At 34.3% G+C, this 72,089-nt stretch overlaps 4 protein-coding genes and 1 long non-coding RNA gene across 6 annotated transcripts in view; 2 read left to right on the top strand and 3 right to left on the bottom strand.

The window, feature by feature from the left end:
* The first annotated feature begins 16,052 nt into the window (after window positions 1-16,052).
* Window positions 16,053-17,699, top strand: LOC140037032 (F-box/LRR-repeat protein 12-like). Its single transcript, XM_072080657.1, has 2 exons — window positions 16,053-16,144; window positions 16,277-17,699. The coding sequence occupies exon 2, from the start codon at window positions 16,402-16,404 to the stop codon at window positions 17,581-17,583; it is 1,182 nt and encodes a 393-aa protein (XP_071936758.1). The 5' UTR covers window positions 16,053-16,144; window positions 16,277-16,401; the 3' UTR covers window positions 17,584-17,699.
* A 3,008-nt stretch (window positions 17,700-20,707) lies between these two features.
* Window positions 20,708-23,655, bottom strand: LOC113727423 (peroxisomal membrane protein 13). Of its 2 annotated transcripts, none has more exons than XM_027251579.2 (5): window positions 23,484-23,655; window positions 23,039-23,272; window positions 22,075-22,382; window positions 21,372-21,464; window positions 20,708-21,254 (listed from the first exon to the last, which is right to left on the bottom strand). In XM_027251579.2, the coding sequence occupies exons 1-5, from the start codon at window positions 23,506-23,508 to the stop codon at window positions 21,039-21,041; spliced, it is 876 nt and encodes a 291-aa protein (XP_027107380.2). In that variant the 5' UTR covers window positions 23,509-23,655; the 3' UTR covers window positions 20,708-21,038. The 2 variants fall into 2 exon arrangements, with proteins under 2 accessions (XP_027107380.2, XP_027107381.2); XM_027251580.2 differs by having other exon boundaries at window positions 23,039-23,269.
* A 13,269-nt stretch (window positions 23,656-36,924) lies between these two features.
* On the bottom strand, window positions 36,925-38,984 carry LOC140037328 (uncharacterized). Its single transcript, XR_011841252.1, has 2 exons — window positions 38,648-38,984; window positions 36,925-38,172 (listed from the first exon to the last, which is right to left on the bottom strand). It is a non-coding gene; the product is annotated as an uncharacterized lncRNA (long non-coding RNA).
* A 6,203-nt stretch (window positions 38,985-45,187) lies between these two features.
* Window positions 45,188-61,575, top strand: LOC113732635 (mediator of RNA polymerase II transcription subunit 14-like). Its single transcript, XM_027258551.2, has 8 exons — window positions 45,188-45,807; window positions 47,879-48,958; window positions 53,338-53,435; window positions 54,081-54,255; window positions 54,961-55,942; window positions 56,084-57,099; window positions 57,407-58,503; window positions 60,400-61,575. The coding sequence occupies exons 1-8, from the start codon at window positions 45,598-45,600 to the stop codon at window positions 61,196-61,198; spliced, it is 5,457 nt and encodes a 1,818-aa protein (XP_027114352.2). The 5' UTR covers window positions 45,188-45,597; the 3' UTR covers window positions 61,199-61,575.
* An 8,159-nt stretch (window positions 61,576-69,734) lies between these two features.
* LOC113732636 (prefoldin subunit 4) overlaps window positions 69,735-72,089 on the bottom strand; it is a 3,553-nt gene continuing 1,198 nt past the window's right edge. Inside the window, exon 3 of the mRNA XM_027258552.2 lies at window positions 69,735-70,126. Coding sequence (XP_027114353.1) covers window positions 69,866-70,126 — 261 coding nt within the window. The 3' untranslated portion in view covers window positions 69,735-69,865. The remainder of the gene's footprint in view (window positions 70,127-72,089) is intronic.

The following is a 72,089-nucleotide window of genomic DNA, read 5'->3' as shown; positions in this document are numbered from 1 at the left end:
ATTTCTAACGCAACCAACGGTGCACGATTCTGACTTTTTTACAGTGAGATATGGTCATTTTCCCGAGACTGCACGTGCACGACTATTATACCCGAGAAAACCCTTTTAAACTTGAATGAGATTTTTTCTTTTGTTCAACTTTCTTGCACTTGTCAAACTCATTTTCTTATGACCTTTTCCTACATTTTTTGTCTAACTTGCATGGTAAATTGAGTTGATTAACGACCCATTTGGTCACCTAATGAACTTGCATTTGGATTGGAAAATGAATCTAGGATATTAACGACTTTTATTCGTCTTAGGACTGGGAAACGAAGATGAGGATAACCACAGGACTTGACGGACAAACTCTGCATTTCTTTACAGGTGAGTGTTCCATTGTCTATTACCTGTCTATGTGAGATATCTGAATATTTGGTCTATGATTGTTTGATCTAAACATTTGATTTGATAGACTTGAGGTGAGCGTGTACTTTATCACACTTGACCTCCTTCGATTCTACTGAGACTCTGCATACTGATAATTTAAGATGTGATTTTCTCTATATTTGATTATACGTCGTTTGGGTGATATCCCATCTACTATTGTGGCTGTTTGGGTACCCAACCTCGTAGGTGAGTCGGTTATATCGAGCCAACAAAGGTTTGGTCGAGAAGGCTGATGAACCCTGGGGACTATTTACTGAAATTTGAAAACTGGTATATTCGAGTATTACCTAATTATACTATTTGAGATGTTCGGGCCCGGTAAGGGGGTGACTGGTGGATAGGGTTGTCAACGGGTCGGGTCCGGGCCGAAATGCATATATCCGGACCCGGACCCGTTATACTAGATTAGTTCCGGATTCGGCCCGAATACCCGACGGGTCTTCTAATCTTTCACCGGACCCGCACCCGACGGGTCCCGAATCCGGCCCGGGTCTACCCGGCAAAAAGACCCGTTAAAAACCTGTTCAAGTAATACCTAGAAAATGCAGTCTAATTTTTATCACATTCTCCTCTTATATTCAAAAGCATAGCTAACCTCTCTCAGGAGTGACCCCATGAAGCCTTCAAAGACTGGTGTTCGAGATGCAATCCAAAAGGGATCCCAAATATGTTATAGTTCACCAGACTGGTGAACTATAAATGAATTATAACATAACTATAACTATAACATAATGAACTAACACCAGTTTTCGAGAAACATTCATGATGAAGGTTCCAATATGCAATCCAATCAATAGTCTCACCACTATCGAGGGGACTATCAGCTCAAGAAAGGACTAGAAACAAAAAGGAACAAGGTGATAAATCCTTTTTCCTAACATCACCATAGCTCAAGAGTTAAACACTTAACAGATTTCAGCCAACAAGGACATAAAAGATAATATAAAGTAACATTAACAAGAAGAAAACAGCATGTAGCAAACTATTTCATATAATCTAATCCAATGAACACAAGGATTTAAAAAGTCCAATCAAAGCCAATATGACATCCAACAAATTACAATTTCAACAAAGCCAATATTAGCAACAACGCCAATATGACATCCAACAAATTACAATTTCTAAAAAGTCCAATCAAACATAAATATCAAATACGTCAACCAACTAATGAAGTCCTGTAGATTACAATAGTCTTCATGGCTCTCAAGTTTCACAATTTTCTGTAACAAAAACAAGGATACAATATATTTGTAAACTAATTACTAACTAATACAAAAAAAAATCAGGTAAGAAAGAAATCAAATTGGCCTTACTCAAATACATCACCCTAACTTGAGAACTTTAGAAGAATCACCCAAATCTTCTGCAAATAATTCTAAGAAAACAAAGAGAAAGAAAGTAGATTAGTCTTTCTAGAGTAACAATACCAGTAGCAGTCTTAACTCTATCCATATCAAACCATACCTTAGATGTTAATTTCGTTTCCCTAGGTTTCTTACACGAATCATCTTCCTTCACCTCCTCCTCTTCCGAATCCAAAATGGCAACCTCATTCTCATCAGCTGTGCTACTTGGTCCTGTTGGATTACTCGGCAAAGATGACATCCTGCAATTAGTGAATAACATAATTTATTAGATAAACATGGTACAAGACAAATTCCTTAGAATGTCGCATTCAAAATCCAGTGAATGCAAAAAATCTAAACAGCAGAATGCAAAATTTTTAGCACGAGTATAAGATAGTACTGTCCAGTATACAATACTCCAATAAAGGTTGATGATGAAATGATCCATTAATTCTCCTCCTCTTTTAATGCAGCCACATAGGGGTTGTTAGCTAACCTTCCACCTTAGCCACATTTATTAAAGATCATTAAACTTGTTAGAAACTTGAAGACTTTTCAACTTGTGATTGAACCGGGGGAAAATAAAAAATAATACCACAAAATCTGGTCAGTGTCAGCAGAACTTCCCATCAAGAAAAAGTAATCCTTAGTGCGTTGGCTCGACTAGTAAAAAATAGCACAAAATTATGCTTTCAAATCTCCACTGTTCAGTTTCATCTCAACAAAATTTCTGGACTGGACGATTATTACCCAATCCCCCCAAAAAAATAACTAATTTAATGGCAAATATATCCACAATTTTCCGAATCATCAACCTGGAAATTCCGCATCCACAAATCCTAAGACTTCATCAACTGTTCTCTATCCAAGAAATTTGCAACTGCAGCTACCCATTTTGGACATAAATAAACCCACCCAATCAAAGAGCCCAATTGCCAAATTAATAAGTCTGGAATGACAAAAAAATCATAAACATATGCTGCATGCACGCAAAAGAGATCCAACAATTGGGTGGTGAGGTGAGGTGTGCAGTAAATCTTTGAAGAAGCCAATGAAGTATGAAACCACACTTTACTTTAATTTTAACAGTGTACTAGCTAGTATCATCAACCATTTCTGGTAGGCGCCATTAACGATCAAATCGTTTAAGCACTCTTCCGAAAAGAAAACTCCAAAAACTGATTTATTTACACCCCCCAACCCCATTCACAACCAAATACTTAATTACTACTTTATTAGCACCACTCTTCCACTACCAGAAAATTAGATTTAAGGAAAAATAGAACCGGAGAACGCTCGAACGATTATTACCCAATCCCCCAAAAAAAAACTAATTTAATGGCAAATATATCCACAATTTTCCAAATCATCAACTTGGAAATTCCGCATCCACAAATCCTATGTTTTTTTTTTTGGTTTGGGGAGGTAAGAACTAAGAAGGTTTCGTTCTACAGCATTTCTCATATCTTCTCAATTTTCCCCCACAAAAAATTTAAAAAAAAAGAATACCTGACTGAGAAAGAAAGCTGGGCTGCTACTTGATAGAACTAGAAGCCTGGAAGAGCTGGGCTTGCTGGCTGCTGCAATCGTCAGGCGTCATGGTGGACTGGCGGAGCCGCGGAGGTAGAGCAAAAGAGGAGAAGTCTCACGGAATGACGGAAGAGCTGGGCTTGCTTCTTTGGAGCTGGGGATGAAAAGCAAACTAGAAGCGTCGCCGGTCCAGGTCAGGTGTCTGGTGGTGAGTGGTGACTGGCAGTGGCGGAGGCGCGACTCAGGAGTCGGGAGGCAGTCAAGCAGAGGAGAAAAAGGGTAGCTGGGTAAGGAGCAAAAGAGGAGAGTACGGCGGCGGTGGTATTAGACTATTAGGGTTGAACAAAATTGGGAATGAAAGTAAGTAGTGGTATGAATAATTATAACAGATAGAGATAGGTATATATTTTTTAATTATTAATTAATTAAAAAACGGGTTCGGGTCCTATACGGGTCGGAACGGCATATTCCGTATCCGACCCGTAAATTCATTAGACAAAATGGGTCCGGGTCCGAGTCCGGGTCGCAGAACTATATGCCTACCCGTACCCGGCAAATATTAGCGGGTCCGGGCCGGGTCCGGGTCCAAACCCGAACCGTTGACAGCCCTACTGGTGGACGAAATTTGGAGAAAGTGGTGTTCTACGGATATAAAATTCTTTACATGCAAACGTTGACGGAGAGTGAACGGATTCTCAATACGATCAAGTTTAAGTGGATTTGGCTTTTGAAAGCCACTCGTATCCTTAAATTGAATTGTGATTAAATTGTTCCAGTATTATACTGTGTTTACTTGTTTGTATTACGTTTCTAATTGGCTATGTACCACATGTTTATTTGGAATCTCACTGAGTTTTAACTCATCCCACTCCCTTTTGTTTTCCTTAATAGATCTGTGCTGGAGCTGTTGTCAAGAACCTGTGTAGCCTTAAATCTTATCTTGAACTTGTACTTTGGGTTGTAATCCTTTTGTTTAGAAGACTTTATCTTTGACACTCGTAAGCTTGAATTTGTAAGTTTGGCACTTATTATGTAAATTAAGTTTGGGATTGTAAGTTTGACATTTAGCTCTATATTCTAAGTTTGGGAAGTTGGTGTGACGATTATATTTCCCTTATGGGTTGTAACCTTTACTTCGAAAATATTTCGTTAGTTTTCTTGGGTTGCTGGTTCATTAGTTGACTAAGTCCCGGCGAGAGTTGGACAGGCAGTTCGCTAATCCTTAGGGTTCGCCCTGGGGAGAGGTGGGGCTGTCACACAAAACACCAAACAATGAAGGTAATACTCGAATATACCAAAATAAAATCAGAGGTTAGTGAATCAGTAACAATTTTTTCATGGCCGGTCAATCTACCTCGACCAAGCCCTTGGCGGCTCGAATCGATTAACTAGCAAATGAGGTTTGGGCCCAAGTTCACAGTGTGGTCATTCGATAGTTTGTTCCAAACAACATTCAATTCAAGCACACGTAATAGATTTCAAGTGAACAGTAGAACAATCAACTATCAAGTGGAGTTGAGTGTGATAAAGTACACACTCGTCCAGCCAATAGAAAACCAAATCACAATCAAATAATCATAACTTTTAGTCACATAGTAGTTCACTTAAGCAACAAGTCATGCAGGTGGTACATTCACCAGTTCAAAGTAGAGCAATGTTAAACGTTCGTCTCCGAGTTATACTCGTGTTCAACGACAAACCCTAAGATCAACCAAAATAAAGATATTATAATCCAACAACCATCCAAAGCTTAGGTGAACCAAGGAAAAATCCAAGTACATACTAGGGCAATGATTCAAGTATGATTTTGAAGTGAAAGGAAAGCATTTGGATCCAAGAAACATGAGCAACCAAAGAGTTTAACATTTCATTTCATTGCTAAAAATTTTCAACAGCAAAACAGTGAAGAAACCAATATTGTTCATCTTTTTAAGCTATTAGATTCACTCCAATTCAACGCACCATTGTAGTTCAAGGTTTTAGCAAGTGATATGAACAAGATTTGCCAAAAACTCATCATGAAAAGGTTGAAAAACAAGATGAAATGCATCGCTGTCAATTCGGCCAACAAGCAAAATCGCAGCCAGAAAAATTAGAGAAAACCAACAATGAAAACTCTTCATTTCATCTAAAATTCAACACACAAGTAAAGTTTAAGGGTTTACCAAGTATCTTAGGCAAATTTACCACAAAATCACCCCACAATTAAAGGAAACCAAGCTGATTCCCATTCGGCCAGCATCTCCCCTAATTTTCCTTAAGTTTCTCCTTCAAATTCAAAGCTTAACCTCATGGCACATCAACTTTATCGAGACGACAAGTTATAAGATATAAGGGGTACTTGTTCTAGACCACACAAAGCTAACCAAATTGGACATATACCTAGCTCATATACAACCATACCAAAACTAGAAAATTGAACCTTAAGCTGAAATTTACAAACAAAAACTGGAAATTCCTATAGTGAAGCCAAAAGTGCATACAAAAGTTGAAAAATCTTCATGACAAGACTTAAAGGACATAGTAAAGCTAGAATTAGCATTTCAAGGCTGGAATTTCTCAATCAAAGTTGGAAATTTCGAACTACTACACAAAACTAGGAAATTTTCCATGAAACCTACCATAATCAAGTCATAAATCCATTCACGTGCAAGATAAAAGAGAAAAGGTAGTTTCTTGACATAAATACCTTCAAACCCTAAAGAGAAATGTAACCAAAAGTTTTCTTTTCCCAAAATCACTTCACACAAGCTTTCCCTCCTTCCTTGATACAACTTCCTATGGATTGGATTAAGGTTTTAGGATGGATTTATCAAGGAATCAAGCAAGAGATCAAGTTGAAAATTGGAATTTTCTCTCTCTTTTCCTCCCTAAGGTTCGGCCAAGAAGAAGAAGAAATGGATAGATTTTTGTGCAATTTTTTTAAGATAAATACTAAGAATAGTCTTGGACAAAGTCAAGATTCCATGATTTTGTGACAAATGACAATTCAAGAGCTAATCCTTATCTAATTGTCTTCCAAGCACTAAAATATCTAGCCAACCTCTAATTATCTTTTAACACTTTATAAAATAATATCCCTTTTATACCAAACTCCTCCTAATATTCTAAATTTATATCACACACCTCACTAGTAGGTCCCACTTCCATAATGCACTACGAACTTAACATGTACTAACTTATAGAAGAAAAATGATAAAAATCTTGATTCACTTATAAAAGTATCTAAGAAATTAAGGTAAATAAAGTAAAGTAAAGGAAAACATATTCAAAGAAATAAGATAAAATATAAAATAATTTTCGGATCCTCATATTATGTATTCTCAATTTTTTATCAATTAACACATGTAAAAAAACCTAAATCCTAATTATCTTTATAATTAATCATCACAAACTATTAAAATAAAATAAGGTGATACTGAAATGAGACAAAAAAAAAATTGTTGATCTTTTACCAACTAGTCAAATAAATAAATAAGTTTTAAATTTTGAGTTAAAGTCACCTTAAAATTCAAAAATATAATAGTAGTAGTGGTTCTGGTTGGGAATTGAGACTAATTGTATAAACCTTAGAATTAAAAATATATTAGACTAGTTTTGGAATGAACTTAATACTAGTTCAAAGAGTATATATTGTTTATTATATTTTATCGAATTAATCTTATATACACTGATAGTGCATATACTATCATGGTTGAATGAATACCATATATATAAAATTTTGATTTTAAATTCAAATTCAGCAAAAGTGGCATCAATCCAAAAAAAATTGTCGTGTAACTTGTGTGGAAATGGAAAAGATAGAGAAAATGAAATGAAATCATTAAATATGTGTATAATAAGTGAGGTGACAAAACATTAGCCGTTAAGGTAAAAAACTTAGTCTTTCATTTATTAGAAAGTACTTGACCAAATATAAAGCATTTAGTTATATATGCATGTGGTCAATTGAACCAGCAAGTTAATTGCAACCCATTATGATTTAATGGGCTGACATTCGACATGGGCGCAGTTCTTCCAAGTTTGAACATACGAATAGTTTTTCCCTTAAACCCCTGAGCGGAAAGGTCAATAGTTTAAGAGGTCCAACTGTCTAGTCCCATCTCAATTGTAAAAGATTGAAGAGAAGAGCATTAGCATGGCACAACGTCACAGGAAGAGTAAACTTGGTCAGATGTCTGAGTAAAAAGAATGAACATTTGAGTGCTAAAATCAAACAATTAAAAGAGTCAAGGGATTAAGTTTCGAGATTCTGCCTTATGGATGACTAAGCTACTTCGTACAGAAAAATATGCATGTAAGGAGAATGAAAAATTGAAGTAGAAACTTAATGAAAAATTTGGAACGATCAATTTCATTCGAGTAAATTCTCAAATAGTGGTACTTTTCAAGAAGATTTCCCATATAATGAGAGTTATGAAACAATGCATTCATTGAATGCATCTTTTAAACAATGTATTTAGTGAATGCCTTTTTTAAGGTAAAATGCCTAGAAAAAAGACATATTCTGTGAATGGTCTTTTAAGGAAAGAACGCATTTACTAACTGTGTTTTTCATCCTTTGAGAAAAAGTTTAAAAAATACCTTCTTTTATGAAGTGATTTTATAAAATCCCATTTTTGGGAATTTACTCTTGTGATGATTAACAAACAAGTAATGATAATATTGACAATGAAATATCTACAAGCCAGTAAAACATGAATTAGATATCTATTCATGAAAAACAACATCCACAATAATATTCATTATCTTATAGAGAGATCAATTATTTTGTAACTCTTTTGCCCAAAAGTCTTAACTAATAATAAAAAATATATTTTTGGCCCCTTATTATTGAGGTCTTTATCAACGTGATCCCTCATCTATCACCGTCCGCCAATGTAGCCTTTTATTTTTATTTTTTCAAAAAATACAACCATTTGAAGAGTTCTAACGAGAAATTAAAGAAACAAATGACCATTCATGTATATTGCATGTGCACCGTGATGATTAAAGAAGTAGAAAAATTGAAAAGATCAGAAACTACCTAATCCTCTTAATTTCATTTTCTCAATTTTCCCTATGTTGGAAGTATCAATCCTTAAATTCGAATAGCAAATTGAAATGGACTGGTACATTTGTTTGTGTTTTTTCTTTTAATATCATTTTCTTTTGGTCTTAATATTGTACGTAGAATGCCTACAATCAACTCATTCAGGATATCCAATTTTCCATTTCAAATCTTACATTGGTTGCATTTTGCCAAGATAAGAGACTAAATTGATATGCCATGAACTCATGATGATGAAAGACCATATTAGCCATCACCCTAAATGATAATGGACAACAATTGCCCAGCGTGGGCAAATACATAAGAAGTTAGACGGCTGAGAAATAAGAATGAATTTTTTAATTATTGAAGCCAAACAACTTAAGGAGTCGAGGGATTATTTTTAAGGATTAGCTACCTTATGGATGACTAACCTATTACGTATAGAAAAACTTACAAGCAAGGAGAATGAAAGCTTGAAGTGAAAACTTAATGAAAGGACTGATGAATTTATAACTAATAAAATGATGAATGATGTCTTACGTAAGGAGATTGAGAAACTTCAGACTGCCAACATTTGAGATGGATAAAAAAAAATGGCATTTTGAAATATAATGTCAAGAAGTTAACAATTTGACACAACAAAGTTGAGGAATAGGAATGGCAATATGGACTCAAAGGTCCATAACTTGAAACATTATAACATACAACTCTATCGAAAGATTGAGGAATGAAGCTGCCCATTGGAGTGCACTATAGATGAAATGAATTATTATACCTAAGATAACGTATTGTCCATTATAAGAGCTAAGTATGTGCAAAGAAGCAAGAATTTCTGCATTATCATGGCTTTGGTGCAAATTATTTGGCATCATATGGATAATGAGGGAAATGATGAGAATGAAAATATTTTTTAAATGAAGAAGAACATAATAAGGAAGACCACGTAAAAGAACTTCCAATGTAAGAAGAATAGAAAGATGAGGAGCCTATGGAGGTTGAAATAGGCAATGGGATGCTCTTGAGGCTAATCAAGAGAAAACTTTGGAGGTCAAGATATAATGGACCATTAGAGAGTTGATATTACAGTTTTAGAATATGATCATACTTTCTTGAAATAAATTTTCACTGATTATTGAAATAAGTTTGGCATTACTCCCTAATGCTAGACATTATTATTAGTACAATTCGGATTTTATTTTTTTGGATGGAATTTTTGGTTGTTATACTATAACAATTTGCTTGATGATTTGACTATTAATTTTGGCAAGTAGTTGTGCTATTTAATTTTCATATAATTTTTCATAGTGTATGAAAAAAATCTTAAGTTAAAACCTATACTTAAATTTGAATATTTACTCGTTTTAAGATATTTAGTCCTTGATGCAATTTAGTTAAGTTTTAAAAAGGTTGTCTTGGTTCTGGGGAATGGCATGGACCAAGAGCCATGGTTAGGATGGAAGTACTGATGCAAACATCAATGGAAATGACAATGAAACAGTAATCAAAATGTCAATGGCCAGGGTGATAATGCACAGCTAGTGATTGTACCACCCAAATTTCTTTCTGTGATAATCGCTATAGTTCTATCGAAGGACACGGGCAGTTGCAAAACAGTACATGCAAATGCATAGAAATAAAGTGGTACCCATGCGTGCTACAAGACAATGAAAAAAGTGCAAGTCCTTACTTTTGATGGTTTTGTCAATCCTAATAAAGCTGAAATGGATGGATAAGGTGAAAAACAATTTTAACTTACTGCAACTTCTAGAGAAAATGAAACATTAAATAATCAAACCCCTTTTGTTGGAAACAGCGGGGAGCCACATTGCGTTGAGGGTGTGCAATTGCACCCCCTCAACTTAGCAAAATTGAAAGAACAGTCTTGAACTTTTATAAATTTTTATGTTTCTATTATAATTGCATTCGCTCAATTTTAGAAAATACCTTTTTTTCTTTAAATTGTCCCCTTTATATTATGAGAAATTCTCATTCCTTTTACATTAGCCGCTAAACGATCAATTTCTTTCAGATATCTCTTCTATAGTACAAATGTTTTGAAAGTATTAAAACACAAATTTGGTTACTATTTGAATAAAGAATTGCTTTGATACATTCAAAGCACAGAAACTCAATACTAAAAATCTTATTTTTATTTGAAATTTTCTTGCATAATAACAACATTATTTTAGGTGTATAATGTTACCGCCACTGACCATAGGTCTTGGCTCCACCATTGGTTGGAAAGGGTAAAAAAAAAAAATACAGGTCGACCATCGAACCAACCATTGCAGCACTGTTGATGAATTGGAGAAGATTAAAAGAATGAATCTTCAACTACTTTTTTCCACCTGCCATTAACTTGGGAAGCTTTTTCCCTTCAACCATTGCAAATCAAGAGTTAAAAAGACACTGAAATATACTAGGTTACATTAATGTAGGATGTATGCAAGGTTATCAAATGCAATTTTTTCACTTTACAATATAATAGTCAAGTCAAGTGCCATAGATGAGACAGATATTGAAACACTAAAAGCTAAGGAAAGAGGCACGAGGCCTTAAACTTGAAGATAAGAGTGGTGCTCAAGGATGCCCGATGGATTTTTTAGGCTAGTGAAAAGAAAGTTTGGTGCGAGTCAGAGCCGATACCACCATGTATAGAATAAAGGAAAAGCCATTGTTATAAAGGAAATTTGGCATAAGATGCGTTTGGGAGAATGCTGCTTGAAGTCTACTGCCTATTTTTTGGTGTTGCCAAATGGGATCACCACATAAAGTACTACACAAAACTGAGGAATGAGTTTGTCAAGATCGTTGAAAATAAATCCAACTAATGCAAGGAAACATACCATACCATGACTGACTTTAAAATTAAGGGATCTTAAGTACACGTCTAGTAAACTCTACCCCTTCTAATGTGCTCCTTTATTGTGGTGCCCTGTATTCTTTTGTGACTACAAGCTTTGTTAAGACTTCAAATGCATAACCTAAATGACTACATAATCCATGTGTTTGCCCCTAATGGTATCCTTGCGTCCCATTTGAGATGTAATGATTGTTTTAGTTGAACAAAAGAACAATGAAAGTTAACGTGGTTTGCATATGATTGAGTGATCCAGCTGTCATTTTTGGAATGAATTGGTGAGCTTAAAAACATGTATAGCTTGATCATAGAATAAAACCAAAAAAAAAAAAAAGATTCATCAACCCTAATGGGGACGAATTCTCATTCCAGGGAAATCTATCAAGTAAGAATAAAAGGCGTGGACGCTTGGTGATAAGTTCTTCACAAGCTTTAGGGCAATAAGAAAGGATGCAGAATATTACCTAGATCATATGATTTACAAGAAGGAGACCAGTACATAATCGTAGTCAAGGAATTTCCCAATGCTTTTCCTAAAGAATTACTTGGATTGTGCTGTGATTTCTAATGCCAATTTTGTTCCTTCTTCGTGTTTTGGCCGGAATTATATTATTATACCAATTTTTATGCCTTCATAATGAATAACATTAAAAGAGTAGTGATTTCTAACATGATATTGGTGAAACTCAATTGAAAACAAAAGCTTCAAATTGGTTTATCATGAAAACTAAGGACAACATTAGTTAAATCCTTAAAGATTAGGTACCAAATTGATCATAATTTTAACGATAGTGACATGCTGCTCCAAATCCCTTCACTTGTTTTGTCAAAGTTCCTGTGTTGGTAAATATTTATGGAGATAAAGGATCGAATTAGTAGATGGTAATAGGTGAGAAACTAAAACGATAATTTTTCCACCTACATACATAGAACCTATAGAACACAAAATAACCAAGAATTAGAGCGAGACAAACGATAGAAGTCATGTTTGCACGTTAAATTTGCGAATGGAACATGAAAAATTCACGGGTTTGGTCCCTTGTGTTTGGCATTAAACATAGAATGAATGGTCCCTTAATATAATATCAAAAACAATTTAGTTGCCGATTATAGAAGAGTGGATTAATGTAGGAAAAGTAACCTCTTTTGATCAGAAACCAACAAAAATTTTGCTTTTGAATGAATACACTTTTCCCTTACTAATTTGTATTCATGCCTCGATTAGCCGAAAGTAAACATTCATTTTTATTTTTTTTGGAAGACATTTATTTTTAGTGCGGAATTTTAGAAATTTTGTTTTATTTCACGTGATTTGGAAAAAGCCAAATACATATACATGTGAATGAGTAATCTGATAACAACTCTTAATAAAAGAAACAACTAATTGACATAATACATCACTTTGATCATGACTACAAGTACAAATATTGATGTTTTAAAGAAATTAGTCCACTAGCAACTTTCCTTATTTACACATTTTTGTACACTAATGAGTTTTACTTGCTTTACATCCTCTAATTATTTTTTTTAGGTACACGTGTTTGTACATTTTAGTAATACATAAATGATATTATCGATAACTTTTATTTAAAATCCTTAGAGAACTTTTAATTTTTCCTCGATCAAAAATATATCTTAATTCTTGAAAACTTATGCTAACTTACATTTGTCATTTTAGCGTGTACTTCATTAAGTGCAATTATCATCAATTCTATGGGCTAAGACTGTAAAGTCCCTTGACATTTTGGGCCAAGGAGGGAATATGGAAAAAGTAAGGCCCCAAACTGCAGTTCTCTCCTCATCTGTCCCTTTGTCAACAGCTTCACATCAGTTTCCACCCTCCACCGAATCCTTTATCTTAACCGTTACTTGATTTTCTTCTCTTCCCATTCTCCCTGTAGACTTTTTCAGATTCAGTACAGTGCAAAAGCCAAGGACAAAAGATTGGATATTGCTTCATAAATCAATGGAAGCAACTGTCATCCCAGGCACAACCACAATCTGTGATGATCTAAATCAAGAATGTCCCAAGCTGCTGTCTCCTACAGGTTACCATCAATTGTTTCTTTGAGACACTTGTTTAATTTATGATGCATTGCCAATTTTTTTTTATTTTTTAGCCCTGTTTAATATTTTTGTTCAATGGTATCCCTTCTTTTCTGATTTAATTTGTTGGGCTTAAATTGCTTTTGTTGTTATGTTTCTTGGGTATTTCCTGGAGTTGCTTTGTTGAATTTAGTGCTGCTTAGGTGATGGTGAATCTTCGCAAAAATTTCTTTTATATCTGAGTATAGATAGTTGTTTGCGAAGAAGCAATGAATGGCAAACGGGCATATTCTTTGGGATAAAATTAACTAGAAAATCACAAGTAATCAAAAAGAAAAGGAAAAATGGAAAGAAGCCAAATTTTGTTCAAAATAAAGTTTTTGATAGAAGCCTTGAAAATCTGTTACTGGATCTATTCATATACTGTAAGTTTCTAATTTCAAGTATATTTAAGAATTTTACGCTATAAACCTAGAAATAAAGGGTGGAACTGCCTTGTTCCTCGTTAGTCCGCCAGAACCCCACCCCGCCTTGTTGGATGCTTCTACTGAAAGTTTTCTGCAGTTTTCATCCAACCAATTGACGATTGTCATAATCCTTATTGAAGTCAGTTTAGTTTCAAGTTAGTTTTGTTGAGAACATAAGTGACCATATCCTTTTCTTCTGATAACTTTTAGCTTTTTATAGCTAATTGTATTAGTATATTTTACATTCAACTTTTGAAGAAAAACCGTAAGGGATGTAGCTGTCAAAAGGTTGTTTGATTTGTGCTTCTGATGCTTTTTTCAAAACTGATATTTTTGAGCGGTTGACAACTTAAAGCTTCAAATATGCCAGTTTCTCCCTTCATATTGTTTATCAAATTCTGATAAATGTGTTATAGCATTTTTTTCTCCTTTCCTTGATGTTAGTTGGAAGTTCAGTTTTTTCTTGATGTTAGGTTTTTACCTTTGTTTTGTTTTATGTGACAAAAGTAAAGACCTATTACCTCTAGCTTTCTTATTAAGAACAACATAGCCGCGTTATAATAAAGAATAATTAAATTGCATGTGAGAGTCTAATTAATAGGTTGCTTCATACATTTATCCCATCTCAACTCTTGATTATGCTGTGTTATTGTAGCTAGCTTGGCAGTATCAGGATTACATGTGCAGTTGCTCCTCCCTTGAACTCGTAACATTTATTTCCTGCTATTTTCCACTCAACATGCAGCTTTAGCTATATCATTTCATTAGGGCAACCTACGAGAGCTTTCTTTCTAATTAACACCACTGGTACTTCTTGCAATGAGTAAAAGATATAGGAAAATCAAAACTAAGGTTAATGAAAATTATCATTTTAAAAAACTAGCACACTTCTGTATTTGTATTATGCTCCAATTGCTTCAACTTATCCTTAGTCAATGACTTCTTCTGACTCACAAACCCCATTGATGAAGAGCTGAGAAATATTCTGCTTAAACAGAATCAGTTGGCCAAGGTCAACCTTGACATCCCTGACCTCTTATTTTTTCTTTCCACTCTTGAAAAAGGTTTTCCTTAGCAGTAGGAGTCCATTTGGCAACATTGGTGACACAGAGTATAAGATTGGTCTGATTCTGGAATATGATGATACTGAAGTCCCACAATCATCATGACTTCTGCAGGACTTGTCCGAACTTATATTTTCCTTTGTAGATACTAGGACCAGACAATTGAAAGGTGTTTTAAGCATTATGACAATTGTTCTCGCAGTTGTGTATAACAAGTGTTACTTTCTTTTCCAAATTTAATTGCTTGCAGCTGTTTACGAGTAAGTTGTTAGGCAGTTGGACATCTGTGTTGCCCTGTCTGATCTTCTACATAGTTTGACTGCTGATATCCAGCTCTGCACTAGCTTGTTGTCAAGAAACATATGTTTTACTTTGCTAAGGAATTGAGGGTTCTGTATTATATTAATTATTCAATTTTAGGTTGGAGTAAGAATCCTGAGTCAAAATGTGTGGATTATGAAAAGAAGTGGATTTAAAAATCCTTAAATTCTAATTTCCAGTTGTTATATATTTTGCTTGTAGAAATGAGGCAATTTCTAGAAGTGTTTCAATTCTGTTTAAAACAACATTAGTTTTAGATTAAAATTTTGGTGTATCAACCCAAATCCTAGATATGTATAGCAATGTTTGGCATTAATAATCACTTCAAACATGATTCTTTATAAATGATGTGACCTTTCTACATTAAAATTGATATCTTCAATCCAGAAAGTGCCTAACACCAGCAATTTTGGTTCTTTTGGGTAATTTTTCTTCCTATTTTATAGGAACTGAAAGATGATGAAGATATTAATAGTTATTTCCACATTCAGTCAGTTCTTTTTTGATTTTTCTTCTTTTAGGGAATCAAATGTTGTCTAAGATTCAAGTGTTATCCATTACCTAAAGTCACTATCGGTTGATTTCAACTCGACAATTTTCAATTTGCCAGTCAGTTTGCACCTCTATCTGCTGATATGTATTGGCACCTTTAACACTCAGTAGAATTTTTGGTGGCTGCGTGTGTAGTATGTATGCTAGTATCTTGGCACAGTCTGTGTCTTTATTCTGAGATAGAAGTTCTCTTAAATATTTAACAAGTACAAAAGTAGTTATTTGAATTATCTAAAGCCAACTTAAAAAAGCACCTATTTTGTCCTGGTAGTTATAAGTATATATGTTGTATCAAAGGGTATTGGTGGAATATCAAAAGAGACCAGATTTCATTTGTAGTAGGACTAACCTTGCATATGATTCTTGCAGAATAATTTATTTATCTCTTCTTTCAATGCTTTGCAGCTGTGGATCTTGTGGATACCCTCTGAATCTAACATCTTCTACACGTGCAATTTCTGGCATAGGACCCGAATACAAAAAATCCATTGCAAAAGGTTTTATCTCATTCATCTCCATTGACCTCAGTCGATTTACTCGAGTTGATGAAGTAACGTGCCTTCCAATATCTTTGGGCTGTTACCCTTCAAAAACAAAACTTCTTTGTCGTAAATGTGGTGTGCTTATAGGTCACATACAAGGAGATTCTCACACTCCATGCATTTTTGACTCAATGACCTCCTCTAGCTCATGCAAAAACATTATGATAAGGATTCAAGCTTTGCAACCTTCAGAAGAGTGCTAGTGCTTTCAAATGGAGAATTGTTACAAAGATTGTCTGACCTCTATTATGCAACTTCCTGATGATTGCTTGTATTTTATTTTTCACTGGCTTGACTCTGCCTCTGATCGGGAATCTTTTGGATTAACTTGTCATCGATGGCTTCAGATTCAAAACTCAAGTCGTCGAAGATTACAGTTCCAATGCTCATTCACTAAACTGGATATTCCCTCCTTATCTCAAAGTAGCATGAAAATTGATGCCTTTTATCTACATAGGTTGCTTAACCGCTTCCAGAAGCTGCACTATTTGTCTCTATCTGGTTGCATTGAGATGCCTGATTTTGGTTTGAGACAGTTGCTAAATTATGGGTCCCAGCTTCAGACTCTTCATTTACACTGTTGTTTTGGAATAACTGATCATGGAATTTCCTTAGTTGCCTCTGGATGTCCTTCTTTGACAATTATTAGTCTTTATCGCTGCAATGTTACTGATATTGGGTTAAAGACCTTATCTGAATCTTGCTTGGCCTTAAAAGATGTGGATCTGTCATATTGTTCACTTATATCTGACCAGGGTATAAGAGCCCTTGCCAAGAATTGCCGTCACCTTCGTGCTGTCTGTATGACTAACTGTAGAAGTGTCACTGGTGTTGGCTTTATGGGCTGTTCACAGAGTTTGACTTTTCTAGAGGCCAATGGTTGTAAGCTAGAGCCAGGAGGAATCATGGCTATTGTGAGTGGCGGTGGACTTGAATATTTGAATCTTTCATGCCTGTGGTGGTGCATTGGTAGAGATGGTTTGACAGCAATTGGTGCTGGATTTGCAACTAAGCTGAAGGTACTTGATTTTCGATCTTGCAGAACTATTGGCGACAATTCTATCATTGCAATTGCAAAGGGATGCCCTTTGCTCCAAGAATGGAACCTGGCATTATGTCATGAGATCACGAGAGCTGGTTGGGAAGCAATTGGTGTAAATTGTCATCACTTGGAGAAGCTTCATGTCAATCGTTGTCGCAATTTATGTGATGAAGGATTGCAGGCCTTGAGGTATGGCTGCAAAAAACTCTCTGTTCTTTATATGAGTATCAGTAAATCCTGCAATATCAGTTCCACAGCGCTGGAGATTTTCAGATGTTCAAGAGGTGATGTCAAAATCCTAGAAGAAGAAGTAATGTCTATTGCTCCTGACTCTGCCTTCCATGTATATTAAGCGCAGATGAACCCTTTGATTTGGTGAATTCGAAAAGACACATTGTAAAATTGAAGTGTTTAGAAGCACAAGTGTTTTGTAAAATTTATACAAAACTTTTGGTAGCTTGCATGTCATTCTCAGAAGTAACAGCTAATAATGCTTACGAGTCACAACCTAAAACCTTCTTCAAGATGGAGTTACCAGTACAAAAACCAACATATGACAATTTTTGCCTTTATCATATTAACAGGATGAAGGGAAAAGGCTGGTTACTGAATTTAATCTATAAGCGTTAGGCAAAAAGGCGTTAAGCAAATAGACCTATGAGAATATGGCTGACTCGTCCATGCTTATGTTCTCAAGAGTAGGACTGTTCTTGAAAACTGATTTTAACTAAGCCAGAAAAGTCTAATGGCTTTGCTAAGTTGAACGGAAGTTTTACCTACACGATCATTGTTTATACGTGCAAGATTGGCATTGCCGTGTCTACACATTGCGGCCCTAGATTGAGATCCAATAGCTTTCTGCCAATTATACGTAACAATAAGACAATATCGCTACTTTTTTCTCAACTTTCAAAATATCACATATCTCTCCTATCAGTCATTTGAGGCCCATTATTGACATAAATAATGGTGAAATGACTCTTATACCCTGATTTTGATTGATATATATATATATATATATGTGTGTGTGTGTGTGTGTGTGTGTGTGTATTGGATTAATTACAGATTGCACCGATATAATTATGGGGTCAATAGCAATTTTCTCCATGTTTTCACGAAATAAAAAAATTGCCTCGTGATGACTAACACCATTAACTTTCTAATGATTCTCAACTTATTTGTTGAATAAATATGCCCACATTGTTATATGTTTTTCTTTTAAATTTCACTTTGTATGTGTTTTTTCTTGTATGTTTAGTTTTCGTACATTTTTCTTTCTTTCTTTTTCATCCTTTTTCTTCTTCCTTCTTTGACTTTGTCAATGCAATTTATTTTACATTCATATGTATATATTCAAATAAACTCTTCATTTGAATTAGTATTTTCTCTCATTTATAATGCTGTTTATGCCATTTCAACATTTTGTAACAATTAATTTATCATTGTTGTAGTTATTGTTCAAAATAAATCACTAATTTCTAGGTGAATCATTAATTGTTAATAAAATGTAATGTATGCTAATACTTGGGAATCAATAAAAAAATTTAAAAAAATTGGCAAAACATTTATACTAAATGTATATATTTTTAATTTCTTATATGATTTATAATAATTATATATTCGCCTTGAAAAAATAAGATATACATTTAAGCATGAAGAAAAATGTTAATAAGGATGAAAAAGATAAGAGACAATAATAAACAGAATTGAAGGTGCAACATTGTTATCGATCATTTAACTTTTGTTCGTTATTGACATTTACCGTGTAATATGAGGTTGTTAATAAAAAAAAAAAGAATTACACAAGATTTCTAAATACTTTTTTCATTTACAATGTTTCATTACATTGATTAAAATGTTTCATAAGGATTAAAGAAAAAGTATGTATTTCAGCATGAAAGAAATTCTTAATATGGGCATGAAAGCATATTGTATAATTGCTATGGACGTGTAGCTACAAGGCATAATTTGAATTAAAGCGAAAAATTATTTGTAAACAAACTAATGTTAAGGATAGCAAAAGGATATATGGGGATAGATTATCTTATCTCTCGTGAAATTAATTTTTTAATCTCACTTGAGCTAACATGTTACGAAAACATATAAATTAGGAGAGGTATGGGATATTTCTTAAACTTCAAGAAAGGCCAGCGATACTGACAAAAACATTAGTTGAGGTTTCTAAAAGTATCCCTAACAATTATATATACGCTAGGCACCCGTTTCCAACAATTTAATTTCTCAAATTCAGACCCTATCCAGATCTAGACCCTATAAGGGAATTATGGATCTAGGTAAGGTCCACTTTTTTATGATTTATATTTAAATCTAAATCCATATCAAACTCATGTATATATAATTAAATAACATGTATGTGTGTATTAGTAAATTTAGAAAATAATCTAAAGATTTTATGGGCATTGGATTGAATATGGTAAGACTTCATGATTTGTTTTAACTAATCCTTGTTGTCATTCTAATTGGTAGAATATTTTCAGGGAAAGGAGAAAAAATAAAGACAAACAAATAAAAGATTGGATATGAATACAGTTAAATCTTTGAAAAATAAATAGTAGTAGTCGACAATAGTTCTTTTTTTTTTAATTCATAATATTGCATTCAACTTCTTGAATAAAAATTGGATGGCATCTATATTATTTTTTAACACTATATATTTTTAACATATTTTTAGTTTAGTATATTCAAAAAAAAATACAACAAATACCCATTAAATACCCAGACCCATGAGAGTCTGGATCTACATTTGGGTCTAACTATTTATAGATCTAGATTAAAAAGATCCAACCCAAATTCTATCCATTCACATGCCTAACCGTGACAAACTATTAGACATGCAAATGTTAGAGCAATCGTGACCAACTACTCAATTGGTAAAAATACTTCTCTTCCTTGAAAAGCTGTTTTTCTATTACTAATGAACAAAGAAAAAGTTGCAATCGCACAACCACAAGATAGTGCAAAATGGTTAATATGTGAAAACGCAATTACCGAACAGGGATTTCTTGCATTTTTGAAGAATAAAATCAATTTGCTTCGAGAAAAAAAAAATATATGAATGACCTTTTTCAACCATCTGCTTTACTTATGTAACATAAATTGAAAAATGGAACCGGTGCTGTCGAAGGATTTTTTGCAATCATTTTGACTAAACCAGAATAAAGCAAAACAACCAGCTTCAAAGCTTACCTTATTAATAGCAAAGCGACCAGCTTCTGCCAATGCCAATTGAGAATAGTTTTGCTAAATATGATCCAAACAGGTATAGAAGGAAATAAACATCATACAAAAGAATTTGGTACTGTTACTCCATGCAAATGAATTATGTATGATCAATCCAACCTCCAGAGTATGGCATTTAAGTTGATTAACATAATCAATATCTGTAGAGAGCCCTGAGGGATCACAGCCACGGTCTGAAGGTTGAATTAAACCGGAAAAGACACTCACAAACAGTAGGTCTCAAAGAGCTCAAGACAAGCCATATATTACAATTTTCACACTACATTATTGGTTACATTATTTGTTCATCCCCCTGTTCATTTTGGGATTGTTCATCCAGAAACCAGCACAACCAGTATTCATTATGTAGATCTGTTTGTGTGTGCTGCAACAGAGGGAGACAACAGAGAGACAGGTACAGGTAGATCACCGGCAAAAAAATTCTCCACTAAGAGGTTTTGTGCTATCCCGGACACACAATTGCAGCATCACAATATCAATCTTCTGGATTCGTAAACATTTAACAGCCAACTCCCATCGGCACCATTGATTAAGCATTCCATCAAATTAATTGTTTGCGTTATCTCCCCATAGATTATCCCAGCCACCACTTGGAGGAGCCTTGGGTCCCTCGATATAGTTTTGGTTCCCGTGGGGATTATGTGGACCTTGAAGCCCATGAGGACCAGGGGGTTGACCTTTTTTTGGCTTTGTTCGAATTCCCAATATTCTTAGAACAAATCTAGCAAGCTCCCCATATAATAACCCAGAGCGATCAAACAGCTGCAAATAAAAATAACAAGAGTCACTAATTAAGATTGTAACCCCACTTATTCAATCTCCAAAAACAAAACTACCTTTAGTTAGAGACAAAAATGAGATACAAGATCACCAAATTACCTGAAGAAGAGCCGTCACAAACATGTGAAATGCCTGGGTATTTTGGTCAATTAATATCGCAACTCGTCCAAAGAAAGTGACGACGCCTTGCATCTGCAACAGTTGCAAAGAGTTAGTTATAACCTTCTTCCAAAAGTAGCAATTACGTAGTAGTAAAAGGATAACAGAAATTATAACGCTTACTTCAGGACATACACAAATCAAGATGCATTTAAAATGAATGGACAAGCTTAAAATGACAACTGCATAAGGTAAAATCTTAATTCACATATAAAGAGCTTGTTAATCTTTGTTGTTTGTTTTCCAGCACAGTCAAACCTGGGAACTGCATAGTCTTTCAACCAATAATTCGATTCGACATATACCAGTTAGTTAATTAGCAAAATTTTGCCTTGGTATGGTCCGAAACAACGCCCAGTAAGGATGCACGCTTTAGTCCCCTCCCAAAGTGAAATAGCTTAATACTCCATTTCATGCAGCAGGTACTAGATGAAGAAAAACGAATTCATTTGATCCTACATCATTTCTGTAAGCATCTGACAAAGAACCAAAGATCTATTTTGAAAAAGAAAGTCACAAGCTTCCAGGATCTGATGGTTATACTGAAACACAAAAAGGCAGAAAGCCTTGAAAGAACTCAATATCTGGTGCACAATTGTGATCTTCTTTAGCATGAGAGAGAGAGAGAGAGATCTTAGCTTACCACCCTCATTAAGGAAACCCAAAAGCTTGGCGGAGAAGAAGGAGCACCAAAGGGATTGTTAGGGTCCTGGTCACCATATGGAGCACCCATGCCACCCATGCCACCCATGCCATAACCACCACCATACATTCCCCCTCCATACATGCCACCTCCATAAAGTCCACCATACCCTCCTCTATACATGTTGTTTCCATACAAGCCACTGCCATAAGACCCACCTACACCGCCATAAGACCCACCTAAACCGCCATACGAATTGTACATTCCACTCCCGTAACCACTATTGTAATTTAAACTGGAACCATAACCTGGATGAAACAAATCAGGCAAGCAGATTTTGTCAGATACTTAAGGCTCAAATAATTTGCAAGATGACATACATTGCTAATCTGTCATCATAAACTACAGCTTATGGAGCACTAAAAGCAATAACAGTTTCTTAGTGAATCAAAAAGCCACATTTTGACAATATGAACCTTAATCAACAATCCCAACTTTAGTCTTTTATTTAGCTTTTCTTAAAACACAAGTAATTACAAACACTGGAAAGCCCAATTAATATCATTAAGGAGTTTCAGAGCCAATATTTCACCTTTGAAATCTAAGAGAAGTGCTTAGAATGGCATGCTTAGAGCTTCCTAACCCTATATGTTGCCACTAATCAGTCACATAATATTAGTAAATAATCACAAAAAAATCGATCATTAGTGAATTATTTGCCAAAAATTTATTTGCTTGCATCATTAATACATTTTTCAACCAACATTTTATCTCACATGCATCACATCAAAAAAGTACTACAGTATCTTTTTGAAAACATTATCGCAAATAATCTACTATCCAAACATACTCAAAATGACACCAATGACACCAGATAATTAACCACAGCAATAGAGATTTCATAGCCCCATCAAGTAACAATATTAAAATAGAAAAACTAAACAAAAATTCAGTCAAAATCTACCTCCGTAACTTTGCTGCTGCTGCTCCCAAGGCCTAGAGGGCATAGGCCGCCCCACCGCATTTGCATTGACAGTTGAAGCATTCCTATCCGCAGTCGAAACAATCTCACCGGGCCTTCCTGTTCCAGAAGCTTCCACAACATCACTTGTGCTACCCGCTGACGGTGGCTTAAACGGCGCCGGGCCCGATGACGACCCGGCACGTTCCCACGGTTTCGCCGGAGGATTACTACCTGCTACACCAAAATTCAACACAAATTCCCACTCAAGAAGATAAAAAAACAAAAAAAAGGAAAATTATCTAACATTTCAAAATGATAAGCTACAGAAACACGGACAAAAATTAACCCTAATATAAAAAACTGGAAGATAAACCTAATTACAAATAAAAATCACAAATTTAGTACTTATGCAACACGATTGAAATTGGAATTGAACTGTACAGACCTGATGCTGACGAATTGCTAGCCATCGGAGAGAGAAGAGAAAACCGGGGAAGGGGTTGAGAGTTTCAATGAGGCTACGTTTTTGCCTGTTATATGGCTATCTTTTTGTTCCCCCACCTTTCTTTTTTGGAGAATTTCGTTCTATTTTACTATTTGGATTTTTTTATTTTTTATTTTTTGGAAAGGCAGGGGAGGATTCCTAATCGTGTTTTTTTGATATGGATGCTGTGAATATTTTTGGCTGTTAAGGGGTTGAGACTTGAGAGTTTCAATGAGGCTACGTTTTTGCCTGTTATATGGCTATCTTTTTGTCCCCCAACCTTTCCTTTTTGGGGAATTTCGTTCTATTTTACTATTTGGATTTTTTTTATTTTTTGGAAAGGCAGGGGAAGATTCCTAATCGTGTTTTTTTTATATGGATGATGTGAATTTACATTTTTGGGCTTCTGTCTAGTTGTTGCACATGGTAAGTGTGCGTGCGTCCACTTAAAATTGATCGGCCATGGGAGGTGGTCTTGGTCAAGGTCAAATGGCATGAGCTTGCGTTGGACTTGCAAATTGCTGGGCTGGCCCACTTGGTAAGTGGCGGATCAATGCCAACATTGATTCAAGCTTTTTTTTTTTTTTTTTAATTCGTAACACTGCAGTGTTACAAGGATCACCTGAAATGAAATTAATTTTTATGCAAAATTTTTTTTTCTAACAACAAGCAGAGGTGGGATGGGATTTAACGAGCAGGGAAGGAAAAGAGGAAAATTGAGCCAAATATCTAAATTTTGAAATCTCAATCTTAATCATTAAATCAAAACTTTTATACAACTTGTTAAGTTGACTAAATAGTAGTGTTTGTAGTTTACATGATGTTGAAAAGCATTTACGATGCTAAATTCGTAATTTACAGCTTTTGAAAGATTTTGTACTTCTACTATCCATCGTGTAAAATAATTGACACGGACAATTTAATTTATTCCAACTCTGTAAGTTACCACTAATAGACATAGCTTTGTTTCCTTGATTTAGACGGAAGCATTGGTCTGGGTGATGCTATTGTCATGGTTGGGATTCACCTTAAAACTTAAACGAATTTTGATATTTGTATTATAATAGTTGAGTATGTGAGGGATGAAATGGAAAATTAAGATGGGTTGAGTGTGAAATAAAGATGGGACTCTCGACTGGGGAAGGCAATAACTAACAAGTTCATCAAAGGAAAGAATGAGTTTGTTTGGACAAAGATAATTTGGTTTGCAAAATTTGTTTTCACAAATTCCAATCACCTTTTTATCTTCCCAATCACCTTTTTATCTCACATACATCACATCACAAAAAGTGTTACAGTAAATATCTCAAATAAATCATCCAAATAAACTCTTATCCAAACAAACTCAATTGAAGACTAGAGTTTTCTTGTACGTCCAAAAGTTGCATTGGGATTCCTTAGGCTAGGCTGTTTATACTAAGGCATTTGTCCAATTTAATAACTACCTTAGACTACATTTTTATTAACCTTTTACCACTCTAAGGTTTAGTAGTTTAATGTGATATCTATCCTATCTGCCCATTTATGTCTGTCAATTGCTTAGGCAGGTACCTTCTTGATCTTTACATGAATAAGGAAAAATGTTTTTCATCCAGCTTTATATTGACATGTTATATACCCTAGTGTCTTCTTTCTTCAATCTTCACTCATATTACAAGGTATTCATCTATCATATAGATAGACACAAAGTATACTTGGATCCTACTCCAACTCAAGTACAAGATAATGAATCCCACACCTCACTCTAGATCTGACAATACTAAGTTAATCAGTATCCGCCTATTCTGTCCTAGGAATACCCTTTAATAATTACTTAACCATGGTATCATTGCCCAATTTCCGGTTGGCAACTTTCCATTCATAAGTGGTCAATATGCAAACATTTCACGTCTAACCTAGTGGCTTGTGCAACATCATCGAACTATTAATGAAAATTTTCAACATCATCTAGCTTTGAAGGAGAGTGCCAAAGGTCAGGTATATTTGATATTATATTTTCTTTTCTTCAAATACTAGAGTTGAACCTCAGCCTGGATTGTCTATTTCTAATTCCTAAAGACCTCTAAGACAATTGATAGCAAATTTTAAAAACCTATCCTTTTATTACTTACTCTAGTTAGTGATTTTTGACTAGCTGCCTAGTCCAATTTTTGGTTCTTCATCTTCGAAAAACAGCTTTATAGTTGCAATAAGATGGGTTTCTTGCTTAGTGAGAAAATAAATACTAATTGCACTATATGTGACGATCCCACCTCCCCCTAAAGTGTACCCTCAGGGTTTGGCAGACCGTCTGCCCAACTCTCGTCAGACTCACTCGCTCATATTAACTTGAGAGATAATATTACTATTAACTATCAAACTTCACAATATATACATGAACCTCAACTGTCCAATAGCAAGAACAAAACCTCTCCCAAACTTACTTAAATATATACATTGCTTGTCATCAATTGCCCATACAACCCTAGGTATGATCAGGGGTTCAAGCTTACAAAAAAAAATCAAATAATCTTGATATAGAGCCAAGAAATGCTCACTAGAATATTTATCAAAACTTAGACAAAAGCTCTGCCTTCTTCGATTTCCACTCTCAAGTCACAACCCCATGTTAAGGAAAATAGCTAAAGGAATGAGTTAAAAACCCAGTGAACCTCCAAAAAAACATGCAAGCAAACTAGCAGATAGATAACATTCACATTATTTCGGGAAGCAGGTAATAACCAGATAGATCATGCAATAATGTATAGTAAAGAACACATTTACATAAAAGGAGATAGTCTGCTCTCAGGAGCAAGTTTCACAGTAGCTTGTCCGGGATCCGCTGACACTCCGTCAACCATGGAATTATAATGTCCGTAGATCACCACTTGTCTCCAGTCCCGTTCCTCCGATCATCCCCCTGTACCGGTCCCGAACTCCAAAGATAAACAGTATCCATGGTTCGTCAATCTTCTCAACCAAACCCTTGCCAGCTCGATTCGACCAATTAGCCAATGGGATTTGGGATCCCATCTCAGGTACTCAATATTCAAGTTAGTCATGAGTGGAGACATTGGATGTCACCCAATGCTCAAGTATTGCAGGTAAACAGTGTATTTCACTTGTCACTTGTAAACAGTTTTCGCTTGTTCAGGTCACTTGTAAAACAGGTTAGAAATCTTTCCTTTACCCAAGGCTGTCCAGCCTACTCGGATAGGGGTTCCAGCAAAGGGTTTAGTTCAATCGATGCTATAAAGTACACATCAGGCGTATATTCATGCAACGCATGAGCAACTCAAGGTTGTCCAGCCTAGATAGGGGTTCCAACGAAGGGCCCAGTTCAGCCATTGCTAGCCTACATTCATGCATACGCATGATTAATCCAAGGCTATCTAACTTACTCAATGTCTCGGATAAGGGTTCTAACGAAGGGCCTAGTTCAATCGATGCCGTAAAATCTACAGCCGGCCTATATTCATGCACATACACATTTAAGTTCCCATTCAAGATCATGGAATTCAAGTTCACGAAGGTCGAGTGCAATAAAATACACACTCACCTAGCCAAGGTCAAGTCAAGTGAGTTTAGTATTTTAAGTATTTCAAGCGTTTCAAGCAGTGATAGCAGTTGCATTTCAAGTACTCGACAATTTCGTCATGATAACATTTCAAGCAAGCCACAAGTCACATGTATATCAGGTCAGTTATATTACACATGTATATCTGTTCACTTATAAATAAGATATCAAGAGTTCAGTCAAGTTAGATCAAGTGCGATAAAGTACACACTCGCCTATGCAATAGCAATTCAGTGTCCCTAGCAATTTCGAGCAATAAGTCCCATTTTGAGCATCAAGTCACATAAAGCATCAATTAAGTAAAACACATAGTCCTAGCATGTAGTTGGAACACTCACCAATTGATCACAGTGTTTCCACTTCAAACCTTGGTTCTTTCTCTTGATCATTCTCAAGTCCTGTGGTTATATCATACATCAAGAGTCTAGCCACTTCACTTAGCAAACAAAGCAATTTGCAGGTTTAACCCCCATACAACTTTCACAAGTGCACAGTTTTCTGGGTCAAATCCAGGGGAAAACCCATGTGCATGCTAAAACAATACTTCAAGGAGAATATGGAGCACAAGGACATCGATTATACTCAAAAGTTTAAAGAAAATAGGACAAGACTCTCAAGGTGCAAAGCTAGAAATTTCAACTAGAAAACAGTTCAGAGAAAACTCATTTCCTTTCATTTAAACCTCTTGTTTTGGCTCAAAACCAACACACATGCATAGAACAAGATTGTAACAAGTGTCTTGAGAAAGATCATAAGCAAGAGTAAAGCAAAAGTCCCCTAAACTTAAACTCAAGCTCTCTCTCGCTCTATCAGTCAACCAAGCAAACTTAGCAACTCTTAACCTCAATTCCTCCATCTAAACTTTCGAGTTTAACCTTATCTTTTTGGCAAAATACAATAGAGCATGGCTAACATAACATGAGACTTATGGCATATCTTCTTGGCAAGGAAAGCCGTCAAAATCACACATATAGAAAGCTAGACTAAGCTGTGTACTACATGTACCAAAACTAGAACTTTCGCATGATAAAACGGTTTGAAGAGAAAGCATTTCCTTTCTTTTGAACTTCTTTGTTTTAACTGAAATCCAAAGTATATGCAAAGATCATGGTTTAACAAGTGTTTTGGACAAAAGTAACAAGAATATGTGCATGAGCAAGTCAAAATAACTCTCCCTCTCTCAAACGACCAACCAAGCAAAAGTTCAACAACTTGCCCCAAGTTCTTCTAGTTAAACCTCCAATTTTTCACCCTATTTCCATGGCAAAACCACTAGCAATCAAATGAACATATCATGAAGTGTATGGTGCATATGCTAGGTAAGGAAATCCATCAAAATGTTACATAGATAAAGCTTTAAATTCATCTGAAGAGATTATACACCAAAGCTGAAATTTTCACTTATAACTTGAGAATCCTCCATAAAAGGCATTCCTTTGAACTTATAGGATATCATACATCAAGTAGATTCAAAGATAAGAGAAGAAAGATAGGTTTTCTATCAAGTTTACCTCTTTTCCCCAAGACCTAAGATGAAACAAATCAAGAAGTGATTATGGTTTTCTTCCTCCAAGAACTCCTCCAAGAATTCCCTTCCAAGCTTGCTTCAAGGGTCTTCCCTCTTGTTTTCCCACTTGTTTTCTCACTAATTTGGAAAAGAATCAAGACTAGAATTTTTGTGCTTTCTCCCCCAATTTTCTCTCTAAAATTTCGTCCAAACTAAGCAAGAAAGAAGAAAAATGGTGAACAAATGAAAGTTTGGTTGGATAAGAAGAAAGTTTGGTCTTGGTCAAGGGCCTTTGGATGTTTGACAAATAGCAAAGCAAGAACTCATGTCTATCCATTTGTCTCTCATTCACTATAATATCTAACTCTCCTCCAATTAACTCTTAATACCCCTTGTCACATAATTTCTTTTGCACAAAACTCCTCCTAATCCTCCAAATTCATTGCACACACCTCACTAGTTGGTCACACTAGTATAATGCGCTGTGAAACTCGACATGCACCAAGTTAAATAAGGCAAGGGAATAAAAATCATGACTCAACCATTAAATCAACCACAAACTCAAGACAAGTAAGTTAAATGAACAAAAACGTAGAAAACGAAATTTCTGGTCCTCACACTATAAATCTTTGAACTCCTAGCTAACAGATTCTATTACCCTAAGAAGAGTCATTAGAGTAAGACTTTAAATAAGAGTTGAGACGAAACAAAATTTTGGTATTTGCTTAGGATGTTAAAACATTTGTTAGAAGATTTTCTCTTTATCAAGAAGAATAAAAGGATTGGAAAATGTATTGGTACTTTTACAAAGAGACCTTGGAAATGTATTTCTATCAAGCCACTTACATATTTAGTCACTAAACCAATTTTGAAATCTTACAAAGGTCCTCTAAATTTATTAATCCCTAATTCATTCTTAAGTTTAAGAGAAGACATTTATGCAAACTAAAATAATTATTTATGCAAGCATTTATAATTTTCCAGTCAAAAGAGAAAAGAAAAAAATATGAAGTTGTACATGATTAATGAAAATAGAGAAGAGAGTATAGAAATTATTAGAGCAATCCTAAAATTACTTCTCAAGATTGCTTCTCTTTTGAGCAATGAAAATAATTTTAGTCAACAAAATAGTATCCCATACTTATTAGATTCATTTGACTTATAAGAAAAAGAGTAAATCTTATATACACTAACGGTGTACACACTATCACGGTTGGATATATGACACATGTACAAAATTTGAGTTTTAAATTCAAATTCGGCTTATGTGTCAAGTATCTAATGGTGAAAGTATATACACTGTCAACGTATAGAAAATTAATCCTAAAAAAAATATATTTGATAAAGAATTTATTAATGAGATATGTCTCAACCAGTTAAATTGAGTATTAAGAACGAATAAATACAGTTAAATAATATGCAATCAATTTTTTGTTGTTTATTATTTTCTCTGTCATAGTGGCCAAATTCATTTAAAATTCGTTGTTGAGAATATAGATTAAGCATTTTATTATCGTGAATATGCAAATGCATGAAAATGAGTTTTATATTATTTTTATGTTTTCTTTTTGTTGGAAAAGCATACTCTTACTCTTTAGAAGACTATTTTAGTCTAAATAAAAAAAAATTATGTACCAAGAAATTTATAATAAAATTTTAGAAACCTTCATGAGATTTCAAAATAGTTTACAGACTAAAGAGTTTAGAATAAATTTTAAAGGGATCTATGAGATTACAAAATTAATTTTGGCACCAAATATGCAAATTGTTTCATCTCTATTTCTTAAGTCTTTTTTTGTACTTATTATATTCAGATTATGACAACTAATGGATGATGGTATTGATATAGGCTACAACTAGAAGAGGATTATAAATAATGCAACATTCTAGTATATTTTCATATCAAACCTATCATTATCATCATAGTTAAAATGAGATATTGCATATTTTTTGAAAATTTCTTGTGAAGTCAAGAAGATTCTTATAGTCAGCATTAGTGCTGTAAAAAAATAAAATAACATATTATGATTGACTTTAAGTAAAGGAATTGATTATATGATGGGAAGTCAATTTAAAAGTTATTAATTTTAGTGATTTTGTAGTAAAATTTAAGGATCTATGTCTCAAATCCAAATTATGTCAACATCTCTATACAAAATTTTACTTATAATTAAATTGAGATGGTCGTAAGATACTCTATAGGATTCATTTAGTGTATAATTGACAAATCTGATATGTAACATCTTTCTAGTAGTACCAAAGAAAAAGATAGTTTCATAACATTGTTTAATCCACCACATGAAGTTTTGACAGGCAAAAACGATCCAATAGGATAAGAAAAAAAAAAGTAACAGTGGTAGCACCTATAAAAATATTGAACTCTATATCAACATTAAAGTCAAAATCATCACCAAATACTTATAATTTATGATAGTGGTATCTAACCAGTATAACCATTTTCAATGAGCAAAATATATAAAATAAAAATAGCGATGGCTTCAATGTTGATATTAATATTATTACAGTTCTACTCAATTTTATATCTCCAACCAACTAATTACAGTAAGGTATAAGTTGAAGAGAATCACAAATAATGTAATGAGATTTTAGTAGCATGATTGCTATAACTTTGAAAGCAACATATATATATATATATTTATATATATAACTCATTCAATCATTACTTCTATCATTTAAGAATTTAAATACTTGGGAAAGTGTCTTAAAATTATGGGGTGGAAGTACTCAAACTATAGGAACAAAGAGTTGGAATAACGAAAAATTTTTAAAATTAATGGCTAAAAGTAGTATGTAACTTTTAAAGCTACAACATTTGTCACATTTCCATTTTCTTAGTATAATATTTTGGTCTATTTGACTGCTAAACATGTTTTTGCTACAACATTAGAAAGTAAGAATTTTTTCTTTTTGCAAAATTAGGAAGGTCCTTGCAATCAACATTATTGCAATGAAAAAGATTGAAAGAAATGAGTATCATAAGAAGAGATATTTTCTAAAAATCTATGCCTTCACTTTTTTTTAGGGCCCATACCTTCCATCCCTATTTTAAGTGTCAAAGAAGATACCCAAAGAACTAAAGAAGAAAATATGATCCAATTGTTTATATTTAATTAAAAAAATGTCAATCTTGTTTGTGCTTTACAATTACCTTTAAATGTTCCATTTCATTAGTCATATTTATAAATATATCATGATTCTAGATTTTAAATCCATATGGAATGAATTCTCCTTAAAGAAACTATTTCTCATTATTTTCAAAAAAAGCCCGTCTTTAGTATGAAGTTTTAATATATAAAAATATAATTTTTATTACTTGAAGAAAAAGAAATATCTTTTTAAACTATAGTAGTCCCAAAAGTAATCTTTTGTTACTTTATAGATTTCATACCCGAAGAAATATATAATATTATCATGTATGTATTGCCTATTGTGCAGCTAAATATTTTATAGCTGCAAAGTAAAAAAAGTGTTTATATAAAAAAAAAATCTTATAACATAAAGTATTATCTAGGTGTTTATGTTATTTATCCTACAAACTAAAAGAAGGAGTTATGTATATGTATATTGATTTTCTTTTTTCTGTATAATATCTAACTAGGTTGGAACTTATGAAAATTTTGGTTATGAGAAATATGGGTATTGTTTAAGTTTCAACTATGATAGAGATTGGTGTTCACAAATCCATTTGCTTATTTCATCTTTTCTGGCTTGTTCCACCACTTTGCCTTCTCATCAACTAATACTTTCAAAATCTTCTTTTGAATTCCCTACTAGGGCTAATTGCTTCCTTTTTCTCAAGTTTTTTTCTTTTCAAAATTGACATTAAAAGAGATCTCAATTGCATTTTTTTTACCCTCCTACCTCTGCCTATACCCTTTTCACCCCTAACTGTCAAGTACAAGATTCAAACCTTAAATTTGATTGTGGGGAACTCTCTAAGCGTCCTCCCCTAACTACTAAGCATTTTTCTCAAGTTATGATTATTCGTTTTCTTTTTTAGCAAGACATAATCGGATGACGTTCTTTATAACTTTGATTTAGGATTTCATTTCTATTAGTTTGATATCATGATCTTTTTAATTTTTTTGTAGCAGCTTTTTCTCAAGATTGCATGTTGTGTGGTTAGTTAATTGTGTATGCATATGCAATTCTTATGTTGATATCATGTCACTTTTTAGTTTTGGGTATTATTGATTTGGATATAGTGTATTGAAATTGTTTTTTATATGTAAGTTCACTTAAATAATAGCTTGTATGTTTTGTATCTGTGGATCTCCTATTTGATTTTGAGTTTTAATATAGTTTTGAGATATATAACTAACTTTCATTGTTTATTTGATCAAGTTAATTGTTTCATGTTTTACAATCATAGTCCTCTTCTTAGATGTCGAAAATAATTATTTCAAATGAAGTTTTTAGGGTGATCCATATGGCATGTTCATGAAATTCTATTGTTTGATTTTATGTTTATCCTTATCAACCGTTTATTTGTATACGCTTGTCGAAGCATGTGCTTTTATTCTCCTTACCAGCATCCCCCAATTGTAAAAAAATAAAGTAGTCATGAGTATAGTTGAGAACATAGATACTAAAGTAATTTAGGTGTGTATTAAATAACTAAGGTGATCGATGAGTAAAAATTTTTTTGGCAATGTAATATGTAAATATTCAATTTTCTTTCATTACTTCTTATACAATATTGTATCCTAAATATTACATTTTCATTACTTCTCACAAGATGATTTTTGAGCAAATACCAATTTCTGGGTAAATAATATTAAGGAGAAGAACTATGTTGAGATGGAGTCTACTTTGACATTTAAGTGAGAAGGAGAGCCAGCAATTACTATGAGTTGTTTCACTTTGAATTCGTGTTCGAAAGACTTTGAAGTGTTACAACAAATTCACAGTCTATATTTGTTGCTGCCCAAGTATTATTTTATGATTGGAAAAGAACCTCTGCCTTAAATTGAGTTTTGAGTACTAAAATTATTAGTTATTGAATATGATCACATGTATTTGTTGATTATGATCATGTGTATATATTTGTAAAAGATAAGAACATTTAAACTTTTAACTTATCTAATATGAATTTTCTCTTCTTTATACTTGGATTTAGCTATTAACATCTAGAATTTGGACATCGAAGATGTCAAAAACAGCACATATATAATAAATATGGTAACAATTACTATGTTTGACACTTAAAATTAGATTTATTCATACCAATTTCCTTTTATTTGCAACATTAATTAAAGGACCTCCTTCCTTATATGTGAGGTTTACTCTCTTTGTTATTATTATTAATACGGTAAATGTGATAAGAAAGGATTTAAGCATATTGGCATGGGAGGATAATCTTGTCATATCGTAAAAGGATAATAATTACTCTGGTATTAACACTAGTCAATGTATTAAATCTTAAATATGGAGAAACTTCCAGGTGTCATCCTATATATTCTTAGATGAAAATTCTTCATTGGATATGAGAAGAAATTAGTCAAAGTTTGAGACAAAATTGATACAAATTCAAGAAAAGTATGATCATGTTTTGTAGTCATAATATGAACAACTAGTTTTGTATTTTTCTTGTTTTGACTCTGTTAATACCAAAGATTTACTCCTAGGGTTTTGAAGCCAAAATATTTTTCTTAGTTTGTTAACTTCTTTTAGTAAGAGCTAACAATCATCTTTGTATAATATATGATTTCTTATTTTTATTTGTAACAATTGAAATCGACAATATTGAATTGCATATTGAGCTAGTCACCTTGGAGCACTTAGATGTGTGCTAATTTAAATCATTGATAATTACTGGGTTAAAAATAAAAAAGCCCCCTATAGTATACCTAATACACAGAAAAGTCCCCGTGGTTTCAAAACATATAAAACGACACCTCATGTTTTGAACTAAATTGTAAACTAATAGAATTCGTTAAATTTAACGAAAATGACGGTCTCGACCGTTAAACTTATCGGATTCCGTTAAGTTTACCGTTAAACTTATCGGATTCCGTTAAGTTTACCGTTAAACTTATGATTCCGTTAAGTTTACTGTTAAATTTACCGGATTCTGTTAAGTTTTCCGTTAAATTTAGCGGATTCCATTAAGTTTAACGAATTCTGTGAGTTTATAATTTAGTTCAAAACATAAGGTGTCATTTTGTATGTTTTGAAACCACGAAGGGCTTTTCTGTGTATTAGATATACCATAGGGGGCTTTTTTGTTTTTAACCTATAATTACTTTATATATATTTCAAATTTAATGACAAAGTCATTTGATTCAAATATTTTGATAAATAAAAAAGAATTTATTTATCTAAAAAATCATGAGTCGTGGGAAACTCTAACTCAATTTGTTTTATCTAATGTATATTTCTAAGCGCAATCTGTAGATGTATTTAGGGTTCATATTTTGTCTAATTTAGGAAAAATAATATTTCAAAAAAACTTTTTTGGAAATTTAGAGAAAATAAAATAAGAAAAACTATAGCCTTTTTTTTTCTTAAATAGTGTGATAACAAAAATGTAATGTAGGAAATACAAGTTTCTTTCTTTTTGGTTTTTTCCTTTTTAGCATGAAAGGAGTGGAATTTAAGAAAATGAAAGAAAGATTTGAACCAAGAAATCCCAACTCCTAGGGCATAAACAATATAAGTTTCTTCGTTTGTTTGTATGAAAATTATATAAAATGACTTTGAATCATAAAGTTTAGGAACTAAAAACAAAATTTAAATATTTCTTAAAAATAGCATAAAGTTCATTTCTTGTCCCAAAAAAGGGAAAAAAGTTGTAAAGAGTCAATCACATCAAAAGACATCATGAAACTTGCATCTTTTTTTTTTCATTCATAACAAAAAGAAGAGAAAACTGCATTTTATTTTAAATTTTTTTATGTTTATGTTTAATTTACCGTTCCTTTATGATTTTTTGATGACTTAGATTTCTTGTGAAAGTAAAAAAATTGCATTTTATTTTAAAGTTTTTTTAAATGTTTATGTTTAATAACTATTCCTTTTTTTATGATAACTTACCTTTTTTGTTACAGTCAAAATTATGTCATTAGATTGATGGAGATTATTTCTTCTTTTTGTCATGTCATGAATTAAAAAAGAAATTTAATTTTTATACGACAATAAGAAACTCTGGTTGCTAGTGACAACCTAGAGTTTTAGTTTGGGGAGGGGAGGGGAGGCCAAAGTTTGGGAGGGCCAAATCATCAAAGGTATAATAGCGAAAATAAATGTTATATTAAATAAACATGCTAAATGTAAAATAAAAGTTCAATAGACAATTACTAAGAATGAGATATTTTTCATAATAAAGGCAACACATAAAGAAAAATGTAAAAATTAGACTTTATACCATTCTATTTACTATCGATGTGGGCATTCAAAGTTGTGTTCGCTTCTTTAATTTGTATAATAGTTAAATATTCTTTTGTTTGTCTTTGATTTCCTATGTACATAGAGGGGAGGGAGGAAGAGGGAGAGGGGGAAGAGAGAGAAAAAAAACTTACCTCTGTCGGCGCCAGTGCCAGCGCCGGAAGGGATGGCCGGCATTGGAAGAGGTGATCGGAGGTGGTGGTGGGTTGATATGGGGAAGGAAGAAGAAGAAAAGAGGAAGGAAAATTTTTTTTGTGTGTTTTTGATATTTTGAATTATGTAGTTTAAAAATTTTGAAAATTTTTTTGAGATTACTATAATTAAAGTTGTTGAAAAACTGGTAGAAGACAAACTTGGTCAAAAACTTATTTGCCAAACAAACCCTAAAACTCGTGACACAATTTTCTTCTTATAGAGGGGTAGTAGCGGATTAAGGTTAAGAAAGCCATACTCGCCCATTTTCCATATTCGAAAGATGACTATTCTAACCTAGGTAAGCAAATGAACTCACTTACTTTCCTAATTTTCTAAATGAAATGCAAATTTAAATGATACAATTCACGCATATAAGGATAAGGGGATAATATAAGAGAAAATATCACACAAATGAGAAAAATAGCCTAAAATAAAAAAAATGCATGAAAATGTAATAAATGACACAAAGAATGAATCTAACGCATAGATAGAGCCTACAAGTCTAGAACTAGTCCATTTCTATAGATTCTCACTAGCATTGGACTAGTAAGGAAGTAAGAAAAAACCACAACTAGCATTGGACTAACGTGGTGACATCATACACTTATTATTTATAACAATAAAACATAATTAAAACAAATAAATACATATTAGCACATAGCACACATAGCACACATAGCACATAAGTATAATATCAAGATGCCAAATCTTAAGGAAAAGAAGTAAAACACATAAACTACATAAACATACAAAACTTATCTATTACGTCGGAGAACTTAATTACAATCTAAAATAGGGGAGCACAAGAGAAAAAAAACATAACTAACCTATCAATTACAATTAGAGTGACCTAACTACAATATAAAATGGGGAAATATGGAAGATGAACCTATCTAATCTATTTATTATAATTGTCTATCTAATTACAATTTTTTGTGAAAAGGAAAATATAACCTATCTATTACACCTTAGGTATTCGAATACTCTTCAAATAGTTATAAAATATAAATTCAATAAACATAAAAAATGAATAGAAACTTAAAATGAATAAATAAAGAAAAACACATAAATATATAAACACGTAAGAGTACGTAGGAGCATATAAAAGCACATAATCGAAATTTAGAGGGTAATGCATGTACCTCACTTTTGAAGAAGTGGACTATAATGAGAGAAGATTACTCTATTCATGCTCAAAAATCAACTAGAAGATTAATCCAAGATACTTTAAAAGAGAATATAAAAAACGTACTAAATTCTCATTATCATGTCAAACACACAAAGAAACTTAAAAATCCCAAAATTACAAGTTAAATGCACTCAAGAATAACATAATTAGCAATTAAAGAAAAAAATTATTATAATTGAGAAATCAAAAGGCAACTAGGGACTAAATTATAAAATTAGAAAGTTTTGGGGCCAAAAATATAATTTTAGAAAAGATTAAGGATCAAAATTCAATAAAAACAAAGTTTATGGGTCAAAATATAATTAAAATAAGGGCCTAAATGAAATAAATCTAAAGTTTTGGTCTATAATAAATTTACTTAAAAGTTTGGGAGCTAAATTGCAAATTTTGATTTTGATTTGACGAAAATACAATCAAATAATTTTGGGCCATTTTAATATTTAGGTAGAAACAAATGCAAATTATTTTATTAAAAATGAATTGGCCTAATAAAAAGCCCAAGTTTACTAAAAACAATAAACATATGTACTTTGAACACCCCAAATCCTAACTATGAACCCACACCAAAAAGTAAACACAAGCCCACTCCTTTCTTTTTCTCTTCCTTTTTCTTGTCTTTTCCCTTTTTTTTATTTGTCCTCGACTTCCTCACCTTCGGCCACACCTGCAACTTCTTGTTGGCAGCCTTGGCAACGCCGGTGGTGGCGCCGTCACTAGATCACTGCCGGCTACTAGTCGTCAAAATGCACCAAAATACCACTCCGAACTCCGATTTTCGCATAGATCACTCGTCAACCTTAGTTTTTACAAAAAATGATTAAAAAGTGATGAAATTGACAAAAAACAATTCGATTTCGCTCTTCCAAAATCACTAGAATCAAATCCAATAAATTACAAAAAATGCACCAACATGCTCCTTACAATATGGAAAACTCAAAACAACCACTCAATCTACAAGAAACAGCCACAAAATCATAACTTCATATGAAAAAATTAAATTTTTTTTATGAAAACCATTTGTTGTTTCCAAGCTTTGAAACTGAAAATTAAATACTAAGCATCATCATGAAACTCATAAGCAATTTAACTAGCCAAGTATAGTCATTCGCAAACTTCCAGAGCCAAATACAAATTTTGTAGTCAAGTATTCATCATATACTACTTAATCATCCAAAGTAGAAAAGCTTCAAATTTTTACCAAGAAAGAAACAAGAAACATCAATAGACAATTATGCCAAGTGAGAGATGACCTCAATTAGTAACATTCGTACCCAAGTATGGAGAAGTTGATGAAGAGATTTGTGGTTCCACACGACACCTTTGCTCATTTCTCTTGCAATAATGCCCCTTTTTGTCATGTGTATCACTAGAGAAGAGAGACTCAAGAGTTGTGTGTGTGTCTTGGGAGGGTTTGTGTTGATTAGTGTGTGTTTGTGAGATTGAGAGTCGAGAGTTGTGGGGGAATTGAAGAGAATGTGTATGGTGCAATGTTGTGTGTATAGAGTGAATTGAAAGAAAGAGTTCGTATGAGAGAGTGTGTGTGTGTGTTGTTTTTTTTTCTTATTCTTGAGAAAGAGAGAGAGGAAGTCAATGAAGTTGGTATGTGAGATGATGAATTTTGTACAAAAAAAAAGAGGAAGAGGGATGGGATGTGGAGTATAAGGTTAGGTTAATAGTATATTAGTTGAAAAAGAAATGATTAGGATGTGTGAGTTTTGTTAGGATTTTTCCTTTTCATCCCTTTTCTTTCAATAGCAAAACTCACATTAGCATATATGAAATAAATAATCAATAGGCAAATAAATATTTTAGCAAAAAATAAGGAGCACAAATGAAAATTAAAATTTTGGTGTCTACAATGAGTGTTGTGATTTGTTTTCACAAACTTAAGAAAGTTTGTATGTTAATCCTACTTAGGAGTATTTTGAATAACTAAAGCTTTGTACCTTCTAAAATTTGCAACTTATTGAAATTTACAAACTAAAAAACATAGGGATATGTTTATATACATATATATATGTGTGTGTGTGTGTGCGCATGTGCGTGCGCCTCTATGTAATTATGTATGTATATGTGTGTGTGTATGTATGTATCAGAAAAAATTTAATTATGATATGACAATGACAGAGATGAAAAAATGACAAAAAGATAGAGGAGACAAAAGAAACAAGTATATATCTACAAACATGTATGTATGTATGTATGTATATGCATTTATGTATGTACATATATACATGTGTGTATGTATCTGTGTGTGTATATACATAAATACGTATCCTTGAACCAACAAAATGAAACCAGACTCCATTTTTTAGAAAATTCTTCCCAAAAGTGTACAATAAAATCAAACAAGGAACTTGGACATATTGTTTAGTATCCTTGGTTACATCAAATTGTTAGCACCTGAAACTTTAAAATATGAAGTAAACCACCTACATTGCATGGAAAATAAAAATGATTAGTAGTAAGAGTTAATTAAAGGGGAGACTAATACATGCAACTATCAACATAGGATCAGGTTCGAGTTTTAGTCTTTGGAACAAATCTGGTTTGAATTAAACAATTGAAGTAAAACACATAAAGAAATTTCAAACAAGGGAAATTTCCAAGTTAATGGTTCTAGATTATTAAATAATTATTAGATAATGTATTGCATCTATACATCCAGCTAGTTTACCAAAATTAGATGAAATAGTGATAGTAATGAAAGCTGACTAATTTTATGGAAATACAGGACAAGGAATAGCACAATAGAAATGAAAGAAAAAAAATGAATAGCAATAATATTATTAAATAATAGTAAAGCCATGTTGAGTTATGCTGTTAAGGACTAATCCATAAAATGCATTTGAAGGAAAAGTAAAACACTACCGTTGTCGCTTCCAATTTAGAATACAAATAGGCCATGTTGTTTAAAGTATTAAAGCATTCAATAAGTAATTAGGACAAATTGTTGAGCTACAAGTCTATGAACTGGACAGCTGAAAAAAAGAAAGTAGTAGCTAGCACTGCAACTAGAGTCATGCATAAATAGAATTATTATTGTGACACAAGCTAAGATTACTATTGGTCATCTTTATTCTACCACCAAGAGTCATTATACAACAACATAAATAGAAAATAAAGGAAGAAGAGTGATGGGTAACCTCACAACCGCACAACAGCTCTTATTCGCTTTACCTCCACCAATGGAGCTAATGAAATGCCTACCGCAGCTGCTTCTAAAGCTGGCCAACAAATGGGGACTCAGGGAGAAAGGTGGTTTTCAATTGAAAGACGGCAATGGTGGTGGTGGTAACGGCTGACTAGTGGTGACGGTGGTAGTGGCTAGGATTTGCTTTTGATTTGGGAGAATGAGGAATGAGGAACATGGAGAAGAAGAATAGAAGTTACGTTTGCGTCTTGTGTTTCTTGGAAATTTAGAACTTAATATTTAGTTTCTAATTTAGTAATTAGGTATACAATTAGGGGTATTTATGTAATTTTGCATAGCTCGACGAGCTCATAAACCTATATACAAATGACTTGAGTTTGACTTGATTCGTTTGCAACCCGACATCCAACAAACAAACCAATCTCAAGAATCCAGTGCACATTAGAATTACAATATCTAATAGACAACAAGAACTTTCATGAAAATTGTGAATACAACTTAAGTTGAAAACACAAATTAAAGTAGTGAACATCAACTCTAGAGGTTTATGCTTCTACAACACAATTAAAGCTGTTAATCGAGCCGAGTTGAACTCGAGCACACGATAATCGAGCTCGACTCGAACCTCTAATCGAGCTAGCTCGAGTTCGCTTGATTAGTAATTCGAGCGTCACAAGCTATTCGAGATTGACTCGGTGTACTCGATCGAAAGCTCGAGCTCGAGCTCGAACTCAAGTTCAAAATCGAGCCGAGCTTATCGAACTTGAAACTTGAGCTCGAGCTCGTTTGGGAGATGAACATTAGGGCAAGACCGAAAGAGGAAAGAAAAAATTAGGGCTAGAAATAGGAGAATGAATTAGATAAAAGTATCAAATACACAATGAAATGACGCTAATGATCCTACTATTCGAGCCTATCGAGCTTAAACGAGCCTAAAGTTGAACTCGAGCTCGACTCGTTTCTCTCAGTAAACGAGCCAGGTCAAGCCCTTATCGAGCCGGGTCGAGTTCTGCTCGCGAGCTACCCGGTTCGATTAACAACTCTAAACACAATAAACACAAAATTAACAAGAATTCAGCAACTTTCTAAACCTTCAATCTCCAATATTAATAACAGCATGCTCCTCTGTCAAATTTGAAATATCTATAAAAACAAAGGCAGCTAAAAATGAAATTAACACAAGTGAATGAATAAATAAGGCAATTTTCAAAACAAAAAAAAAGAAATGCAAACTTGCTTTCTCAAGCATAGTTATTAAACCTGACCCGCCCTGGCCGTTGAACCAGTCGGCCCGGTGACCCAGCCATCAGACCCGGCTGGGCCTCTAGTTTGACTAGACAAGAAATTGACCAGGTCAAACCCGATTGACCCAGTGGTTCAACTGGGGACTCGCTTCGATTTTTCAATTCATCCAGTTTACCCTTTTTTTTTTAATTGTGGATCTTTGTTTTTTAAACAAAAAATTTATATGCTTTTGATAAGATTTGTACATTGGATTTTCATTTAAATATATATAGACTTTACCACTTACTTAATTTTTATTTGATAACTAAATTTTTTAAAATAAACTTATTTTTTATTATACAATTAATTCTTTTAACTTTTAAACTGACAATGTTTGATTAGTTAGAAAATTACTTTGTTTTTAAATAAACATAAAATAATGAAAAAATAATGCTATATTTTTTAAAACAAGCGATATAAATTTTGTTTTATACTTGATTGTATTATTTATTTGTTTAAAAGTATGATAAAATGAAATTAAATCTTCTATTAATATCTATATATTTATTATATATCTTTCTAAGTATAATAATTAGTATCTAAAAGCACTTTATTATATATTTCATGTATATTAAAATTACTATTTTATACTTATAAATATTAAAATTTATGTATATTAAAATTAGGGATAATTTTAGAAACCTCTCTTGAGGTTTCTGATAATTTCACTAACCTCCTCTAAAGATTGCAAAATTACACAAACCTCTCATGAGGTTAAGGTTTTGATAACAAAATCAGTCCAATTAGAAAAAGTAACATTAAAAAAGCATTTTAAGGAGAGAGATGAAACTTTTATTTCATAAATACCCCTTATTCATTATAAGTTGTATTAGTAAAAGAATAAAAATAATTAAAAGTTGGAAACAATTAATACACACATTTCACCGCTCAACAAGTTCATATTTAATAAATTAGACAATACAAATAAGCAACAAAACTCTACTAATGATCACAAGTTTCAGCAAAATAGACTAGTCATCCCTTTTAACATGATGTTTGCTATGATTCTTGTGATTTTGAGCAAAAAATATTTGAATTTTGCCTTTTTTTCCCTTATTTCTCCCTTCTATAAAATTACTTTACAACTGTTACAACTTTAAGAATTTCAAAAAAAATATTCTCATGAATAATCTTCTTGTGCCCTATATTTTTTCTTCTATCAAAACCCTTCTTCTCATATTGTGTACAACTGATTTTTGGTCATTGTCAAATTCTATTAATCACAAAATAGCGCCATTAGATATATCAATTGATGTTATTTTGTAATTACAAGTCATAATTTATCATTGAAATTTATCAATTGATGTTATTTTGTAATTACAAGTCATCATTTATCATTAAAAAAATTTCAAAAGTTATTTCCATTAATTAGTTACTAATAGTTAATTACTTAATCGTTAGACATTAGTAAAGGAGAAAGAAGGGAAAAGAAAGGCAAAATTTGAAAAAAATTTTCATTCAAAATCACAAGAATCATAGTAAACGTTATGTCAAAAGAGATGACTAGTCTATTTTGTTGAATCGTGTGATCATTAGTGTAGTTTTGTTGCTTATTTATACTGTTTAATTTTATTGAATGTGAATATTTTGAGTGGTGAAATGTGTGTATTAACTGTTCCTAACTTTTAATTATTTTTATTCTTTTACTAATACAACTTATAAACATGCATAAGGGTATTTATGAAATAAAAGTTTCATCTCTCTCTTTAAAGTACCTTTAAAATATTACTTTTTCTAATTAAACTAATTTTGTTATCAAAACCTTAATCTCATGGGAGGTTTGTGTAATTTTACAAACTTTAGGAGAGGCTAGTAAAATTATTAAAAACCTTAGGGGAGGTTTGTGAAATTATCCCTTAAAATTATTTAATATATTCACTGATTGAACCAGTGACCCAGTCCCTCTGCAGGTTCCTTACTGAGTCGGGTTTAATAATTATGTCTTCAAGTACTAGCCTTTAATAAGTCAGAAATGCTTTAAGAGATAAATTTAAGAAACATAATTGCGGTTACCATAAAATAAATCAATTAAATAAATAAATGCAAGAGACAAATTTTTTAATTACTTGGCCAACAAAAAAATTGAAGCTCTAAACACAGATCTTTGCTTGAATTTCTTGTTCTCACTTCTCACACTTTGTCCCAAGTTGGGAATGTTAGAATTGATGGAAAATTTGACAGAAAGAACGATGGAGGTAAAATAAAGATGGAAAAAGATGAAAAATTCTAAGGAACATGTGATGGAGGAAGAACGTCGAAGAAAGAGGAGAAAGAAAGGTATCTCAATCAATAAATTTGACGACTGAGGTTGAATGAAGGGATGCGATTATCTCTTCTTTTGGTTCAAAGTCTTCACACAAAATGAGGAGAATGGCAGAGGCAAATACAGAATTTGAGCCACATAATATTATGAAATTATAAGATGACCCCTATTTTTTAAAATATTTTTATAATATACCTTGCGAGTCGAGTGCCCGTGGATTTTTATTTTTTCGATCCGTATCCATATCCGTATTTTGTGGGTAACCAATCCTCATCTACCCCTTTAAGAGAAACCAGATTGGATATCCTATTTTTCGGAGTTGAGCAGGTCGAGTACATCGGGTTTTTGGATTGGCGAATCATTTTGCCCACCCCTAATTGTCATGGTATGAGAAATATGATCCATTTTCCCTACTAGAAAATAGACGGGTAATGAAAATCTCAAGTCATTTTAGCTGAGGCCTTGTTTAGGTGGAATCTATTTGCCCCTTTTTGGAGCAATTTCAGCACATATAAAACGAAAAAAATCACATATTTTACGGTGCAAAACCTTTATAGGACTTTTGTACTATGAATAGGTAAGTAATTGCCACTACACTTATTTTATTTTATCCTATTATAAATATTTTTCCTCTCATTTATAATTTCACATTTTGCTTTACTAGAAAAAACCTTAAAAAAAAAAAGAAGACAATGGCAGTTGAATTTACACCATTTTAGAACAATATAGATAGTGTATTGTGTTCAATTAAGTTTTGCTTGACAGACTTACGAAAACACAATTCCGACTCTTCATTTATACTTTCCAAGAAAGGCCAAAGAACTTTTTTTGTGTAAGAAAACAAAAATTTCAGAATTTTCCTATCCTATATTGTAAATATTCCTAGAACACTCAATTGAAAATTTCCACCACAGTTTTCAAAAAGAAAACAAAATATAATGTGATTCTCCCAAAAGCTCAAAAAATATGTTAGGAATGCAAAAATTTCTAGACCAAAAAGATTACTATTAATACCCCTTTTGTAGACCAAAAATTTCTAGACCAAAAAAATTACTATTAATACCCCTTTTCCTTCCTCTATCTTTCTTAATCGGCCCCAAAAGTTTATTTGTATAATTTAATAGTACACACATATTTTCTGCATATAATGTATATGCATACACATCGTTTTCGCGAGAGAGACAGAGGAATCGAGCGCGATAGCGCGACAGATTTATCGAACAGAAGAAGATACGCATCTGATGAGCAAAGAAAGAGAGAGGGAGAGAGAAAGATTCTCTCTCTTCTTCAAACTCCTGAATCTTCAGTTCTCACCCTAGAGTTTTGCAATTGAAGAAAAAAATCGAAACCCTAATACAGCACTTATTAGTTCAATGGCTTCCCTTTAGTACTAAAATCCTGCACTTCAAGATCGATTTCTCTTCATTTCTTGATTCATTACGCAGCATTCAATATTTATACATATATTTTGTTAATTTTTATGTATGTATAGAGCGGGGGAGAGAGAATTTGATTGAATAATGGCGGAATTAGGGCAACAGACCGTGGATTTCTCGACGCTGGTGGCCAGGGCGGCCGAGGAATCTTATGTTTCTTTGAAGGAATTGGTGGAGAAGTCGAAAGGTTCGGACATTTCGGACTCGGAGAAGAAGATTGGGATCCTCAAGTATGTAGTCAAGACTCAGCAGCGTATGCTTCGACTCAATGTCCTCGCCAAGTGGTGCCAGCAGGTCAGCTTCTTTCTTTTCTCTTTGATAAGTGAATTTTCGCCCATGTTTGAATTATTAGTGTATTGCATGGATTTATGTGGAATTTCTTTTGCAACTGAATGGTTTACAGTGGAAAAGTGTTGTTTTCTGTTGAAGTTTTTGAATACTTTAAACTGGGGAAAAAATGCTATGGGGTCAGAAGCTGTAGCTGTTATTTATCAATTCAAAAATTGGAACTTTATGATAATTTTCACTCCGGCGGGTTTGGATGTAAATAAAAGTTGAGAATAAGAAATGAAAACAAGGAATTGGGAAATTAAGGAAAACGGTGTACCAGTGATTGAGAAATCGAGATTGTTACTTTTGCTGAATTTTCTTTTTGTTTGTAAGTTTCAGAGGCTTAGGTAGTTAAATGCTAGTAATGTTGGATTTTTTAGCTCAGGCAGTGTGAAAAGGAAAATAAGGTTTTAAATGTAAGCATTGAAGTTAGGCGATCTCCTCGAGAAACAGAAGAATCAAATATGGTATCTGTATTGATTTCACGTGATGGTTGTTGTTCTTTTGCACTGGATATTGATTCTTTGACTTTGACGGCTGTTGAAGTTCATAAATTAGGGATTTTTGGTTGAAAGGAGTCTATGGTACAGAAAGTAAGGTCAGTTTAGGCAGTGAACTTGGTGGGTTTGCTCGGACATCTGTTAAGCTTGCAGAGGAGTTTCCACTTGTCATGTATATCTTTTTTTAGTTTGTAATATGTGAAGACACGTCACAGACATGGACAAATACAATGCCTATGAATTATAAGCTTTTAGTCAAAGTTGGTATTTTTCGTGACCCTTATATATATTTTCAGCTTGAGTGCAAGTTTAGGAATGGGGAGGTTGTCTCTGGGTTAATCACTGTTACGTGTTAATTGTCTTCTATGCCTGAAGGAGATACCTGGCATCTGAAGTGTTAGAGAGTGAAAATTAAGATTGCAACATCTTTTTGTTCCAGATTAAGAAATAGCATTCGGTTTCTTGCAAGCTGTTTGTTAGTAATTCTGAAAAATTTCCATATATCTTGATACAGATTTATATTGTATGTTTATGCCTTTTTTTTCTCTCTAAAAGGGTTTCAATTAGGATTATAAAGTATTTTTATGCATTCAATTAGATTAAAAGGCGAAAATTTCTCAGTTTTAAACTAATAAAGGTATGAGTCCTCCTCCTGGATCTTGGTGACCAAGAATTGGGCTAGGGTAGGAGCGGAGGAAGTGCCCTCTTAATGGTGCTTCAAAAAGGACTGAGATTCCTTTATTGCTGCACTGCCATTGTATGTGCATCTGTTTGTTCTGTTGTTTGGAGATGTTTTGCAATTAAGCTGCTAGATATCTGTAATACGAATCGGTAAGGCTCTATACCTCTTCAATTGTTTTTTCTCTTTGGTCACACGGAAGACATGCAAGCTGATGCCCAAAGCAAAGCCATTTATTTGATGTGTTGTTGGTTTAACTGCTTGTATTCTTTCATATGGAAATGTTATGCCAAAAATACATGAATAACCTCATAGCTGAGATGGTGCACCCATGATTGATTAGTTAAAGTAATTGGTTACATTGAAAATGTTGACATTAATATTGCTGTACTTTTATGTGCATTACTTTTGGATTATTATTGTACCAAGACTTTTAAGCGGCTTATTTATGGAATCTTAGTTCCATGTGTCTTGTATTTTTTTTTATTGAAGGCTAATTATTTATTGATCAGGTATTAGTTTTTTTTATAACGCTGTAGTCACTGTTAGAGGCTACATAATTGTCCCCACAACTCATGAATTAAGAGTTACACAAGAAAGTGGACTTGGTGAGGATCATTTTTCAATGGAACATTTTATAGGAATCTTTTTCGAGTAGTTCTCTGACATGGTGTCTTAAATATCTCAATTTTAAGAAGTGCGGTATTGATTGCTCCTCTGTACATTATTCTTGATGCTATGTGTTTTATTTATTTTAGAGAAGATAGTCCTTGGAATTTCTCATGTAAAGTTTTGATAGTCCTTGTATCCTTTTTGAAAAAATTCTCTTTTTGTGTTCCTGCTGTGTTGTCTGCAGGTCCCTCTTATACAATATTGTCAACAACTTGAGTCGACCCTATCAAGTCATGACACATGTTTCAGCCAAGCTGCCGATTCGATGTTTTTCATGCATGAGGGCTTACAACAAGCTCGTGCTCCTATCTATGATGTTCCATCTGCTGTTGAGGTCCTACTGAATGGAACATACCATCGTTTGCCAAAATGTATTGAAGATGTTGGTACTCAGAGCACGTTGAATGTGGATCAGCAAAAGCCAGCCCTAATGAAGCTGGATGCACTCGTCAGGTCCAAGCTACTTGAAGTTTCGCTTCCAAAAGATATTACTGAAGTAAAGATTTCAGATGGTACTGTGCTGCTTCGTGTAGATGGGGAGTTTAAGGTTCTTGTCACCCTTGGTTACCGAGGGCACTTGTCCTTGTGGAGGATATTACACTTGGAGCTGCTTGTTGGTGAGAGGTCTGGGCCTGTTAAGCTGGAAGAATTGCAGCGGCATGCTCTTGGTGATGATTTGGAACGCAGAATGGCTGCTGTAGAAGACCCATTTATGACATTGTATTCTATTCTTCATGAACTTTGTGTTGCACTTGTAATGGATACTGTTATAAGACAAGTTCAAGCACTTCGACAAGGGAGATGGAAAGATGCAATTAAGTTTGAGCTCATATCTGATGGTAGCATGGGACAAGGTGGGAATGCTGGTGGCACGCAGATAACACCAGATGGAGAGGCTGATGCGGCTGGTTTGAGAACACCTGGTTTGAAGATTTTATATTGGTTGGATTTTGACAAAACCTCTAGTACTCCTGACGTAGGATCATGCCCTTTCATTAAAATTGAACCAGGACCTGATCTGCAAATCAAGTGCCTTCACAGCTCATTTGTCATTGATCCTGTGACTGGAAAGGAGGCAGAATTTTCCCTTGACCAGAGTTGCATTGATGTTGAGAAGTTGCTACTCAGAGCAATTTGTTGCAACAGATATACTCGTCTGCTTGAAATTTTTAAAGAGCTGGAGAAAAATAATCAGATCGTTCGAGCCCCAGGAGATGTTCGTCTTGAGACTCAGATGGATAAATTTGACAGTGACGGTAAAAAGGTTAGTTTCTTTGTCTATTTCAGTCTCTGTTACTTGGATACTTCCCCTTCCTAGTCGTGCCCATGTTAACCAGGACATTGGTAGTAGCATGGGATCTCTGTATGACACTGCATTTGTAGTTTTGGACACCTCTAGGTTAATGAACGCTAGAAGAAAATGAGGGGAAATTAAGGTTTAATTCCTATGTCATGATTGAAACCACAATGAGTGCATGAGTTCTAATTCTGATGTTTATTTCCTTTCCTTCAGTTGTATGTGCAACATGAAGAAATGATTAATATGTAAATATATTTTTTAAACATAAGACACATTTTTGTATAGTCGGTTTATATGGTCATATCTCTTAATATCCTACGTACAAATTAGATACAGGGCAGACCTCCTTACCTGTGTTGAACTCTGTAGTGGTATCACCATATCCTAGTTTCAAAAGAGTAACAAATTTGACACTTAGATCCATACCAGTAAGTAGATTCCTATTTAATCCAAGTAAAAAATCCAATGCGACATACACCATTAAGGTCTTCAGATATTTTGAATTTTTGTTCTTACATGGCATGGTTGGTTTGTATTTCATACATGATTGAAGTATGGGAGCTATATCATTGGGTTGCTTGTCTGTGAATCTCTTGGTGCTTAATATTTTGTTAAAGAAAAAAAGAATGAAACAAGGTACATAAGATGTAGTTTGAGTGGGATAACTTCCAGGATTTTTCACTGAAGATCAAATTATCTTTAGATAATAGACTGATGATGACTGGAATCGCCACTAAGGAATTACTTTTTTGTTTTTTTGAATTGCAGAAGACCAGATACTGTTAATTCATGTCAAACCTTGAATTCTTGAATTTTTTATGAACTTTGAAGGAGACATATGAAAGTGGAGAGAAATGAAAGTAATTGCTTTAGTTGTAAATTAGTGATTATTATTGGCGTCTAGTGGAGAACTTTTGGAAAACATGAGCTATGTAAGAAGGTTTGGCATTTCTTATTTAAAAATGATTTGTATGGCAATATAGCAATTTTTTGCTTGGAATTTGAAGAATATGGCACCTATATTCGAAAAAATGAGGAAAAGCTGCATGAGAAAAGGACAAGCCTTATTGTTCTACTTTTCTGTGTTATGGAATTGGTCCATTTGTTTTGGATTTTGAGGTGGAAATGTTTTGTTCTGCGTTAATTTCCTGCAATTGCTTGCGGAATGTATGCTCTTAAGATTCTTCTTTCCCCGTCAGTTCATATATTAGTCGATATTTGTTTTTCATTTGTTTTTGAGTTAATTTTTCTAACCTTTTCTTTGTTTGTTTCCCCTCTTTTACGGATGTTGGACCATTGACTAAGTTTAAGTAGGAAAGATCACTTAAAAGTTCCCTCATATTGCTTGCTGCTGGATACTATTACAACAGAATGGTCAAAAGTCTTGTAACCTTTCAATTATAAGACCAATGTCTTTTATTGGTTTAATTATTATAGAAATTGGATGTAAGTATATTTCTGAACATTGTTTCCTGTTGATACTTCCATAGTTTCCAAAAGTTAATGGTTTACGTGGTTACATTTTTTACTTATGGGTAAGGTTGACTTAAACATGTCTTTGGATTTTGAAATGTTTGCATGCCAAATTAGAGTTTGTTGTAGAATTTATTTACAAAAGAATATGCACTTTACAGTCAGAGGTTTTCCCAGATTTTTTTGACCCTATGTGGATTATTGACCAGAGATAAAGAGAAAAGACAGTATAAGGGTAGATTTTGTCATCTATTCTTGATGAGGCCAATGTCATTTCATTATCTTATAGGGAAGATTGCATCAAATGATTTTTTAAGTGATTATCTACCAGTTCTTAGGTTCTTCGGTAACTACATGGGTAACATTGTTTCATCTTGTGAAGATTTTGGAGTGGAGGGGATGATACTAAGAATCACTTATTTTAGCATCTAATTTTGTCTAAATTAAATATACCATCATGGTTTTTTACCCATCAGTAGTGTCTCTACCTTGCTTGTTGAACTGGGAATAAACTCTTGAAATGAGGATGCTTATTAAATTGTTGGAAATTGTGTCTAGTGCATGCATAATCGTACTTGGGAACTTGATCAAAATTGCATTGTCTGCACGAGTTATGTATATAATTTTCAGCTGTATAGGCTATGATCACTGTCCTTTACCTAATGTGGCTATGCTTTTGTGAAATAACATGTAGGAATGAATGTGCACTGCTAAGAAAGAAGTGAAAATAAAGAGTTAGAGATTTAGGAGTTTAGAATAGATCAATATTAAAAAGCTTATGACGCTTAAGTAGTGTACTTTTTGTGAGGTGGAAGGTATTAAATTTCCTAAATTCAAAGGATGAAACATGACAGTGTTATGATTCTTCTTTCTTAGACTTTCAAATTTAGTTTCTCTGATTCTCTTGAAGTTTATTATGGGATTTTTCTTGTTTAATGATGTAAAACTCAATTATGAAAGGAACAATAATGTTTAGTTGGTTATTATAGTATAACGATTTTTTTTAGTATAATGATTTTTTTAATTCTAAACTCTAGTTCCTGATTACAAAACATTGAGTGATACAGGACTATGAAATGTGGTAGTAAGTTAATAACAGCGTTTAGATAAGGATTTGAAAATCCCACCTTTCACGGCTTGTTTCCTTAACCTGAGAATTTAAAAATAGAATCTAAACTTGTGTTTTATCCTGTATCATGAATTAGTTCCTGATCATAGTGAATGCCTAGCTGAATACAGTTTGTCTTGAATTGCTTAATTTAATCAGGTGTTTCAATTGAACCGTCAAAACACTCAGAAATGAACAGGGCCTCAAGCTGTGATCCTGTTAAACCAGAAGTAGCAGTAAACAGAATGATTCTTGTGGCTTAAGTGGTTTTGTACATGCTGTTGACATATTGATTTAACCTTTCTCACCATGTGCTTACATTATCCACAAAATTCTTGGAAGCTTTAATTGGCAGTGCCACTGAACAATTTTATTTCCACAGATGATATCTTAAACAATGCTCTGATGGATTTACCTATAATTGTGGGAATTGCAGCATTTTCAAGAGAAGCCATATAAGAAAGCAAAACTCTTATCTTTAATTGGCTCATTTTCTATAACCCTTTTATGTAGTTTTATAGTGAATATTTATGGCCCCAAGTTTCTTTACATGAGCTAATCCAGATCTTTGACATGATGAAATGCAAGATTTTGTATGTGTAATGAAACTCTGAAAACTAGTATATGAAATATAAATCCATTGTTGTTCACATGTCAAAAGATCTGCAAGAATGAATGAATTCTAAATTCTAGACAATGTAGTCCGGGAATGCATCTGGTTTGTTTAATCCTGAAACATGTGGTCCCATGAACAAGTTATAGGCTTCATTATAAATCTCAATAGGGGTTTGGGTTTCAAAAAGTAATATAGATGGATAATAAAAAATCTAAAACCTGAACTTTATTGTTTATTTTACTTTTTAATCATGTCAATGATGTATTAGTGTATTCGCTTCTGTGTATTTTGAATTGTTAATTGTAATTTATTCACAAACTAGTCGGACATTTCTGTAAGCAGAAAGTGGTTATTGTGGGGTCACATTTCCAGACAATGGTTGTCCACTGTGAATTTGGTAGTACTTATAATCTGTTTGGTGATTGTTTATTTGGCTGTTGTTGGATTTTGTGCATTATGTGTGTTGTTATTTAAGTAAAAAAATATTATAAAATTTTTGATGTATTTTTTTTTTTATTATTGGCCTTTAGTGTTGACTAGTAGTCTGTCCATTGGTACCTATTTTGGTCTGGTTATGGTACTCTGAGTTGTGCAATTTTCTGGTTTAGGCTTCCAAGTTATTTGGTTATCAAATCTGTTGCCTCTCTCATCTTAGAATGCAACCTTTGCTGATTTTAGTTTTCATATTCTACTTGTCATGGAGTTATACCAAAGTTTGTTTGTCCTTTTCCTACAATGATAACATGGTGTTTTATGGATCTTCTTTCTGGTATTGGCATCCTTTGCCATCTGGATTTTGGGTGTCTCTGTTCTGAGGACCAGGGGGTATATGAACTTGGTAGTCGATGTTGATTGTTTTTTTCGGCCAAAAGTTTGCTTCTGTGTCAGCGAAATTAATTGTCATAATGTGCATTATCTCCCCGCCCCCCCCCCCCCCCCCCCACCACAAACCCCCAAAAACCAAAAAGGAAAAAGTAATAGTTGGGATTGACTAAAGTTTAACTTAACGAGAAATGAGTACAATCCATTTGATGTTTTTTCTGCGTGGCATTTATGATTTACTACCTGTCTTTTTACCAGATTGTGAATTTAGTCTTCTTCAGGTTTTAAAGATGGACGACTCATTTCTGCACTGATTCTCTGCAGGACATATCTAAATTTGATTCCAGGAAGGATGAAGGGCAGGAAGTTCTGTTGGTCCGTGCCTACGGCTTATCGTTTTTCACTCTTGGAATAAATTTAAGGTTTTTACTCCTTACCTTTGTCTATTAAGATATTGATTTTTTTAAATGGTGAAAATGGTTTCACCACTCTGTAATACTTATGTGAATGAACTCATATTATGGCTCTGATCAAATGGACTATTTTGGCAAAACATAGGTAGGTCTTCTTAAACACACATCTAAAGTAATCCTCCCCTAAAAACTATCTAAAAAACACACATCAATACCCCTTTCCCTCAACCGCACCCACCGCCCTCAGCCCCTTCCCTTCCATCTGGGCCCATTCTGTCCCCTCCTTCCTCCTTCCTCAGCCCTCCAGCCCCCCTCGTCCCTCGTCCCTCCTCCCCCTTACCTGCCATCCCGATCAACTCTTCTTTTCCCTCTTCCTGGTCCCCTCCCTTCTCCTAATCCACCACCCTCCTTAGTAATACCCACATGTACAGTTAACAAAAGCACCATCTAAACAGGCTCATTTTACTATCATGTAGTAGTTCGTTCACTTTTTCTTTGTTGTGTGATTCTTGTCTGGTGTTGATTAAATATAAGGTTCAATGGGAGAAATATAAGTTCTTCTGTTCGTCACCTCTTCTTTTTTTCTTTCAGTTTTGTGGTTTTATTTTTTTGGTAACTCTTGAACTAAACTTGGTTCCTTGCTCTTAACTTCAGGAATGGCCGCTTCCTTCTTCACTCATCTAAGAATACTGTCTCACCATCTGAACTTTTGGAGTGTGAAGAAGCTCTAAACCAAAGAACTATGACTGCTGCACAAGTTTTTATGAGCTTGAGAAGCAAAAGCATTTCACACTTGTTTGCATGTGTTGGAAGGTCCTTGGGCCTGGAGGTATATGTGGAGTTCCTTTCTTTTGGAGTTAATTTTCAAAGTTTTCTGTGGTGGTTGTTTAGAAAATGATGTTTCACCATTCTTATCACAATGTTAGTTTTTCTGGGTAACATTATTTGATTCGATGTTTTGCGTCAATGACTGTTTATATTCCAATTTACAGCTACTTGTTTGGCAGACTATGCAAGAGAATTTTGGTATATCAAGGGATATTCAAAATTTCAGAACAAAATGTCCCGTTGTTTGCTCTGTTCAAAAACAAAATGTCCTATTGTTTGCTTTATTTTTGTGCATTTTTGTTAGATATAGGAGTCTTTTGTCCTTAAAAAGGTTCATACTACTTGCAACACTTCTGATTTCACTGGATGTAGGCATTTTTACTCTCCACGAAGGCTTCTATCTGAAGTGATTTTAATTGAATTGACTTTTTTTTTCTCCCTTCTCATAGAAAAAAATGTTTTGTTTATGGGTTGGCCAATTTTTACTGTGTAGTGGATATCTCATGCCAAGTCCTCTACTAGTCCGATAAGTCATTGTTAAGATATCCTGGATGGCTATCCTGAGGTGCTTCATGGTTCTCAGCCAATTTAATGAATCAGAGAATTTCTAATTTGTTTGTTGGCATTTTGTTAATCCTCCAAGTGCGCATTCTATATTTCACCACTCAAAAGACTAAGCTGGTTAATTGCATGCTCTTTATTGCAGGTCTTTGAACGTGGTTTTGCATCGTTGAAGTTACCTAAGAATATTTCAAATGGTTCAAGTGTGTTGCTGATGAGTTTTCCAGAGTGTGGGAGTTATTATTTGCTGATGCAACTTGAGAAGGATTTCAAACCGCTGTTTAACTTAATAGAAACTCAGCCAGATCCTTCAGGGAAAGCTGAATCTTTTAGCGACTTGAATAATATCATTCGTGTAAAAGATGTTGATATTGGTCAGATGCAGATGTGTGAAGATGACCTCAATCTAAGCCTCCTTGACTGTGGAAAATTACTATCTGTTTTACCTAGTCTCAGTCCTAACCGGACTTCTGAACAAAGTCTTCTTTCTGAATTCACCTTGGAGGGATCTGCACTTGCCTCTAGCTTTCCCTCAAAGTTTTCATCAATTGTGGATGAAATATTTGAGCTGGAGAAAGGGTCATCTGCCGCCAATCTCTCTGGTCAGGGCCCAAGTCTGGGTTCAACATATGGTACTTCTCCTGCATCTCATTTTGGTGCTGGAGGCATGAATCTCCATTCTACAAAAGTTGGAACGCCATCTCCTAAGTGGGATGGTGGTTCACAGGTACCGACCAGATTGTCTGGTATGCCACCTAGTTATAGTGGTTCCATCTACACTGGGAGCCATTATAGGGGCTTGATACAGTCAGGTTCTACTGGTTCCATTTCCGTTGGCCCTGGAAGAAGTCAGGTGAAGAACTTATCCTCCTCAAAGTCTGATCAAGATTTGACCTCTCTGAGGTCTCCACAGTCTGGTGGACTTGGGTCTTACTCATTGATCGATGAACATCAGATAACAACTCCCGGAATTCGTACAGCTGGACATTTGTCTCCCTCTCCTCAACTTGGCCTTCCTGCTTCTGGAGCAAGTGCAAAACCTATTGGAGCTAGAAATTCATCCGGCAATGCTATACCTGGAAATCTTAGAGTTTCTGGATTTAATTCATTGGTTGCGTCACCCGTATGTAAGATACCTACTTCTAGGTGATAGTTTTCCATCTGCTTTTTTTTTGTGCATGTTTATTTAGTAGGATTAGTTTCTTTCGACATATTTTCTTCGATAAATTACTTGTTAAACAGGGGGCTTCTTTTTTGTTCCTTTCCAGCTCAAACACCAGATTCCAATTGTATGAATTCAAATCTTGATACTGTTCCACGACAAGAGAAAATGTCAAGAAAGCGTACGCTGACAGATTTGTTGAGCTCTCTCCCATCACTTCAACATCTAGAGGCTAATGACAAATCTTACAAGAGAAGGAGAATAGTGGAATGGAGACCTCAACAACTTACTTCACAGATGCTCATTACCTCAGAACTTTTTCGAAAAACTGAGGGATACAGTTATGGAGATCTTATATCTGAAGCAAATAAGGGTAATTTACCCTCTAGTATATATGTTTCTGCTCTGCTTCACGTGGTCAGACACTGCTCACTTTGTATTAAGCATGCCCGACTAACCAGTCAGATGGACGCACTTGAAATTCCATATGTTGAAGAAGTGGGTCTAAGAAGTGCATCCTCAAACTTGTGGTTTCGTCTTCCATTTGCAAGAGGTGATACATGGCAGCATATATGCTTACGATTGGGGAGACCTGGAAGTATGTATTGGGATGTGAAAATTTGTGATCAACACTTCGGGGACTTGTGGGAACTTCAGAAAGGAATGAGTAATTCTCCATGGGGTCCTGGTGTTCGTATTGCTAATACATCTGATGTTGATGCTCATATTCGGTATGATGCTGAAGGTGTTGTTTTGAGTTACCATTCTGTTGAGGCTGATAGTATTAGGAAACTAGTAGCCGATATCGAAAGGCTTTCTAATGCTAGAACCTTTGCCCTTGGAATGCGAAGTCTACTTGGAGTACGGACAGATGAGAAATTTGAAGAAAATGCTACTGCCTCTGATGTTAAAGCACCAGGTGGTGTGAAAACTGTACTAGACATGGCTGACAAATTTTCTGAACAGATGAGGAGGGCATTTAAAATTGAAGCTGTTGGACTCATGAGTTTATGGTTCAGTTTTGGATCTGGAGTACTTGCTCGCTTTGTTGTTGAATGGGAATCAGGCAAAGAGGGCTGCACAATGCATGTTTCTCCTGACCAACTTTGGCCCCACACCAAGGTGTGTGTGCACCTGTGACTATGTCTCTGGTCCAAATTCTTGTTTGTCTTTGCTTTTATTTCCTCTTTTATTATAGCACTTGATAAACTTGTCTGTGTATGTTACTTGGGCTTCGAATGTTTGGTTTTATTGAGACCAATACCTTTCCTCTTCTTATAAGACTGTCTTTTGATCACCGTGCTCATTTTCCTGTCCCCTATATATGTATCTTTTTATCATGTTTTCCATTATAATTTAAACTTTTTAGCTTTATTTTGCATTTGATCAGGAAAAGCCTTCATAACTTTGATTTTTTTTTTCTATGCAGTTTTTGGAAGATTTCATCAATGGTGCTGAAGTTGCATCACTTTTGGATTGTATACGACTGACTGCTGGACCCTTACAGGCTCTTGCTGCTGCCACACGTCCTGCACGAGCTGCTCCTGTTTCAGGAGTTTCTGGTGTTGCAGCACCTATCTCCTCTATGTCAAGACAGAGTGGATATGTTCCGTCTCAGGGTCAGCTGCCAAGCATTGCAACACCCAATGCTAGTCAGGCTGCATCTGTTCCCGCAGGAAATGCTTCTGCCTCTGTAACTTCAGGTCCTCTTGCTTCTCAAAATCCTCATACTACTGCAATGTTGGCAGCTGCAGCCGCCGCTGCCGCTGGGAGAGGTGGTCCTGGCATTGTTCCTAGTTCATTGTTGCCAATTGATGTCTCTGTAGTACTCCGTGGTCCCTACTGGATACGGATTATATATCGGAAAAATTTTGCTGTTGACATGCGATGTTTTGCCGGAGATCAGGTTTGGTTGCAACCTGCAACGCCACCCAAAGGGGGACCGTCTGTTGGAGGATCACTTCCATGTCCACAATTCCGGCCCTTTATAATGGAGCATGTTGCTCAGGAATTGAATGGCATAGATTCCAGTTTTGCTGGTGGTCAACAAACAGTTGTTCTAGCCAATGGTAGTAGTTCAAATCCAAGTACAGTTTCACAGCTTTCAGCCTCCAATGGAAACAGAACCAATCTCGCAAATTCTGCTGGAATATCTCGGTCAGCAAATGCTGTTTCTGGTCTAAATCGCATGGGAAATGCTGTTCCTGCCGGATCAAATTTAGCTGCAGCAAACTCTGGGTTGCCATTACGCAGATCTCCTGGCACAGGTGTACCTGCTCATGTAAGAGGCGAACTGAATACAGCCATTATTGGGCTTGGGGATGATGGAGGTTATGGGGGTGGATGGGTCCCTCTTGTTGCCCTCAAGAAGGTTCTTCGAGGTATTCTCAAATATCTGGGAGTGTTGTGGCTATTTGCACAGTTACCAGAGCTTTTGAAAGAGATCCTCGGTTCAATCCTAAAGGATAATGAAGGTGCACTTTTGAATTTGGATCAGGAGCAACCAGCATTACGCTTCTTTATCGGGTAAGAACATGGTGGTTTATTGACATTTGTTCATGTTTTTATTTTATTAACCTGATGTGTGTAGCAATGGAAGCACACCAGATTATTCTAATATGAAGACATGCAGTCAAATCCCTAAATCACGTTAGGCAGAAGTATTTTGTGTAATCCACGTACTTCGGGTTCTAAAGCCTGACGCGCATTGACCCACATAGTTTGGAAATGCATGTAGATGTATCTTCCAACTTTTTGTGGACAGTCATTAAACTGCTCCTTTTCTCTGTCCTGGATTGCTCTTTCTGACCTTTGTAACCTCCTGTTTTCTTCTTGTTCTCTCTTCTGCTGTTGGCTTCCTTATGCATCTCCTTTGTTTTTTATTTCCTTTTCTGTCTTCTACAAAGTTTGCTCCCTGTTCTTGGTTTTCCCTGCTACTCTTTTCTTCTTTTGCCCCTGCACGCACACAGGCATCCTCTGCTTGCTTTATATTCTGAACATACTCTTTTCGATCTTTCTTTCTCTTTCTTATGTTCTTTTTTTTTTTTCCTTTTAAGATAAAACTGTTTTAATAAGTTTTGGACTGTGCTCTGCTCTTTCCCTTGTAGCTGTTGTTTGCTCTCTTCTTCTCCTCCTACTATGCTCTACTTTTCTCCTTGCTGTTGCTCTGTGCATGGAAACTACTTAGAAAATTGATTTGGCTTCTAAAAAAGGAAGGTTTTGTGTTCTAAAATTCATGAATCTTCTGTTGCATGGTATTTACCTGTGGAATGATGTCGATTCTTCTTCCTTATCACTCTGACATAATCATAAGGTCCAGACACAGAAATTTTAAGGAAAAAGGACCCCCCCCCCCCCCACCACCAAAAAAAAAAAAAAGAGGCCTTGAGTATGATGCAGAATGCACATGGTGAATTGTGGATTTTCTACTATTTAGACAATCAATTATGTAATTCTTTCGTTACTGTTTGTGTTAAATGTCATGTACTAGTATCAGTATTCTATTGAACATTTAGTCCTTCAATGTTCTAGACTGCAAATGTTGAAGTTGGCCAATTCTTTGTGATCGTCAATCAACATAGGGTAATTTATGAAATTAAGTAGTTGCAGTCAAACTTTGAGTTAGCTGAACTGTTAACCATTATCCAAACATATTTACTTCAATTTATATGGTATCATTTTTGAAAAAGATGATTTTTTTTTTTTTTTGCAATTCAGGGACAGATGACTGATGCCTGATTAAAAAAAAAAAAATCCCAACGGAGCTTTGTCCTGATTTGACAGATCTAATTTCATGGTCTACAAAGAAATTTGGCATATGTGTACAAGCATAATGGTCTTAATACGTTATGATAATCAGAGGAAAGTCATGTGGGAAAGTGAAGGAATTATAGGAACAAGAAAACCACTTTCTTGTGAAAGTTAGTTTGAGTAGAAAGCTTTTGTGATAAAATGGGTAGTTACTGGTGGTATTGAGTCTATTGTGTGTAATGAACAAATTTCCTCCAAAATCCTGCAGATTTTGCAGGACACCATATCCAGGAAAGTGAGGTTAGAACTTCCTTGGCTTACAAAAACACACTAAGGGAAAAAAAAAAAAAATTTCCTTCACTTTCCACACTTGCAAACAAAACATGAAGGGTGCTTGTCTGTATTTCCTGGATATAAGTGTCATACTTTCCATAGAATACAATCCCTTGTACCATGAATACGAGTGGTTTCTTCAATATTTTTGAGACGGGCTTTGTTCTGGTTCTCGTGTTGACTATTATATTGTCGTGCATGCATGTGGTTGTTATGCTGAGAAAGGGATGGCATAATGTGTTTGATAAAAAGCAGTTAGCTTCTTGATGGCATTTTTTATTGATTTATAATTATTTTTCTTGCTTGCGTTCTTAACATTGACTTGATGTTTTGCAACAGGGGTTATGTTTTTGCTGTTAGTGTACACAGGGTTCAACTTCTTCTCCAAGTTATTAGTGTAACTAGATTTCACCATTCCCAGCGGCAGCAGCAGAATTCAGCAACTGCTCAGGATGAATTGACTCCGTCTGAAATAAGTGAAATATGCGATTACTTTAGTCGTCGCGTTGCATCGGAGCCCTATGATGCTTCTCGTGTTGCTTCATTCATTACGCTATTAACTCTACCAATTTCGGTTTTAAGAGAATTTTTGAAACTCATTGCGTGGAAGAAAGGCTTAGCTCCATCTCCAGGTGGAGATTTGGCTCCTGCTCAAAAATCCCGCATTGAACTTTGTCTTGAGAATCATGCAGGCTTTACTATGGATGGAAAAAATGAAAGTTCCTCTGTATCTAAAAGCAATATTCACTATGATCGAGCACATAATGCTGTTGATTTTGCACTGACTGTTGTTCTTGATCCTGCTCACATACCACATATAAATGCTGCTGGTGGTGCTGCTTGGCTTCCTTATTGTGTTTCTGTGAGATTGAGATACTCATTTGGTGATAATCCTAATGTATCTTTCCTGGGGATGGAGGGAAGCCATGGAGGTCGGGCATGCTGGCTGAGAGTTGATGAGTGGGAAAAATGTAAGCAGCGGGTAACCCGCACTATGGACGTGAATGGATCTTCAGCCGGAGATGGTAATCAGGGAAGATTGAGAGTTGTTGCCGATAGTGTACAAAGAACATTGCATGGTTGCCTTCAAGGTCTGAGAGAGGGCAGCGGTGGTGCTGGCACCATTGGAACAACATGACCAGACAGGATGCAATTGACCCTTTTAGCAGAATGTATATTGTGGTGCTATTCCTCTCATGCGTTGTTGAGTCGAGCAATGCTACTGTTTAGCTGGTGCAGGAGAAACTTGAGTGATGGTACACAAGAAATTTTGATTTAGGAATGCAGATTGGAATTTATCTAGTAGGAGCATTTAGAACTTTGTATTATTGCATGTTCAGCTAACTGGACAAATCCACTTGGTGGTTCCCGTTGTACAGGTAAACTTCAATGTTTGTACAAAATTTGTCCTGCTGCAAATTGTTGTATAATTTGATGGAAGCACAAGGACAGAAAGTATCATCCTGTTAAAATGTAGATTATTGTGGTATAAATTCTTTAGGTTTTTTGAGAAAATATTGTCCCAACGGTTAAATTATTGAACTAATATGTAACGCCACATTTTTAAAGCAAAAAATGATTTGTTTGTTAAGCAAAAAAGTTGGGGTATTGATGTCAATGAGGCCTTAATCTAGTCCTGCAGAGGAATAGTGTCAAGCTCAAAGATTTTGTAGGTTATACGGTAGAAGCGAGCATGGTTAGTGACCAGTTGACTGTAGACTATACACCCTATCGTGTGAAACCTGTACCCTGCCCTTCTTAGCCTACCCTATGAGGAGCTATAATTTATTCTTTGATCCAATCTATCTTCTGTACGACATATTCTAGTTCATCCAATACATTTGCTCACCACCACGTCTTAATACAATTATGGTTCCAACTTGACTGTGTATAGTTATTGTAGCAGTAAAAAATTTTGGTTCACTAATGGACTCAACTGCAAATATGCTCTTCTAACTTGGGTTTCTGGCTTTTGAATCGCAAGACTAACTCCATGAAGTTATACGCAGCATTACCCTTTGAGTATTCCATAAAGTTACGTTGTATATATATATATATTTTTTGGAAACGATAAATTTCATTCTACATCTATTCCTACTCTACACTAAAGGGAAGGGGTGGACCTAAGGGAGTCAATGGAAAAACTGAAATGGACTGAACCGCTACTGAACTAAACGGATGCCTTTGCACCCGCTGGTGAAATTTCCAAGAGAGTTTTAAATCTTTTCTTGATGGCCAACTACTCGGAGTAATTGGTTTACAAGTTGCATTGTCCTTGCTCACCTGGAAAATCATGAGCATTCTTGTCCAGAATTTCGTGAAAATTTCACCAGTGGATGCAAAAACACCTGTGTTGTCTGGTGGCAATTTAGTCCTCTCCGAATTCCCTATTGACCACCTTGAATCCACCCCTTCCCCTTAGTGTAAAATAGAAATAAGTGTAAAATAGAATTTACCATGACCAAAAAAAAAAGCCAAGGAAGACATGATTGTTTGTCTTGCGATTGCAATCCCACAACCGAGTAACTTTACATTCTTTAGTTGCATTTGACCAGCTGGTTTGCAGAATTAATGCCTTATCCAAAAAATTAATTTCAGCATTTCATATATTCAAAGAACTATACAAATTCTTACTTTTTATCAATTCCAGAATCTCATAATACAAAAGCTCATTATCACTGCACTTAATTGCGCACGGATGAAAAACAGCCACTAGAGGTGCAGTGAGACATGCGAGAGCTTTTACTAAAATCATCTAACATTGTGGTCCATATTTTTGAGATTGAAACGCATCTAACTGGCAGCACGTATAAGGTGAAACAGGGATGATAATACGTACAAGGTGAAACAGGAATGATAATACTACCTAACTCATCTGTGCTTTGGCAATCCAACTATATTAAAAAAAAAAAAAGAAAACATATCCTGGCTAAGTGATTTATAACTGCCCTAATAGTTTTCCGTCCATGACTTTGAACGTGAAACAAAAAATATAACTGATAAATAGAGAATATGATTGAACAACTCATCTGACTCTTGAGATGATGTCACACATACAACAAAACCAGTAGCTGGAGCCAAGTACCTAAACAGTACTAGAACATGTTAACAAAGTTATCAACTCTCCTTAATACTCTTGACTTCAGCATCTTGTCCACCTTCATCACTTACTGCTTGGACCTTCTCAGCAGAAGGCTCTGCAGCTGATTTAGGTTCTTTTTTCAGTTCAGATTCAAACTCCTTAGCAGCCTGTTGCTAAAACAAGTCAAAACTCTGGGTACTTTACTTATAATATGTAATTCGTAGTCGCTCTTAAACTTATTTTTCCTTCAGGAAAAAATGGGCTGGAGGAAGAAGGGGAAAAAAGGGAGGAAAAAGCAAGAAATAGCACAACATAACAGCACTACAAATATCAGGTACATGCATATGCCCATGTTATACACCCATTCCCTATTCAGAGATGACAGAAAACGGTCTTGCTTTTATGTTTACCTCTTAATTAGAAATGCTTGAGAATACGTCATTTGACACTGAAACTATACACCACCCAGTCAACAGAATTCTGCACAAACTACCTATTACCAATTCCGTGAAACTAGGTGAACTTAGCATCACCTTGGACCTAAATTGTTTCTAGTAAAAAATCTAATGCCTTTCAGTTTCTCTTACAATATTTCCACTCAAAATTCTGCAAAATACAAATTGTACCTTTCTTGCGATTCTGATATCTTATTATCTTATCTCCCACCAAAGATAGCCTTTGTACACGCAAGTTTAAAAACTTGGTCAGGGGAAAGTAATCATCTGATTTGTATTTCCATTTGCAAAAACTTTGTTTTCTGAGCTATTAAATACTAATTGGCAGAAAGATAACCTATACTATTTGCCAAAAACCAAATTGAGCCATAATGGACCAGGTGCATTATATACCAAGAAAGGATAAAAAGGGAGAAAACACAGTTGAAAGAGAATCCCATATTACTTTCAACCCCACAGAATTGAGGAAACTTAACCATCAAAATAATAATAATAAAAAGCCAACGGATAATCAAATTCAAATTATTAGGCTAATTAATGACTGAACGAATGAGCTAACAACTTAAGCTAAGGACAGTTAGGAACATAATTGTAGATGGTATGGATAGCAATCTCAGAAGCCTAGCAATTTGTTCAAATAAAATGTACTGTCTGCATTGTTCAATAACTTTGAGTTATAGCTCCAATTGAAGTGACTGTTGAATGAGATGACACAGCATAGTATGACATTACTGTTCAAGTGGAACAGTAAGAAGAAAAGATCCAATGCCTAAAAAGGAGCAAGTAAAGGAAAGCAAAACAGCAAATAAACAAGTGGAAAGATAAGGGCAAAATGAAAGAAGAAAAGTTTCAATTCCAGAAAAAAGAATGGTTTTCCAAGAGCAAGTAAAAGAAAGCAGAACAGCAAATAAGCAAGTGGAAAGACAAGGGCAGCATGAAAGAAGAAAGGATCCAATGCCAGAAAAAAGAATGGTGATGCAGGACACAGAGAAGAATGAGGGACTATCGGGAATCTCAGAAAATGACAGACTCCAGGATATTTTAGCTGCTTCTATTGATGTATTTGAGGGTCACTTAATCATTAATCCCAGTTTATATTAGATTTTTTGAACTTGAAGGCAAGTTTTGTAATTTCAGAAGATGCTGAGATAGGTTTTTTGCAACAGGGACTTGAAGCCATTTTATGGTTTCAGTAAAGTTTCACAAAGTAGGGTGTGGTGGGGAACATCAAAGACTTTGGTGCCAAACCCTAATAGGTGATTACCTCCACTAACATTGTCAAATGCCTCTAAACTTCTGCCCTGTCATATTTCACATTTTCAGACGTTGTGATAATTGCTAGAACTTTCTTTAAATAACATGCAACATCTCATCTAATTAAGCCTAACTTGCTTCTTTGGTTCTGCCTCCGGGGTATATGAACAGTAAAAATCCAACCCTCATGAGGGTTCTAAGATGAGAAACAAAACCATTATCCTTCGAGCTGCATTCAATTTCCAATTACAAAAGCATGTATGAACAAGAAACTTTCCACTTACCAATTAATTTCTAACAAAATCAGAAATTCATAATAATCTACCAAGGGATTGCTAAACATCAGATTATACATCATACCATGAATTTTCAACAAGTATGGTTAGTAAGAAATAATTCATCCCTAACATACAAGAACACATTGCTGTGAGATGTTTTTACATTGCAATACTTACTCGTTATTCCAAGGTATGGGCACTCTAATAATCAAGGGATAATTTCAGAAACCTCCTCTGAGGTTTCTGACAATTTCACTTACCTCCCTTCAGGTTTGAATAATTACACTAACCTCCCCTCATGTAGTAAAATGACTATAATATCCTTCACTTATAAATAATTCCTACAAACAAAAAAACTCTACAATTACAACTAGTCTTTTGTTCTAAAGCAACTGCTGCCACACAAACTAAACTCTTGTTCTATCTCTCTGACTCTTTCTCTTACCTTCTTTCTCCTGCATCTCTTTTTTCGCAAATAGACACACTCTCTCTTTTCTGTTTTCTCTTTTTTATAAGTATTATTGAATTGAATACAAAATGACAAGTTGCCGGATCATATTTGTTGTCAAATTAAATGAAGGTGAAAAAGATGGCGGTGATACAGAGTATATACAAGAAACTAAAAATGATAGCTAAAAAGGGAATGCGAATTAAATAAGGTTATGATATTATACCAATTGTGTAAAAAAGAATTTTGAGATATAAAAACTATAATCAGATTTGCCTAGAGACATGGGATGTGGTCTCTAGTGTTGTTTTTGGTTGCTCCGTATTGGTATTCTTGGTAGATTACATTATTTTAGTACCAACAAGGTTGAACAGTGACATTGGTCAATTCAAATATTGAATTTAGTCAAAAAAAAAAAATGAGGCTAAATATTAGATTGAATGCAGACTTTAATTGTCATAGTTGATTTGCATGGGAAGCTTTGGAGCAGCAATAGTAGGCTGTCAAAATTGTAAGAATATGAGAATTAAGGTGAAGTGTTTTATTGAATTTTCTAGAGTAGTGGTTATGTCATTTACAATAGTTGCAACTGAAAGAAATTTATTAGTTTGTTTTTCCCCTTCTAAGTAACAAAGGGGTATTCTAGGATTTTTGAGGAGAAAGTTAGCATATTGGGTCTATATTGTTATTGAAATGCTAATCATAGAGGAGGTAGGTATAATTTTTTAAACTAGAAGGAAGCTTCCTGCAATAATCAGAAAGCTCAGGGAGGTTTCTGAAATTATCCCAATAATCAAATCAAAACTTAATTAAAGTACAATTATCATCCAAAAATAACCAAACCAATATTTGATTTCCCAGTTTCAAGTAATCATCATCATGCTTGCATCTTGCAGAATTTGCCCCACGCCCCAACCAAAAAAAAATTAATCCCAACTTTTGAGCTTCTAAAATCAAATGACACCCCACTAACTAACAAATTCTTTCCCCAAAATGGTAGCACAAAGAGATATGGAGGAAAAGAACCGAAAAAGAAAATAAATTTAAGATGGACCTGTTGAAAGCTTTTGACAGTCTTGCCAATACTTCGACCCACTTCCGGCAACTTCTTGGGTCCGAAAACGAGGGCGGCGACGCCTGCAATGACCACCAGTTCCGGCACACCAAGCCCAAACAAGCAGGTGCAAGAAAGCCCCCTCTTCCTTGCTCTACTGCTAGTGCTATTATTCTTGATTTTGCTTGAGCCCAGAGAGAAGCCGGACCGGTTTGTGCTGAAGAAGAGAGAGTTAGATGAAGAGAAGGAAGAGGACAGAGAGGGTGCTGGTTTTGTTGAAGAAATGGGTACTAGAGTGGATGAGATTGAGATGGAGGAGATTGCCATTTTTGTGTGTTACTCAACAAGATTTTTTTTTTCAGTGTGGTTTTTTCTGCAGATGGATGGGCTTGGAGGGTTCGGTTTGGTGGGATTGTTTTTGGAGATTTGTCAAAGTCAGCTGCTTAACATTTGTATAGTTGTATTGTATTCAGTGGAAGGGGTTATTTTCGAGGGTTTCAAATTGGAGAAATAAATGCTACTTTACCGCTCATTTTGAAATGCTTATTTTTTTCGCAGATTTTGATAGACTTGATTATTTTTTTTTGTTCGCAGAGTTTAAGAAAAGTTGGTTAACTTTATTGTAAGAATAAATCTAGTTTATTATCTTTCTAAAATATTCTTGTATTAATTGGAGAGTATGATTAATTGACTTTGCATTAAACAAGTTGGATTATTCTCAATAACAACCTATATTAAATAAGAACATTTTAAAGAAGTTACAAGTTAACCACTTTCTTTAATTAGAAAGTGGATTATAATTTAAAAATAATGGAAAAGAAATACAAGCTTATCAAAGTGGAATGGAAAGAGTATGTTAAAATGATAAATTATTACATGCGAATAAAATGCATTTCAGATGTTGTCAACTTCCACCTTATGTAATTTGGTGTAAAAATGGGAAGAAAAAATGATTAACTATATACACCAATTTAATGAAATTAAATAAAGAGGAGAAGATGCTTAGGCCTTAGAGGTCGCACCGTTCTAATTCCCTTTCACCTTCCTATTTCTTAAATCCCACTCCTGCCAATTCCATGCAATTTAAAAAAAAGGAGATAAAGAGGAGAAAATAGCACACTTTTCTTTTCTTACTCATATCTCCATGAATCTCACACCCCTAATTTGTTATTAATTTGTGTTGTAAATAAATTTTGCAATCTCAATAGTGTTTACTCGCATTGTTGATGTCACTTTGAGTGCAATTGGATAAATATGTGGAAATAAGACGCACCTCGTTTTCTTCCTTCATATCTCCATGAATCTCACGTAGTTTGTCATTAATTTGTGTTGTAGTATATAAATCATCGTTAACGTGACTCTGCAGTTTAAAACAATAAATTATCATTCCTTGTGACAAATATTTGCAATTTAGGAAAAATCGTTCAAAACGTCTCTTATATTTTGTAAAATAATTTTTTTCGTTTCTTACTTTTAAAAGTGTATTTTTACGTCCTTTACAAATTTACATTGATCAAATTTGGTCCCTATCTAGGTTTCCGACTAGTTTTTGACCGGAATTCATCACATGCCTTGCATGTGATCATTTATTAGGAGTAAAATTGTCAAATCAAAATTTACATAATCCATCTATAGTCCCTTACATGTCACAAAATGAATTGTTTCAACCCTTACATTTCACAAAATGAATTGTTTCATCCCTCACATTTCACAAAATGAATTTTTTTATCTCTCATTGACCACGTGTACGAATAGTTTTTTTTTTAATTCATGTATATATCTATTTGATTTCATCTAAACAGTACAAATAATATGTAATATATCTCTATTTGATTTCATCTTAACAGATCGATATATACATGGGTTTAAATCTAATAATTTTGTTTTAAACATATATATATATGATTTCGCCATGTGAATCTATTCAATATTCATAACCTTTTCTATTTTAGCAATAATTCATTTATTGAGTTGTTTAATAAGAATACCTAATTAATAGGTGTTAATTCGAATTTTATAGTCATGTTAACAAATTGCAGTTTAAATCTGAAATTTTTATTCGCTACTTTTAAGACCAAAAGTTGAATTTCTTGCCTTATAATTATTTTAAAATTTGAAAGTGTCAATTACTTATTTCTTTTTATCATACTTTTCCTTTGTTTATTTTTTTTGTCTAAATTTAATTCGATATAGAAACTTGATAATGTTTAGAATTAAATGTCTTGTTTGTTTTCAATTTTCAAGTAAAAGGAATGAACATGAGTAAAAAACTAACAATTTTTTTTAAACTCCTGTATATATCTATTTTAATTTCACATGAACAGTAGTACATTCAAGAGAAATCAAATAGAGAAATATTGCATGCTATTTGTATTGTTCAGGTGAGATCAAATAGATATATACATTAGTTTAAAAAAAAGTTATTCCTACACATAAATAATAAGGGATGAAAAAATTTATTTTGTGAAATGTGAGGGACAAAAAATTTCATTTTGTGAAATGTGAGAGACTATGGATTGGATGATGTAAAATTTGATGTGACAATTTTGCCCTTCAAAAATGATCACGTGCAAGGCACGTGATGGATTCCGACAAAAAAATAGTCGAAAACCTAAATAAGAACCAAATTTGATCAATGTGAATTTGTAAGGGATGTAAAAATATATTTTATAAGTGAGGGATGGAAAAAATCATTTTACAAAATATGAGGGACGTTTTGAACGATTTTCCCTTTGTCCATTATAGGGAAAATTTTTGAAAAGGCATAATTTGAAGTTGAGTATGAAGTTGAGTATACAAACGTCAATCATCTGCAAATATCTGTTGCCTAAACCCATTCAGAATGATTGAACAAAAGCTTGATCTTGATTCAAAACAATGGAAATATAAGGATAAATAGTGAAAACCAACTTCAAACCAGCAGAGTCGGTCAAAGGTCTTTTAAAAATACCAGGAGGAAGAAAAGAGATCGGTTGAACCATCGAAGCAGAATATCTGAAGTAAGGAAGGTCGCTAAAATTGCAGAAAAAGCCAACTTTTTATGAACCACTAATGAAGATATCTTATGAAAATCTAAGACAGCAGATCCTTTACACTCAACAGCAAAACAAAGAAAGCGCGCATCCCTTTCAAGAACACAATACAGCTCAAAGTGTGCATAAGTAGTGTACAAAAAAGGTCACCACAGCAAACTGAGTTCAGCCAAAAACATTTAAGAATAGAACAAGCATTTCCCTAATCCTCCTCAAGATTGATGGAATCTTTAAACTTGCCATACAAAATCTTCTTAAGTTCATCCATTTGAGCGACTATTGATTCCTTTTCTTCTTCTAGCTTCTCCAAATTCTTGCTGGTTACCTCTTTCATCTGTTCGATTCTGGTCTCAACTTCGTCTTTGGGTATATGAGCAAAAACTTCCCCAATTTGGAAACGCACTATGTCATCATCAGTGAGAATTAACTCATTGCTAGCATCCTCAAGATTATCGTTTGTTTCCTGAACAAAAGAAGGAAAGCACGTCAATTCAAGTGAATTAAGAAACGAAGAGTGAATTTCTTTAAATCAGTTTCATAGGCTGAGAATTGCTAGAATACATTAAAAAAAGAAAAAAGAAACAAAGAAGTTACACAGAAATATTTGGGATTGCTAGCTCTGACTAGCTAGCTGCTTAAGTAGTGACTGAATTAAAAAAAAAAAAAAAGAGGCAGTTCAGCAGTTCTCAAAGTACGAGTGAAAAATTAAGACGTCACCTCTATCAATGCATGCAAAAAATAAAAAGCACCAATGATTGGCATCATTCTGGAAGTAGGAAAAAGAATATATCATAGAAGTAACACATATAATACCCATCCACAGAGGGAATTCCTCATCATGACAGCATAAACAACCAGAGATCCTCTCTGAAGTTTTAAACTTCATTCCAGTTCAAGTAAGAAACTTCTTTAAGAAACCAAGGGCCCCAAACCATTACTCTATAGAAGCATGATACCCTCACTCCACATCCCGAAACACTATCATGCCTTCAAAACCCTTTCTGCTTTCTTTCAGGCAGACACTAAAATAAGAAGGCAACCACACATCTAATTTATCACTTAAAGCAAGAGATACAAGATAATTTGTTTGTGAAACTCTCCAGGGCATTCGAATACCCGGAGTAGCTTCAATGACATTATGCAGTTTCTCTGACCAGATGTCCATACCATATCCATGGAGCCACTTAATAAGATAGTTTGGCAACTAAAAACAAGTTAAAAATAGATAGAAGCATGAAAAGAACCAAAATAGGCTTCTTCCATGACAGGAAAGTGTTCATTAGGCCAGTAGCCACAAAATCTGAAAACAGCTTTGCCTATAGCTATGTCAAAACATCTTATCAGGCTTGCAGTCACGAAAGACAAGAAAAGCTGGCCTCCATATTTCCAAAACTAGCGTTAACTTGTAAGAAAGAAGAGTCTTTGCCAACTGCAAGGGAACTTTATGAATACAAAGCGAGGCCCAAATGCCAAATATTTTGCTTTGTGGAGGTGAAAACAACAGTATCCACTATGTTCCACAAAACTGCTCAGTGTAACTGATACAATAAATTACAGGTCTAATTGAGCTGGATAGCTATTTGACCATGCCAGATTTGTATTGGACATCAGCACTCCTCATTAGGATGATGCACAAACAGATAAAGGGGCTTGGAATCCATATCGAACTCATGGCTCTACAATCTTGAGCCACTTTTATATATATGTAAATGCTAGGAATCCATGTCAGACCAACACTGTTTGACCACTTGTATTTGCGTTCACACTCCCAAAAGCAAACACTAAAATACTTGTCAGATGCACCAAAAATACCTGTCCAACATGTACCTTACATGGATGAGAAACTCAATGATTGGTGCTCTATATTGAGCAAACTTAAAGTAAAATATGTTATTATTCAACAAACCTACACAGAGCTCAGATCAATGGATAAACATGTGCAGAAAACATTGAAAAGTCTCCTGACAGATAAATTAAACAAAAAATTCAAAAAATAAATTAATGGGTTAAAATATGTGGGAAATAAAGAAAATGAACAAATAACCTAGCTGCCATAGATCATTTTGAAGCAAGGATACATAAAAGATTTTCATAATATTCCACAGTTCCAGAAACTTTTATGATGCAAACTGCTTAAAATTAGTAACTACTAGATATCTCTCCAACCCACCCTGCACCTTTCTTCTCCCTCCAATTTGTGAAAGCTAATCCCCAAAATCACTAGTTTGAGGAGTAAAGTATGAGTCCTAACTGCTCAAAGAAGTACTTGATTTCCCCTCCTCCCAAAAGACCCCCAGTGTGCCTCTCTTCTCCATCACAAGGGTAGAGTTGCTTCTGATTTAAAAATGTGGATGCTAGGCATATACTTTCCTAGTCTTTTCAAAGAACTTTATTTTGTCAACAAAAACAAGGTAATGTGCTCTAAG

This window comes from Coffea arabica, chromosome 2e, assembly GCF_036785885.1.
Source record: "Coffea arabica cultivar ET-39 chromosome 2e, Coffea Arabica ET-39 HiFi, whole genome shotgun sequence".
NCBI lineage: Eukaryota > Viridiplantae > Streptophyta > Magnoliopsida > Gentianales > Rubiaceae > Coffea > Coffea arabica.
This window is presented reverse-complemented; position numbering and strand designations above follow the sequence as displayed.

Bases quoted from the DNA above. Each gene is read 5' to 3' on its own strand.
- LOC140037032 (XM_072080657.1), top strand. From the start codon at position 16,402: ATGGAGAATTGTTACAAAGATTGTCTGACCTCTATTATGCAACTTCCT.
- LOC113727423 (XM_027251579.2), bottom strand. From the start codon at position 23,508: ATGGCTAGCAATTCGTCAGCATCAG. The intron at 23,273-23,483 runs GTCTGTACAGTT...ATTTTGGTGTAG, and splicing joins TAGCAATTCGTCAGCATCAG to CAGGTAGTAATCCTCCGGCG. The intron at 22,383-23,038 runs GTAGATTTTGAC...TGTTTCATCCAG, and splicing joins GCAGCAGCAAAGTTACGGAG to GTTATGGTTCCAGTTTAAAT.
- LOC113732635 (XM_027258551.2), top strand. From the start codon at position 45,598: ATGGCGGAATTAGGGCAACAGACCGTGGATTTCTCGACGCTGGTGGCC. The intron at 48,959-53,337 runs GTTAGTTTCTTT...GATTCTCTGCAG, and splicing joins TTGACAGTGACGGTAAAAAG to GACATATCTAAATTTGATTC. The intron at 58,504-60,399 runs GTAAGAACATGG...GTTTTGCAACAG, and splicing joins GCATTACGCTTCTTTATCGG to GGGTTATGTTTTTGCTGTTA.